The sequence below is a fragment of the Terrapene carolina genome, unplaced genomic scaffold (genome assembly GCF_002925995.2).
Source record: "Terrapene carolina triunguis isolate 2854851 unplaced genomic scaffold, T_m_triunguis-2.0 Scaffold96, whole genome shotgun sequence".
NCBI classification, from domain to species: Eukaryota; Metazoa; Chordata; order Testudines; family Emydidae; genus Terrapene; species Terrapene triunguis.
The window spans coordinates 18,839,028-18,911,116 of NW_020664447.1; the positions used below are offsets into that span (position 1 = coordinate 18,839,028).

Here is a 72,089-nt window from a genome sequence, read left to right on the forward strand (position 1 = left end):
CCAGAGCCGCCAGGGTCCCTTTTCGACCAGGTGTTCTGACTGAAAACCGGACACTTGGCAACCTTACTCATAACTTTCCAGAGTGCTGAGGACATACAGTTCCCATTTATATAATGGTAAGTGGGTCAATCAAGGCAGAGCAAGATTTAGGGCAAAATTTTCAGACATGAAGAAGACTAAATCTCATTTTAAAAAGTGACTTAGGCACTCAAGTCTGCAATTATCAAAGGAATTAGGCACCCAAATCCCACTGAACTTCAATGAGATTTAGACACCTAACTCATTTAGGCTGCTTTGAAAATTCCAGGCTAGACGCTTAAGTCCCAGAGACTTTCAATAAGCTATTGGCTTCTAAGTGCCCAACTCCCTTTTGAAAATGGGACTTAGCTTTTAAATTACTTCCCCGTGTTCAAAAGTTTTATCCTTAATCTCTTTGTGCTTCAGTTTACTCATTTGTAAAAAGGCTACAATAATACATGTCACAGGGTTGTTGTAAGGCTTAGCAAATGTTTGTAAAAGCATTTGGGGATTCTTAGACTAAAAGGTGTGTACTAGAAAATAAAAATGAGTGAAAAGAACGGACCCCTGATCTTTTAAAAACTTTTATCAGGGACTAAAGGTTGTCTAGCTACTAGATTACTGAAATTCCATTTGGCTTAATGCTGTAACAGTAGAGTTTCAACCCACAGCTGTTCATTGTCCTCATGTTTAGATTCTTTTCACCAGTATGAATAGGTGTCTGACCATTCCTCCACCATTTCAGTGGCCTTTGCTTTATGACCTATATTTAAGGAGTTTGCTGATTTCAGTCTGATTTCAAATTTATTTTTAAAGACTGAATCATACTTCACTTTACTCCAGTTTCAGCTCAAGTGTCCCCTCAATGAATTTATTTGTGATCTATAAAACTGTATTTAGAAATGTTTTCTGGGTGTAATCTGAAGAGATGCATTGTTCTCCACCTTACTCACAACTGGTGTTAGGGGGAAAATATCCAAGGCTTTTGTCAGAAGTTATTTTCAGCTTACTGATAGCAGTAGCATTGCTCCCGTCCCTTCCCCCTCTGTCTGTTTCCCTCCCCTCCCTTCTTATAGAGCCAACGCTGGTGACCACTTAAGCATATTTAAAGAGTGCAGGAGCTCTCCAGTTCAGATTCTTCATCAAGCCAAAGAAGACAAGATAACCTAGTCCGGTAGGTATTGTCACAAAGGGTTCTGGTGGGTCTATTTGCTGATAGGGACCTACGGAATACATTTTTCTCTGCTGGGGATTATTTGTGGCCTACTGCTTTACTGAAAGGAATTTAAAGGTATAGTGCGGAAGTGTGAGCTCTGTGGGGCTGACAGCTGTACTGGAGTCCATAGGAGTTTATTGACATAGTGGCGTTTAACAGTTTAATAGAACTGAAGATACAGGGTGTCATATTAAAAAGCAATTGAATCATATTTTCCACCAGGCACACTCAACATTTTAATATACAGGCTTAATAAGATAGCAGGACAAAAATGAATGGACTTTACTGGAAATTTCAAAAGACTCCAAACTCAGTTCAGCTGGTAATATTTACTGATTTTACACAATTTTTTAGATAAAAGGATTTTAAATAAAAAAAATCAGTCAGAACAAATATTTTTAATCTCTGGCAACAGCTGTTTATGTGTTGATTTGGAATCAAATTCAACACGTGCCCCCTTGATAAAACACTAAATAACACAGCATAGGTAGAAGATGAAGCAATTCACAGGATGCAGATGTGTCATTCTCTCCTGGAGTTGCTTTAAACATGCACCTACAGGCTGTTTGATTAAACCAGCCTGTGGGGAACTCCAAACACTAGGGGGAAAATAATTCTAGAAATGTGTGTGCGTGTTTAAAAATTCAAGTGTAGAATGAAAATAATTTTAGTGAAGCCTGGCTCGTCCTGGAAAACAATAATTCTGTGTCCATATGTTAGTAAAACTCTACAATGAGAATTTTGCATAAGGCGTGAAGGACCAGGAACGGCTCCATTATTATGACAAAGATTTATAAGTAGACACTTGTGAACGCAACAGCTGATATTGTGGCATTAGTGCTAGAGGAACATACTGCGTAAACCTGATTCATACGGATCACTTGTAACGTAGGGCACTGCTGCCAAGACGCAAGTGAATCAGATGGCTCTGATTTTCTAAAATCAGTTCAAAGTATTTGGTTCTAGTGTCAGTGGTAGGGGAGTTTGTTGGTGTTTTTAAAATATATGTAATGCAATAAAGGGGGTTTTGACAAAACTGTAATATTAGCACACTAGAAAATGTCAGATCAATAGGGAGGGTGTCTAATCAAGACTCCTGAGTAATTTTGCCAGCTTTAACTCTGGCTAACTCTTCAACAAGTCATTTAGGTGATTTTGAAAGAAAAGGCCTAAATGACTGAAAGCCAATGTGACTTGTGGTCCTGCATCCCTTAGGCCATTTTGAAAATCCCACCCTTAGGCGATATGCTTCCGTTTACCACTCTGGAAAATAAGAGATAATAATATTTGCCTATTGCAAAGATGTTGGGAGGCTAAATTAGTTACATTAATTAATCAATCCTATGTAAGTGCAAAATATTATTCATATTCCATTTGAATGTGTGTGAATATAACAGTCATTATGAAAGTGACACAATGCTGCCACATTCAGCTATGTGATTTCACTCTGCAAATATGAGTGTTTATTGTGTTGCAGTCTCATTTTGCTGACTAAATTTGGTTTTTGTGAAGGACTTGTTTTAGATTTTGATCAAAATACTGGCACACTTTTTGACATAAAACAGTGTCAGTGTGGGACACTGCAGATCCTTAAATGTTCAACACAATTTACTCTGACAGCTGTGGCAGGAGAGAAATAAAATAAAGTGTTTTTTTTAACTTTCAGGTTTTAGTACAGTATTAATATGTTTAAAAATATTTTTATTAAATAAACAAATGTTGAGAGGTGCTAGGTGTTTGTAACAAGAAATACCATATTATAACTGATAGTTTAAAATATTAAATAAATTAGAAATTGCTACAGAACTAATATTTTGAAGAACAGTAGAGTTCCTAGTAATAATACCTAGCTCTTCTATAGCACACTTCATCTGAAGCTCTCGAAGTTAGTCATAAAGGAACAAAAGTATCATTATCCCAATTTTACTGAGGAGAAACTGAGGCACAGGAAGGTTAAGGCCTGGATCTACAAAGGGATTTACGTACTGTGATGCTGAGCATCACAACATCTAACTTAGGCACCTGGGAGATCACAGGAACAACACTGTGATCTACAAAGCCTGAGTTAGGCAGCTAAACTCCCTATACAAAGAATGGTGAGAGATGGGAGTCTGAGGCCTGATCTACATTGAAAATTTACCTTGGTATAGCTACACTTCTCAGGTGTGTGGGGAAAAAACCCACACCCTTGCGAGACATAGCTATGCTGACCCAACCCACGGAGTAGACAGTGCTAGGTCAATGGAAGAACCCCTTCTGTCAGTGTAGGTAGTGTCTACACTGAAGCACTACAGCAGCACAGCTGTGCCGCTGTAGCATTTTAAGTGTAGACATACCGTTAGACTGTGATCCACAAAAGCCAGCACTCTAGGTGGCTCGATTTCACTAGATATGCCGATGAGAGGGGTGTGTCCTAAGTCCCACCCCACTCTTAAGGTACGTCTTCACTACTCGCCGATACGGCGGGTAGCAATCCATTTATCTGGGATCGATATATCGCGTCTCGTTAAGACGCGATATATCGATCCCCGAACGCGCTCACCATCGACTCCGGAACTCCACCAAAGCGAGTGGCGGTAGCGCAGTCAACGGGGGAGCCGCGGCCGTCGATCCCGCGCCCAGGTAATTCGATCCAAGATACTTCGACTTCAGCTACGCTATTCGCGTAGCTGAAGTTGCGTATCTTGGATCGATTCCCCCCCCCAGTGTAGACCAGCCCTCAGAGATAAGTGCCTAAGTGCAGCCTGCAGGGAGGTACCTATCTCCATGAACTGGAAGGGTGGGGAGGAGGAAGATAGGCAGCCTCTGAGCAAACCTACCAGATTGGACCCCTCAGGTAAGATATGTGGCCTAACTCCACACAGAACAGCTGGGTGCAGGGGGCGGCCTGGTTTACTTATAACTTTTAGCCCACTGGCTTTGGTACTTACCTGTGATGTAGAAGACCCCAGGGTTCAAATTCCCCCTCCGCCTGAGGAGGAGAAGGGGTTTGAACAGGGAACTGCCACCTCTCAGGTCAGTGTATACAACGCTATAGAGTGATCCTCTCTAGCCCAAATAATATTTAATCAATGTGGAACAATTTCAATCAGAGTGATTGAGGGAGCCCCACATCAGAATTTCCCATAGCCTAGCACAGAGGTTTCTAAAGTTTTATTGCTGAGCCCCCATTTGGAGATTCATGTCCCATGTGCACCCCCCTTTGTAAGGGGGCAGGAGATAGATACTCATCACGTGTCAGCAGAGGAAGACTTTGCTCCCCACAGCAGTTGGGCAATCTCAGCTGCTGAGAACTGGCTTATTCCCGCCCTCCTCTTCCTCCCCGCATAGGGGAAGCAAACAGGGCCCATGCTGAAGGGCTGGGGTCAGGAGGGGAGTGGAAGGCTGCACCCTATGAGTAGTGCCCCCCTGGGCTGACAGAGCCCCCTCCTGACCCTTCAGTGTGGCCCTATCTGCTTCCCCTGCACAGGCTCTGTCTGGCAGGGGAAACCGATGGGCCTCTGCACCCTGGGGCTGCGCTGAAGGGCTGGAGTCAGGAAGGGGTACCTGCATGGTAAAGGGGTCAGTTACTACTTCTGGGTTGCTGCCTTCCACTCCCTGCTCACAGCCTCCCCAGCAGAGGAGGGTAACTGCTGCTTGATGGTGACTGCAGCTGTAGCAGTTGGGAAGCAAGAGAGGCAGAGAGCCTGGTCCTGGCCCAAACAGAGCCACATCCGCTTCCCCTGCCTGACAAAGTCCACTCCTGAACCCCGCCGCTCAGTGCGGTCCTGTCAGGACTTCGCAAGCCCCTAATAATCTTGTCATGCATTCCTCACAGTTTGGAACCTCCAGCCTAGTGGTTCATGGCTCACACTGGGGAGTAAGCAGGAGATAGGCGTCTGGACTCCTAGAGGGAGGCAGCAGTGTGCATGTCCACAGGCAGAACCTAGGGAACTTTTACTGCAAAAACAGGCACCTATAGAGTTAGGCAGCAGCTGAGCGGGAGTTTTGTGGATTGTAGTGGCACCCACAAATGGGACTTAAATGCCTAAATCTGGGGAACGGTGAACTGCGGCCACTGGGAGCTGCGGGGGGCCGTGCCTGCCAACGGTCAATATGAACAGAATGTCTTGCGGCCTGCCTTTGGATTACCCCGATGGACTGCGTATCGAAGGTTGCCGACCCCGATCTAGACATTTCTACTGTGCCTATCACTGTACTATCCAGTCACCATAATACCTTACATTTTCTGCTCTGCTTATTCACTTCAAAGCTAATGTGCAACAACCCTGGTATTCTGATAGTAGACTTCCATAGTTGGACATCTTATGAGTAGACCTGATAGTAAAGTGGTTTTTGCACTTCAGACAGATATGATCAGGTCTAGACCATCAAATTCACATAGTGGTTACCCTAACCCATTGTGAATCCTGGTCTTAGAGGTGAAATGCTAAAGCCTTAAGTTTCTGGTAGCCCTGTCCAGTGCAGAGATGATATTCTTAGGGCCATACCATGTCATCAATTTTTAATACTGCTCCTTTATGAAATTGCATTGAGCAAGAAGGGAATCCTGACTATGGGTCTGATCCCATGCCCATGGAATTCAACAGAATGACTCCTGATTTCAATAGGTTTTGGATCCTGCCCTAACTCCTCGGGTCTCGCTGCCCTGACATTCTGAGAAGCCCTAAATAAAATGAATCATGTGTTTATGGCTGCATGCCTGACACGTGAAAGTTGTACTTCATATGATAGCAGAGCTCTGATATGGAACAAGGTGGGACACTGAGTGCTAGTTGGCATGCCCAGAACAAGAATGCTACTCCAGCTCAATGCTACTGTACAGAAATGCTCGGGTCTAATGCTGTTGCTGTCCAATGGCAGTTCAGTGACTCATGTGAAACAAGTATGGTGGTCACATTCCGTTCCCTATGGTCACAGAAATCTCTACAAATCACAGAAATCACCACCATGATTGGCAGTCACAGTTGGCTGACCACAGATTTAGTGGGCCATAGAGACTAAGTCTGGGCTTTTCAATGGAGTTTAAAAGACTTAGTCATCCAAATATTACTGGAATTTGGGTGCTGGGCTCTAAATCCCTTGGGATCCTTGGAAAATCCCAGCCTAAGAGTTCAATTTTCAAAAGCAATTTAGGAGACAAAGTCCTATTTTCAAATGTGCCTAAAACACTTGGGAACTCCTAATGCTTTTGAAAATGGGATGTAGGCTCCTAAGGCACTGAGTCATTTTTGAAAATTGTATCCCAAATTACTAATGCACATTACATGTTTTGATTTCAACTCAGGTTTGAGGCCCATTGGTTGTACAGTAGCACTGAGCTGGAATAGCATTGCCCTGTCATGGCCCATGTCATGGACCTGTTCTGTGAATACACAGACCATATAAGGGGGAAACATAGCCAGGGTTTAACCTCCTTGAATAAGCAGAAACTGAAGGTTTGGAGGCATGCAGGAGTGCACTATTTGCCAACAAGAGTTGTCTAAGGCTTATGTGGTTTCAGCTTCCATATCTGTACTGGATACCATGTTTAGGAATGGACTCAAACCTGAGGGTGTACAAATCAAGATACAAAATTCACCCAGATAACTGTGGTGAACATTCTTAAAGAGCATTCTGGGAGCCTTAGCAAGGGAGATTCCGCCTTTTGAAGATATCATGGTTTGAAATGTGTGGACTCCCTGCAACTCCTGGTTTGAATCCTAGAAAAGTCAACTCTGTCTTCATGGGAATAATACTACTTTGCATCTGTATAGTGTCTTTAATACAATGACCTCAGTGTGCTTTACAGACACTGACATAGAGGGTTCACTTCCCCCACTGGTGAAACACGTCTTCTTCTGGGGTGTAATGCAGCAGCTGTTTATTGCCTTAGACACAATAGTGTAGGACAAGAATATTGCAGTAAAATTTACTGTGTGATATCCATTTGGATTAAACCTGTAAACTGAGTCCTTCTCTGCTCTGCATGGACATGAAAGAGCTTGAGCTAACTTCTGCTACATGGTGCAACTCAACTTCCATGACTTGACTTCAGCAGGGAGAAAGAGCATTGCATTCATGTAACTGAGAGCAGAATTTGCTGCTCACACCTATGGCACTCTTGCCAGGATTCAAGATTGAGATAAGATATTTGTCCTAAGATTAAGTTAAAATATTTAAGATTCAGATAATAGCCATCCTACAAAACTAAAGGGTCAGATTTCCCATGGCCCTTCCATTGCACAGAGGTACATGTAGGAAGGGGATGCCACAAGGTGTAGTTAATGTACTTGGAGACAGGAAGGGGCTGCAATTCACCTCAAAATGAGAATGGAAGAGCTAGGGACCTGCCTCCTTACCCCACTTCTGCACCTGCCTGCAGAGCTGGCCAGGCCAGAGATCAGAGCATGTGGCACCATCACAAGATTCAGTGTTCTTTCGGGGATATTTTCTACCTTGACTCTTTTCCCCTCCATCAGGTGATGATGAAAAGCATGGAAAATGTGTAAGCTCATGCAGTAATGTACTAATGTTGCTATAATTAACATCAGTGTCAAGGGTTCCTTTCAGAGCTGTAACCACTGCCTGTAACAGCGAGAGGTTCATTACTGAATTTTATCAGACCTTCTCTGGGATGTTTGCTCCTTCACTCAACTAATGACGTAATTTCAATCTGTTCCAACCAACTGCCCTCTTGACAGTTTGTCAGGGCCTGGGACCTGATCCTGCAAGGTGCTTTGTGCTTTCAATTACCATTGGGCTTCCACTGAATTCCTTAACTTCAACTGGTGCAGGCTTGTGCCCCTTGATTCCAAAGGGAATTGAAGAATATCAGGAGTCACTCAGCACATTGCAGGATCAAGCACTGATAGCATTGTCATTGGATATTGCTCTGAATTCCAGCTTTTTGATTTCCACACTTGAAAAGAGTGGAGATAATTGGACTGGTGTAAGAGGGTGTGAGATTCCATTCAGTTCAATGGAGTTGCAACCCCATTATGTGTTAAACGCCCCATTCTATTTCCATTGATACTAATTAGAAATGTATCACTAATGGTAATGGGAGCATGATAGAAGCATAGATCATTTATTAATTTCTCAATTGTGTCATAATACTGTTCATTTCTCTTTGTTTTCCATTATCTTAAAACCCAGGTTTGAAATATTATTTATTTTTTATTCCTGTTATAAGAACAATCTATCATATTTTCATTGTGCAGGGCTGAGTCATCTGATATATAAGTGACAGGGGAACAGAATATTACAAATTAAATTAGAATCATAGAATATCAGGGTTGGAAGGGACCTCAGGAGGTCATCTAGTCCAACCCCCTGCTCAAAGCAGGACCAATCCCTAGACAGATTTTTGCCCCAGATCCTTAAATGGCCCCCTCAAGGATTGAATTCACAACCCTGGGTTTAGCAGGCCAATGCTCAAACCACTGAGCTATCCCTCCCCCCCTTGATTTCCGTTCACGCAAAGACAAAACAACAAATCTAAATGAATGGGTTTGATATAAAGTACTTTTAAAAAAAAAATCAAAGAAAGTGTTGCGGACAGGAAAAAGATTTCAAGTAGCGAACATGATGATTTTTGTTAAGTAAAAGAGTTACCAAACAAGGAAAATAATGGATTTTCAAGTCCAGTTCTACTCTGTAAAATACGGCCCTTCTTCCTCAATAGATCTGTTCTTACAATGTACTCATTAAAACAACAAGGAGTACGGTGGCACCTTAAAGACTAACAGATTTATTTGGGCATAAACTTTTGTGGGTAAAAAACTTCACTTCTTCAGATGCATGGAGTGAAAGATACAGATGCAGGCATTATATAATGACACATGAAGAGAAGGGAATTACCTCACAGGTGGAGAACCAGTGTTGACAGGGCCAATTCAATCAGGGTGGATGTAGTCCACTCCCAATAATAGATGAGGAAGTGTCAATTCCAGGAGAGGCAAAGCTGCTTCTGTAATGAGCCAGCCACTCTGAGTCCCTATTCAAGCCCAAATTAATGCTGTTAAATTTGCAAATGAATTTTAGTTCTGCTGTTTCTCTTTGAAGTCTGTTTCTGAATTTTTTTTGTTCAAGAATAGTGACTTTTAAATCTGGTATAGAATGTCCAGGGAGATTGAAGTGTTCACCTACTGGCTTTTGTACGTTACCGTTCCTGATGTCCGATTTGTGTCCATTTATTCTTTTAAGTAGGGACTGTCCGGTTTGGCCAATGTACATGGCAGAGGGGCATTGCTGGCACATGATGGTATATATAACATTAGTAGACGTGCAGGTGAATGAGCCCTTGATGGTGTGGCTGATGTGATTGGGTCCTCTGATGGTGTCGCTAGAGTAGATATGGGGGTCAGAGTAGGCAACGAGGTTTGCTACAGGGATTGGTTCCTGGGTTGGTGTTTCTGTGGTGTGGTGTGTAGCTGCTGGTGAGTATTTGCTTCAGGGTGGGGGGTTGTCTGTAAGCGAGGACTGGCCTGCCTCCGAAGGTCTGTGAGAGTGAGGGATCGTTTTCCAGGATAGGTGGTAGATCGTTGATAATGCGCTGGAGAGGTTTTAGCTGGGGGCTGTACATGATGGCCAGTGGTGTTCTGTTATTTTCCTTGTTGGGCCTGTCCTGTAGTAGGTGATTTCTAGGTATCCATCTCGCTCTGTCAATCTGTTTCCTCACTTCCTCAGGTGGGTATTGTAATTTTAATTTTGTGGATACAGACTAACATGGCTACCCCCTGATACAATGTACTCATTATCACTTCTGCTTACTTCACCAACTAAATCATGTTTTTACTACTTTTTAATCCTGTTAACACCACAAAGCTAAAATAGGTATGGGAAATTGAGCAAGATTTTATTCCATCTCTTACATACATTCTTAACTATGTTTCAGTTGCAGAATCTTTAATATTAGTGATATTCAAACCAGAAAGAGCCAGCTTGACTTTCAGGTTGAGTTTGCAGAGCTGGAAGTTATAGACAGCTTATTTTCACTCAGATACTTGAACTAGATATCACTGAGATTATAAACACAAAACTTCACAATGTCGTTTTTATAGTTGCTTTTCAAGGTGAAACTACACTTCAAAATGTGAACCAAACGACTATCAGCGGTTTGTGCTCCACTGTTCTGAGAAATTCTCCTCTATCTCTTGTTCGACAGCTGAAGAGGAATTTTGGCATAGTAGATTTGATGAATCATTCAATGTTCAACATCTTTTCCTTAGCTAAGTACCCGGTATATATCTCAGCTGAGAAATTATCAGAGCCAAATTGGAACAAGCTGACCCAAAGCTGGCTTTGAAAGAACAGTTAACTATAATAAGAAAGTGACTGGCTTTCCAAGAAGGATAAGAAAGGCCTGAGCCAGGAGCTCCAAACAGTCTGATAATGTGACGTGCAAATGACAAGATGACATTCCAGTCTTCCTAAAAACTATGACTCAGAAACATCAAGAAAGCCCCAGGGCAAACCAGATTTGCTCTAGTTGTTTTAGAATCTGATGTACAACATGGTCAGCAGAGAGGACACTGGGGTTGGAGTCAGGTGACCTGGGTTCTATTTCTGGCTCCGACACTGACCTCATGTGACCTGGGCAAGTCATTTCACTTCTCTGTATCCTCATCCGTACAAAGGGAATAAGAAGTTCACATTCCTTTGCAAACCCTGAGATCCCTGAGTGAAGTACCTCAGAAAAACTAAATATTATTATTCATTGTTGACTGGTTAGTAGTGCTGTTGCATCTGTTGTGTTTGCATAATTCAGAAGGATGAACAACCTGTATCCATGAAAAAGCCACCAAAAATAACGTTAAATGTAAGACTAAATTCTGTAGGTATTAATTCCTTAATCTAACTTCACAATCGATCATATCGTAAGTTTAAAGAAATATGGGTACAGGAGATTTCCTTTATACGTCTGTCAGTGAGCAAGAACACATGGTAGCCTTGAATAAAACAACAGTTGCTTTGGAGAGAGGTAATAAAACAGTAAAATATGGTATCCCTTGACAGATAAGCTTGGAATATTGATCCCTAGAAAATTTACAAGGCCAAATTCTGTCCTCGGATTCACTTGTAAAACTCCACTAAAGCTTTAAATTCTGTATAGGATCCAGATCCTCCATACTCTTTGCCACACAAAAGTTATATGAAAGTTAGTGACCAAGGAAAAGGCCAACGCTGCAGAAAAGCAGCAATGAAAGGAAAAGGTAATCTTTGGAAAATGCAGCCCTCAGATATCCTAGATATTTATATATGGCTCCCTACTACCATAGAATCTGAGCATACACAATCTTCAGAGTATCCCTGTGAGATAGGCATAGTACTGTAGTATTTTCCTGTTTTACAAATGGAGTGACTTGCCCAGGATCACACAGGAAGTCTGTAGCAGAAAAGGGAATTGAATGCAGGTGTCTAAGGCCCCAGCTAGAGCCTAACCACTGGAATATCCTTCCTCTTGATCATGGTCTATTGGACCATCACTCCTCAGCTATTGACTAAAGGCTGACCACCAAGGGTCCCCAAGGGCTATGATAGCAGCCAAAGTTCTCAGGGGCATATGGAAGTCCTGGCAATGCCTCTTCCCCCACCTCCATCAGTGATGCCCATATGCCAGCCTTAGGGAGACAGAGTGGTATAGGAGTTAGTACGCTGGCTCTTTGCCACCAGAGAATCTGCAAATACTGGGGTGATACTCATGTGGGCAGCTATGCTGGCTTTGGGGCCAAGAGAACAAAAAGGGGGAATCCAAGTTGCTCTAATTAAGTCTGGGCAATTTCTGCTGACAGTTCTTTTATTTGTTTGCTTTTTTTAGGTAACGCTTCAAACCTAAGGATGCCGAACTGGGGAGGTGGCGCCAAATGTGGTGCTTGTGACAAGTCAGTGTATCATGCTGAGGAAATCCAGTGCAATGGCAGGAGTTTTCACAAGACATGCTTCCACTGCAGTAAGCTGAGCTACATTGTTGTAACTTTGCAATATCTCCATGTTCAGTATAACTCCCATTTTAACATGATTCATTCCAATAACTTAGTGCTGCAGCAACAAGCTCCTTGAGTGTCAGATCTGCTCAGAACCAGAGAAGAGACTTGCTCTAATTTACTTTATTCATTTAGAATTTTTGTTCAGTGGGTGTGAAACATAGCCCTAGACAGAGGCCCTTATCACCACTGAGGACTTAAATGGTATGGAGTAGACTAGAGGGCTGTAGCGATCCCCTGGCAGCAGGATAAATTTCACCCTGAGCCAGCTTAATCAGAAATACACATCTCATTTTGGGGAGAACCTCAAGGGGGCAGCAGGCACAAGTTACCTGGTCACTCTACTTCCCTATACACTGCTCCAGCACTGTACAGAGGGCCTACCTGAGCCACAAGAAACCAGGGGAGAACCTAGGGTGACCAGATGTCGCAATTTTATAGGGACAGTCCCGATTTTTGGGTCTTTTTCTTATATAGGCTCCTATTACCCACCACCCCGTCCCGATTTTTCACACTTCCTGTCTGGTGACCCTAGGAGAACCCCCACCGTCACTGCAGGAGCAGCATAAGGTATGGTGACCAGATGTCCCATTTTTAAAGGGACAGTCCCATTTGTTGGGACTTTTTCTTATATAGGCACCTATTACCCCCCACCCCCTGCCCTGTTTTTTCACAGTTGCTATCTGGTCACCCTACATAAGGCCATCATGAGCAGCTCTAGACTGCCCCACATACTACTTCCAGTATAGGGAGCATCCCACGTATGGGACTGAAGGGGGAATCCCCATTGCACTGAACGCTACAGAGGTTCTGGCTTTCTCCAGACTGCAGAACAAGACACAGGTAGCTCAGGTAAAGCTGCTGTAAATCAGAGCTGTTTGGTCAGTCTGAGGGTGAGTGGGAAGGGACCTCCTTTGGAGAAGCAGTCAGTCTATTCTCAGAGCCAACACCCAGTAAAGGTCTCTTCAGCAGGGTGCTCATGTGGGTGCTTACTCTAAAGGCAAGGCTCCTAACAGAAAACAAATCACAACCAAACTGCTTACAGTTAGAAAGCCTTTGCATCAGGGAATGAAGGGCTGTGTCAGTTTACCTCTTAATAGCAGCTCCTAGTAATTGGGTCCAGCTGCTCCAGCTTCCTACCTCTTCAGCCAGTGCTTAATTAGTAATGAGAGAGCTGCTCAGGCTCAAGCAATTGTTTTACTTTCATAACTGACATGGCAACCCAGAGGTGTCAGGGCTATGAACTGTCAAGCCTAGAGGTGCTGGGGCTCGGCCCTGGCAAGCCCCCGCACAAATTAAGTACTGCCTTCAGCACAGGAGGGCAATACGCCGTAGGCTGTAGAGTCCACCTTTCCACACAGGCATTGCATGTTTTTATAGGAAAACTGGGATGTGGGAGAACCGTGACCCTGGGTGTCCCCAAGGGTCTTTACCACTCATCACAGACTACAATATAACTACAATATACAAAGGAGTAGGTTTCAAATTGAAAAATCAGGTCTATAACAACTGCAAACACCAATTCTTTTAAACTCACCCAGTCACACAAGAAGGCATTGCTTAATGGGAGAGTGCAGGGGATGGCTGCCGTGAGAGTCCAGCGATGCCAACAGGAATTGGACCCCTTCTGTATAGACATCTTTAAAGTGCCTCCTCTATTGCCATGTCCTCCTTCCTCCTGCTCCTTTCCCTATGCAATGCTCATCCCTATGCAATGCCTTTTCACTCCCTACAGCCAACTCTGTGAAATGGACTCTTCCTCTCCATGGACCTACCAATCTAAGAGCTGCAGGAGGAAAGTGGAGGAGCTGAGAATGCAGGGAGAGAAAACTTCAGCTCAGCAGTAGCTGCCCCTACAGGAGGAAGGCAGTAGTGCCATAGCATTTACCTTGCAGTCAGGCTTTTTTCTTGACATGGGAGTGAAGAATAGGTTGGCCAGAAAATATCTGGCCTGATCTCCACTCACCACCTGTGTCAGCAGACAATTTTAGATTGGTAGTGGTTTGCACAAGTGTAAATGACAACACAAAGTGCACAGTAGTGGAGGATCAGGCACAAAGTGTATATTTGTGAGTCACATTTTTTTAATGCATAGACTTGGAATTTGGCCCACACTGAGGTAGTTAATTTAAATATTAATAAGTTAGATACTGCAGTAAACATCTGAGACAGAAGCAAAAAATCTGAATAAAAAAAAAAGTATCAAAATCAGAGATAGTCCTTATAACAATTGGCAGCTGAGAGGTATGCTAACTGGTGATTCTTTTTCCATGACAGTTAGTTCCAGGTAATACTGATCAGTCCTGGAGTAGGTGAGTCAGTATCATGTTTGTGCGCTATCATGCAATATTCTATGGCTGTACTGGGTGCTAGGACACACCTCATCGCTCAGGACAGGCATGGCAGGCTTTCCAAATAAAATAAGAGATTGCACAGCCATGAAGAAAAGCAGTCTAGGTGTCTGAGCATGGGATTTGGAGTCATGCACACGTAAATTCTAATCCTGCCTCCAACAATGATGCCTTCTGAAGCTTTGGCCAAATCACTTAGGCCTAAATTTTCAAAAATGGCTGTTTGCGTGTGCCTCAGTTTTTGGGTGTCCAGCTTGAAACATCTCAAGGTTGATATTCAGAGGTCCTGAGCACTTGTAATTCTGATTGACTGCATCTGGAATTGTGGCTGCTGAGCACACTCAAATTGGACAACCAAAAATTGAGATAATCAAAATTATAAGGTACTTTTGAAAAAACTGACCTTAACTTCCCTGCTTGTATTTCTCCACATCTAATTACAATGCTTACTTCCAGGCTAGGGTGAATAGTTTGTTTATAAAATCCTTTGAAGATGATAAGCACCAAGTATAGAAAATGTAACCCAATCATGTAAATGCTGGTACATTGTATTCTTCATACATGGTTAGTTGAAAAGAATAGAAGATATCCCTTATAGCAAATCTTTTCCCCTTTAAAACTTAAATCTCATTACTAAACCAATTTAAATGCTAGAAATGGAAGCAGACGTTGTGTACATATCATTATTATAAACAAGTCATTATAGCAGGCAGTAGTAGCAACCAGTATAATTAAGGCTGCAAAGTAGTTTCCATTATAGCCCTGTTTTTAGATGCCCATGACAATCTCCTTTGGAGTTGAAATTCTCCTGGCTTCGTCTCTGCACAACAGTAAATTTTTGGTTTTGCATTAGTCATAATAGTTTACCTCATCACACCAATAGCGGTCTTTCTTAGGTTTGATGTAGCACCCATATTGTAGTACATAAACATTGACAGGAACATTGAGAACATAGCATTTTTTTTCTTGACTGGAGATGTACAAGTATAGGGAAATAGTTCAACCAACATATTACATAGTACATCCAAACAAAACCAACTATGTTAAACGAACACTACGGTTGCAAAATCATGCATTCAAGAATTAGGCAATGCCAGAATTAAGGTGTCCTGTGGAACCTTCATTTAGCTTCCTTTTGCATATGTGTTATGATACAGTCTTTAATTACATGATCACATCCTATTTTTTCCACAGAACCAGACCCAGTGGAAGCACTGAGAGCACAGGAAAAACTGCCTCTCTGCTCTCAGTTCTGATGCCCAGTGCCATAGTAGTCCTTCAGTAGCTGGAAGGAGCAACTTCAGGGAAAATCCTGCTCCATCCCTGCAGCCCTGGGCTGAAGCACACTCAGTTGTTCTATAGGGATGGTGCATGTTCAGTCTACAGGGAATCGTCAGAGAATTTAGCTGTCAAACTAACAAATCTCTACTGAGCATGCGCAAATGGAGTTTTCTCAGAGGCTTATAACTTGGCCAGGTTTGGGCACATTTTCACCAGGATGGCAAAAGGCACTCCCTTCCCCCACACCCAAGTCAAATTTCAAGTCCCTGCTCCAAAACAAGATCGTCTCAATAAAACAACTGTAAAAAAAAAAAATTGAATATGGGAAAGACACTATTTCTCCCTAATTCATTATTGGAAACAGATGAACCGTTTTTAGCTAAAACTGTAAACAATAAATAAAGAAATCTGACACAGAAACCCAGCATGGAAAATTTTAGCCCAAACTGTTAAAGTTTGGCAGCAACTGAAAATAAGGTCTTATAATGGGAAGTGTCCTGCAATCTTAATTATAGGTGGCACTTACCTGCACTGAGTACAATTTGTCCTATGAAGAATGTGAAATAACACTCCCTTGTGCAGACTGCTGTTTACCTACTTTGTTTCCCTCTTGGATTTTACTTAAAACACAGCTGTGGTGGATATTTGGCAGGATCTCGCTTTATAAACCTGAAACCACTTAGTGATGGTTTATGAACGGTCTCTGAGCAGATGACAGGTCTCAGAGCTATTTCAACAATAGCACTTCAAGGGCTTTTTCTCCATCTGTTGTGGTACATAGATACTCTATCTGTATGGTGCCAAAAATAGAACCATTTTATCTGCTGCTGGAGTTTCCATCATCCCTCAACTCCCACAGTAAACATAATTATCATTGCAGAACAGATGAGAATGCAGCAAAGAGTGATCAGGTTCACAAATTAACAGAAGCTTCTAGTTTTACTGGCATTAATTAAAAAAAAATAATTGCAAATATGTTTCTTTTTCCTGGATAGCTTTGTCTATTTTTATCACTGTACTGCCTATTAGCAACTAGTGCCTGATCCAAAAGCCACTGAAGTTACAGGAAAGACTCCCACTGACTTCAATGAGTTTTAGCTCAGGTCCCTAGTGACACAGTTTGATCCATAACTTTTTCTTTTCATGAAAAAAAGTGTTTGAAAATAACCAACTAACCGTTCTGGAGTTTGAACTCCCAGCCCTTCTTTACTCACTACGCACTTTATTTTTGTGTGCTAGTCATGTGAGCTAATCTGCCTTTTTCTTCAAGTCACATAGTCAGTGTGTAAATTAGATGCTAGCCTTGAAAAACCTGCAGGCATATTAAGGTGGGGGGGAGGAGGTGAAGTCCAAAGGGTATCCGAGAAAGGGCTTTGCATATAATGGCAGAGATTTTTCAAAAGTGGATGCCTCAATTTGCACATGCCACATTTGAGACATGAGGCGGGTACTCGGTACTTTCTGAAAATCATGCCTTTCCAAGTATCAACTTGGGTTCCACTTCCCGCTCACCCCCCAAGAAAAAAGTCTGACGCACCTAAAATTACTAGTCCCGTCTGAAAAAACATGACCACTATTTGCTAAACTGTATTGCTTCTTGGTTTTTATAGTATTAATGCTATTGAAAGATTCTGGATTGATAGTGGAATTCAGTTTCCAGAACTATTTATCCATAGAACAGGGACAGCATAAGCAATTGCAGTGTAGCATTGCTCAAACTGTCTCACCAAAGTGCCTTACCTGGGGAGGTAACTTCTAGGATGAGAGAATAGTCTACTTTCAATGCCCATTCACTTTTCGGCTACTCTGCTGACACTGAGTGGTGCTAATTAGTGGTAGTTGTGCTGTGGGCTTTTTATAATATGGACACCTATTCACTGGGAACTGAACTGAGACCACTAACAGCTGTCAGCTCTTATTAACTTTTAGTCTCTTTCAGTCCGGGCTAGATTTAAACTGGTGACCTAGAGGATAAAACTTTGTATCCTATTACTAATGTCTGACATTTCTATGGCACTTTCCATTCAAAGATCTCCAAGAGATTTAGCAGTGAGTTAAACCTTATAATATCCTTGCATAGAGAACAGAGCCGGTACCTAGCTCTCTTTGGTGCTTGGTTGTAGAACCTTATCTAAACCACCCCGAAGAAACTCTAGAATAGTTGAGATCACCAGATATTTGAGATTCTTGTTGTTTCTCTCACACCAGAAGTGAAATATGGCAAGATAAAAGAACAGAATTTCTGGTTGAGTTCTATCTGGGTGCTTTAAGCATATCAATGACTCTAGTGTTGCTCAAGTTATTGAGATGGGGAGACTGCATAATTTCCATCCCAGAATACTGAAAGAATTGGCATATGAAATTGCAAGTCCAGTAACAAGGATTTTTAATAAATCTATTAAAATTGGCAGTTGTACCATACGACTGGAGAATAGCAAACATGGTACCTATATTTAAGAAAGGGAGAAAAAGTGATCTGGACAACTATAGACCCATTATTTCAGGGGTGGGCAAACTTTCTGGCCCGAGAGCCACATCTGGATGGGGAAATTGCATGCAGGGCCATGAATGTATGGCTGGGGTAGGAGGGGGTGCGGTGTGCAGGAAGGGGCTCAGAGCAAGGGGTTGGGGCAGAGGAGGGGTGCAGGGTGTACAAGGGGGCTCAGGGCAGTGGTGCAGGGAGGGGTGTGGGGTGTGTCAAGGGGCTCAGGGAAGGGGGTTGGGGTGCAGAAGGGGTGCGGCAGTGGGCTCAGGGCAGGGTGTTGGGGTGCAGGAGGGGTGTGAGGTGCAGCAGGGGGCTCAGGGCAGGGGGTTGGGGTGAGGGATGCAGGAGGGGTTTGGGGTGCAGCTTACCTGGAGCAGCTCCGGGGCCACAGGGACGTGGTGCCGGCCACTTCCTGGAGTGGCACAGGGCCCGCGGCACCATGGGGGTGGCAATCCTGGGGGCTGTAGTTTGTCCACCCCTGCATTAGTTAGACCTCAATAAAATACAAGACTGCAGAACAAATAATTAAAGATGTGGAGGTAAATGGAAAATGGGATAAAATGCAACATGGGTTTATCAAATGTAGATCATACCTAACTAACCTCATATCTTTCTTTGACAAGATAACTGATGTTTTAGACAAGGGACATGCAGTAGATCTGGTTTTCAGTAATACATTTGACATGGTATCACCTGAAAAATTATTAGTTAACCTGAAGAAGATGGGGATTTGTACAAGAACTGTAAGCTAGATAAGGAACTGGCTAGAGGGGAGATGACAACAAATTGTGTTGAAAGGAGAACTGTTGGGCTAGGCGGCTTGGTCTGGGGACCAATCTTTAGTTAATATTTTCATTAAGAACCAGGCACAAAAGTAGGAGTGTGCTAATGAAATTTACTGATGACACAAAGTTGGAAGGCACTGTGAATACAGAGGGGGATAGGGATATTATACAGGAAAAACTGGATAACCTTGAGGACTGGAGAAACAGAAATGGGAATAAATTTAATACAAGAAAGTACACGGTCATATATGTAGGGATCAATGAGAATCTCTGCTGCATGCTGGGGCTCATAAGTTGGAAATTATTGAGGAAGAGAAAGACCAAAGTGTAGTAGTTGATCACAGTGTATTAATCAAGGTGATGCAGCTGTGAAATAGGCAAATGTGATCCTTGGCTATATCAGGCAATGTATTTCCTGTAAAAGTAGGCAAGTATTAAGGTAAGTACCTGAGGTAAAGCCTCATCTGGAATACTGTGTACAGTTCTGGTTGGCCATGTTCAAAAAAGATACATTCCAACTGGAACAGGTGCACAAAAGGGCTTCTAGGATGAACAGGGGAATGGAGAGCCTATCTTACGAGAGGAGACTAAAATAGCTTGTCTTGCTTAGCCTAGCAAAAAGAAGGCTGAGAGGAGATATGATTGCTCTCTATAAATACATCAGGGGAGTAAACTCCAGAAGGGATCAGAGCTATTTAAGATAAAGGACAATGGTGTCACAAGAACAAATTGACCATGAACAAATTTAGGCTGGAAATTAGAAGGTTTCTAATCATCAGAGGAGTGAGGTTCTGGAACAGCCTTCCAAATAGGCATAGAGGGGTCAAACTACCTGACTAGTTTTAAAATGGAACTTGATAAATTTATGAATGGGATTATACAATGGGTTGCCTGCATGCAGGGGGCTGGACTTGATGACCCAGAAGCAGTGCTTAATTTGTAATGAAAGAGGTGCCTGGGCTCAAGCAATTAGCCAGTGCAATTTTTTAAATTTTCATAACTGACGTGGCAAGCCTAGAGGTGCTGTGGCTATGAACTGCCAAGCCCTGGCACAAATGAAGTACTGCTCAGGAGCTCCCCTCCAGTCCTTATATCCCTGCTGAACTACACTTCATGAGAAAGGGACCCCTTATTCATGAGGTCTGGTGTTCTCTAATGGTGCATTAGAGGTTCAATGGCTAGCTCTATTAAGCCCCAGAACCAAGCCTCCTGGCTGGTGGGAATCAGGAGGATGACCTCAGGTCTTATTTTCTGTTTCAGTGTACCCCTTATGTGACTTGCCTTGAAAGGCACCAGATTCTTCTCTGCCTAGAATATTACTTACACTGCTTCTGAGAGGAGCTTTCAATTTCTGGTTACTCTTTTCTTTCTATTCAGAAATGCCACTAGTGATGCAGTCAAAGTAAATCAGAAGGTGACAGCTGAGGAAATTTTAGAAAACTAAACAGCACAAGCTGTACACTCAAGAAGTTTGATGCTTTTTTTTTTCTCAGCGTGGCCCATGGCCATCTTGTCTTCCAGATACAATGAAAATAAGCCTACTGGGTGGGAAGTGAGAGTATGTAAGGGTCATTCAGAGATGATTCATGTCTGATACTTTGCACTGAATCTGGTGAGTGGTTCCCGATCATCAGAAGGATTTTCTGGAGATACCTTGTGTGGAATCCCACCCAACACATGATGCCAATGCATAGCACCAGCAATTCTGACTATCGCCAGGAAACCACAAATGTAATGAAGTTTTTGATCTTTGCAAATATTTTCTGTGGCGATACAATTTTGGCCAAAGCCATGCCTATTTCAACCACCAGGCAAGCAGTCTTCTGGGTGGGGCCCAGAAGCTCTTCTTGAAAGTTAATACCAACAAATGGGTTTGAAACATTTGGCAAAATCAGAGTGGGACTATTTCTCTGGACAGCACTTTGATTGGAATATGATTCATAAGTGGTTATAAATATGTAGCTTGCCAGCTGAGCCTCACTGTGATCAGCTCCCTTTTTGCATTACACAAGGGACCACCCAAATGTTTAGAGCCAGGGAGCAGATAGTTTAGAGGAGGTAATTTCTCTATCTTACTGCTCTATTTATCTATAGGACAGGTACACCAAATGCAGTGCTGCTCCAGCGATAATGACATAAGAATGGCCATACTGGGTCAGACCAGAGCTCCATCTAGCTCAGTATCCTGTCTTCTGACAATGGGTGGTGCCAGATGCTTCAGAGGGTGTGAACAGAACAGGGCAATTTATCAGCCAGTTCCAGCTTCTTGCAATCAGAGATTTAGGAACACTCAGAGCACAGGGTTGCATCCCTGACCATCTTGGCTAATAGCCATTGATGGACCTATCATCCATGAACTTATCTAATTCTTTTTAAAACCCAATTACTTTTGCCCTTCACAACATTTCTCTCACCATGAGTTCCACAGGTTGACTACGTATTGTATGAAGAAGCACTTCCTTATGTTTGTTTTAAACCTGCTGCCTATTAATTTAATTGGGTGATCCCACGTTTGTGCATTTTGCGAGGAGTAAATAATACTTCCTTCTTCACTTTCTCCTCACCATTCATTTTATAGACCTTTATCATATCAGTCATCTCTTTTCCAAGCTGAACAGTCCCAGTCTTTTTAATCTCTCCTCATATGGAAGCTGCGCTATACCCCTAATCATTTTTGTTGCCCTTCTCTGTACTTTTTCCAATTCTAAGGGCTTGTCTACACTTACCAGAGGATCGACACTGCGACGATGCATCGGCAATCGATTTAGCGGGTCTAATGAAGACCCTGCCGACTCCTGTACTCCACCTGATCGCGAAGAGTAAGGGGAGTCAATGGGAGAGTGTCTTGTCAACGTCGCATAGTGTGGACCCCGTGGTAAGTAGATCTAAGCTATGTCTATTTGAGTTACACTATTTACATAACTCAAATTGCATAGCTTAGATCGACTTTTCCCTTTAGTGTAGACACAGCCTAGGATATATTTTTTGAGATGGGGCAACCAGAACTTCACATAGTATTCAAGCTGTGGGCATAGTATGGATTTATTTAATGGCATAATATTTTCTGTCTTATTATCTACTTCTTTCCTAATGGGTCCTAAAATTCTGTTGGGTTTTTTGACTGCTGCTGCACCTTGATCTTGGCATTGGATAACTATCCATAATGATGCCAAGATCACTTTCTTGAACGGTAATAGCTAAATTAGACCCCAACATTGAGCATTTATCAACTTTGACTGGTCAAGAAAATAGCAGATGAAATTCACCCAGTTTTGTGAGATCTCTTTGTAACTCTTTGCAGTCAGCTTTGCACTTACCTATCTTGAGTAATTTTGTATCATCTGCAAACTTTGCCACCTCACTACCCCTTTTTCCAGATAATTTATGAATATGATGGATGGTACTAGTCTCAGACAGATCCTGGGGGGACCCTGCTATTCACCTCTCTTCACTGTGAAAACTGACCATTTTTTTCTAACCTATTTAACCAGTTATTGATACATGAGAGAACCTTCCCTCTTATCCCATGACCCTTACTTTGCTTAAGAGCCTTTGGTGAGGGACTTGCCAAAGGCTTTCTGAAAGTCCAAGAACACTATAGCTATTGGATTACCCTTGTCCACACATTTGTTGACATCTTCAAAGAATTCCAATGGATTGATGATGCATGATTTCCCTTTACAAAAGCTGTGTTGACTCTTCTCCAACATATGTTCATCTATGTGTCTGATAATTCTGTTCTTTACTATGGTTTCCACCAACTTGCCTGGTACTGAAGTGAAGCTTACTGGCCTGTAATTGCCAGGATCACTTCTGGAGCCTTTTATAAAAACCGGCATCACATTAGCTATCCATCAATCATCTGGTACAGGGGTTATTTAAGCAATAGGTTACATGCCACAGTTAGTAGTTCTGCAATTTCATATCTGAGTTCCTTCAGAACTCTTGGGTGAATACCACTTAGTCATGGTGACCTATTACTGTTTAATGTATCAACTTGTTCAAAACCTCCTCTATCGACACCTTAATCTGGGACAGTTCCTCAGGATCTATCATCTAAAAAGAATGGCTCTGCGAGAATCTCCCTCCCACCCTCTGCAGTGAAGGCCAATGCAAAGAATTCATTTAACCTTCTCTGTGCTGGCCTTGACTTCCTGGAGGGACCTCTTCCAGTGTTAAGAGGGAGATCCATTCAATCTTTGGCCTCCATGCTCAGGCCTGGCAGGATGGCTACTACTACAGTCGCTACTATACCAGTAACAAGGCTTAGGTCAACTCCTTTTTATAGAGCAATCAACAGACACTTTTGGTTAGTACCAAACTGGATTAGATTTACAGTGGTGACTAAGCTGGCTCTTTACTCCCTTTCATGACACATTCTGTTCATCTTGGATATTTCAACAATAAATTAGATATACTTGGGAAATGATTTTACTTATCAGGGACTCAAACATGACTTGAGTGGCATTTTTGCATCACAAACAAGAGCAGAGTCTCAGAATATTAGTAAATGCTGAATTTAAAATATATTAATATTTGTGCTTATAACAATGACAGCTGATTAACTTTTCTACAGTTTTAAAGGATGAGAAACTGGGGTGGGGGGGAAGGAGGGGCCGTGTACATTAGTAACCCATATCTTCATCCCATCTAACAAAGGGAAATCAGGTTTCTCCAAAACTGAGATTTCACTTGAGCGGAATTCCCATATTTCAGTTCAATCATGAGCAATTAAGGGCTTCAAAGCAGATGTATGTGTTATAGGCTATCTGCCTTTTATGCGGGGAACTCCCATTAATGCTAAAGAGGTTTATGCACAAAGATCAAGGGTTAAATATAGCCCTTAATCTTCTGCTTCATGTCTTTCCAGGATGCAATGGCAAGCATATTAAAAGGGTTATAACCTTCCTTATTTATTTTTTTGCAGATACATGCTAATTACTTCAGTGAGAGACCATAGGGTAACTTTATCCTAGATCCAAATTTGTAAACATTTATTTACCCTACAATAGCTATACATCAGAACTCCTTTCTTCCTATTTCTGCTATATTCTTTTTTCAACAGGGTTATCAGAAATAAACTCAATGTTCCAGATGAGGGCATAATATTGATTTATAGCAACCATTTTCAAGAACAAAATAACTGGTATTTCAATAATTCTGAGGTATGTTAATACTCAGATTTGTAAATACAAATTTTTATATGCACTTTTGTTCTCTATTTTTAGTGGCTTGCAGAAAAGCTCTGGACAGTACTACAGTAGCAGCTCATGAATCTGAAATCTATTGCAAAACCTGTTATGGAAGAAAATATGGTCCCAAAGGTATTGGGTTTGGACAAGGGGCAGGGTGTCTCAGCACTGATACTGGCGAACATCTAGGCTTGGATCTGCAACAGTGAGTTAAATCCCATTGATTATACCTTTTTTTAAAATGTATATTCTCCATTTATTGGACACTTCATTAGGTTTCCATAACAACATCTAGCATAAGAGGCACAATAAATGCAATCATAGGTTTTTCTTCCATGAGTCTCGTCATTTCTGCCAATTTTTAATAATGTTCAGTCTCTTGAAAGCCTTCTTTTTAAATGTTTTCCCTATTCCAATAGGCAATTACGGTACAGGAAACCTTGCTTTACATATCACCACAGACCTAGATAGTCACTGCAGCTGTAATTTGCTAGTAGTTGCACAATCCCACAATCATGTTCACCATAGAACAATAGAATCAAATATCTTTCCCTCTGAGTGGCTGCATTGTACTTATATTTTACTAATATAGTAATAGTTACAGTACCCCGTGCTGTTAACCTTTTTCTCTCTACAGGAAAATATCCATTATAAATCCTCTCTCATGGGTCACATACCATTTTGAGGATATATGACTCAACAGAGGGATAGAATCCTGGCTGCAGATAACTGCCTATGTCACTATGCTTTTATAATAGTTTGTGATTTTCAAAGCTGCACATTTCTAAATGACTCCAACATTTTCCTCTGTAATGAAGCTAATATATCCATACTGAAGGTACAAGCTTAGAGAGCGTATTTATCAGTAATCCTTTGTCACAGGCACATTCATTATTGTGAGTGTCACACCAGGAATTTTTAACTTTCTGTAGGCTTAATGACATGTTGCAGTCTGACAATCCAGGAATTCAAAGGTCACGCCCTGAATGACTAAGAGCTGACACTGGGTTGGGCTGATAGTTCAGAAATATAGGTTGAAACCATTTTTCTGCTTCTGACCTTGACATAGTATAGGCCTTTTGAAGGCAACAAACAAAAACTAGCTGCTGATGCTTTACAATGAACAAAGAGGACAGCATTTCAGATTCCTGTCTCTTTTTATTAACCTCTCACTAACAAGTCCCAGCAGCTAGTTGATTAGAGAGAGAACACTTAAGTATTGCTGCTTTGTATTTATCAGGGTATCTTTAATACAGATATTTTTTCTTAGACTCCTCACTTGCCTCTCCCTTTCTGTTAAATACAGTCTTTTTTTTGTGCACATGGCCACTGCCATGTGCAAGACAATGTTATAGCTGGCTGTAACGTTAAGACCAGCAGCTATTCACTAAAACCAAGGCAATGTCATCTGCTACCTTAGTCATAGCAATAGCTCCTTAGCACTGTAAAATGCACTTACTTCTGTAGAATTTTTTTATTTTCCTGTATTATAAATCAAGCTTCACGTCCTGTGAACCAATACTGTAATGTTGACTAACCCTTCCGAAAAAATACATTGAATTGGAAAGAAGATTTCGAGAATGGAAACATGATTTTTCAAGCGATGTTTAAATGTACTGAAAATCTCTATGTTTCCATCAGCTCACCAAAGCCTGCTCGCCCTTCTACGCCTACCAACCCTTCAAAGTTCACCAAAAAGTTTGGAGATGTGGATAAGTGTCCCCGCTGTGGCAAATCAGTGTATGCTGCAGAGAAAATAATGGGAGGAGGAAAAGTAAGGGATTGTTACATGATTTTTATTCTATTATTTTAAAAGCTCTTTTAAAACTGGTTTTAAATTTTGCTGAATTATACCAAATTGAGAGAGCTTCTCCCCCCCGACATTCGCGGAGGTGGTTTTATTATGCTGACGGGAGAGCTCTCTCTCATTGGCATAGAGCGTCTTCACCAGACACGCTGCAGCAGTGCAGCTGCATCGGTACAGCTGTGCCGACTGCAGCGCTGTTCATGTAGACATGCCCTAAAACACCATTCCCGCCACCCCCGCAGCTGCTCCCCTTGAAGAAAGGGACTCTGAAGAAATCTGTTCACAATCCTCAGGTTGCAAACTCATTCTTCGGGATAAGTGTTCTCAAACTTTTTCACTGTATGAACCACATCTTAATTGGGTTTGGTGGCCCCTTGTTACTGTTCACTATTGCAGGGGCCACCTCCTGTCCCTAACATCCCTGTGCCAGCCAGAGTAAATGCTTGTTTATTTTGTAAGCTTTTAATGATTGTGTAGCTGGAAAAAAAGAAGCCAGTGTCATGTAACCTGCTACCACTTTGTGGATCCCAGTTTGGGAACTGCTGTTCTAGGATCATTCACTGAAAATTCTCTGCAATCTAAAAGTTTGAAGCAATGGCTAACATGCAATTGCTGCATAGCCCACGGGGTCTGATTCAAGTTCTGCCCACCATTTGAGACATCTTAGCTAGTAAGAAGGTCATTAGGAGTCACATATTAGGATAGGGTGCAATGACAAAAAATCAGCATAGTGACCTATTGTGACTAAAATGGAACATGTTACTGAGATGAAATGAAAATTAATGAAACGTAATTTCAATCTTTTCATCCAAAGAAAATATAAAACTATAACCCTTTATATGTTGCTTGTCAAAGTTTCATACTAGCTACTTGATATAATCTTTTTGTAATGTATAATGTAATGTCTCTGCCTTCTCTCTCAGCCTTGGCATAAGACTTGCTTCCGTTGTGCTATTTGTGGAAAGAGCCTAGAATCTACAAATGTTACAGACAAGGATGGAGAAATCTACTGTAAAGGTAAGTACAATCTATTTATGAGATATTTCTGCTATATGGCTGAAGATATTCTTCTAAGTCTGCTCTACTCGGACAAAGTGTAGGCATCGCCACCTATCTTTGTTAGATACCTGAACTTGGGAAAGTATATTTAGTTCACCCCGTTTCTTTGCTTTAAAGAAAGATCTATAATTTGTACAATCCCATAGCAACACCACAGTCTCATCACTTATTGGGAGTGAATTTAAAAAGCAAATTAATCTATATCTTCTATCATAAATATTAAGTCTTCTCAAGTTTGGGATCTCTCTCCACTAAGAATCACATTGATCCTGCAAAATGATTTGTGTGGGGAAACCCCTGCATCTGAACTGGTCTTCACTCACTTCAGTAGGTTTCCACAAGGACACAGGTGTCTGCCCACAAGCTTCTCATTATAAGACCATGGTCTTAGTTGAGATTCTTTCCAAGGAATGTTACACTGGGAATCAAAGATCTTCACAAATATGCTAACAGCATTGAAGATAAAGGATTTACTTTGGATTTCTCTCTCTCAGAGACAGAGTCAATCCACCTTTAAATAGTCTGAAAAGGGTATAAAGAATTGTATGTCAATGTTCTAGGCTGGGATTGTCAAAGACGCCTAAGGGAGAATTCAATAGGAATTCCCTTTGGCCCTTTTTAAAAATCCCAGCCAATATATTTATTCCACGTGCTCTGCAAACAAAAAGCATTCACAGGAGTTAGAATTGCCTCTAATACCTATAACCTAGATTTTTTTGAGTATTTTACAGTACTGAAAGTTGTTCTTAGAGGAGCTTGACTTGACTTCAGACAAAGCTAACCAGTTTGTCTATCTCAAAAGCAACAAGAGTGAACGAGGTTGCATTGTCGGAATAGTAGATGTGCCTGAGAAAGAGAATCCATGTTTATTTTATTCTTACAGCCTTCCTAGCCATTGTACTTTATTTACTGTGATTTCCAATTATAAATGAGTTTTTTTAGTATTACTTACTACATAAAAATACTAAAAATATTAATTACTAACTTCTTTCTCCCTTTCTTTTGCAGTTTGCTATGCAAAGAATTTTGGTCCTAAAGGAATTGGGTTTGGTGGCCTCACTCAAGTGGAAAAGAAAGAGTGAAACTTTCTATATCAGACACATTGCACACTTCTGTTGATGCCACAGATTGATTGTTTGCTAAGTAAAACAGTGATGCATTGAAAAGAACCTAGGGCATTTAAAAAAAAACTTCTGCTTCTCCAACCTCACTGGAGAGATTTGTAAGCTTATTTCTTAAGAAATTATTGCAGTAGCTAGAAAATACATTTTGACAAATGGATTTAAGTTTATTCTACACTGAAAAAGAGCCTAATATTTAGATAAATTCTAACCTGTTTGTGAACAATAGTATTTCTTACACTACTACTTACCTTGTTAAAAAATGAGGTTATAATAGCTCTGCGGACTTTGCCCCTAAGAGGTTATTATCCTAGGTAAGGGGGCATAGGAAGGTGTTTTGGATTTATACCACTCCAACAGAGCAGAATCTTGCCCATTCCTTGGTGAAATACGTTCTGATGTTATGGTGGTGCTATGGTATGGGAGGAAAGTTTTTTTTAAAAGGCACATTCTAATCTGTCATAATAGCTAACAATTTCAGCTCCATCCTCTTGAGTAAAAGAGAAAGGGAGTAAAAAGACTTCTTGAACTGGAAGTCAAATTTTCATAAAACATGGTAAAATCAAAGTGGATGTTAAATCTAGTTTTGTCATTGTAGATTTCTCTAGATACAATAAACTGTAGATACTGCTTTTATGCTATGACTGGTTACGTTATTTTGCTCCCATTTTGTACTCTAACACTCAATGCGCTCACCAGGCTAAACAAACTATACCTATATTGAAACTAAGAATTCTCTGGTTTTATTTCATTCTATTTTACTACTAATCTGCTAGTAATAGATCATATTTTGAATTTCCTCAGTTTATTGCTCTCAATCTGGGCTTTTTTCCCCGTCTCCATAAATGTCACTTTTGTTCTTCTCTACTGCAACATAAACCTCCCAGTAGGACACAGTGGGCTCATGCTGTGTGAAGAACATTTGACATCTCTGAAAAGTGACTCACATTAGACTATATATTCTCCAAATATAGTATTAATCCCTTTACATTTATCAAGGGCACAAGTATATTACTTGGGACTATGGCAGCCCTATGCTTGTAGCCTGAAATAATGTGAAACAATCTTATGCCTGTACCATTAGGTTTTGGTCACATACCTACTAGTGGTTGAGCTATCCATTTCCAAGTGACACTGGTATAAACGAGTGCAAGATTTAGTCTTCCGATCAATTCTTGTTAGATGTTTAAAGTAGCAAGATAGGTCTTTGCTGCTGTTACTTTTAATGGATTTGTAAATATGTAAGTTTCATACTTTCCCTTGAATATTTAAAAAAAAAAAATCAGTAAATATAAGCATGAAAGCTAATTTATTTAATGTGAAGGCAAACAGTAAGTCTAAACAGTGATTCTGTACAGATTTACACAGTATAAAGACAAATAAGTTATCAAAAATACAAACTAGTGTTAAAAACTTTTTGAAATAGCCAATTCAAAGATGTTAAAAATATTTTATTTCCATTAACAAATGTGTTCTTTGTAGACACATGAATCTGAAAAATTAATCAAAAGGTATTAAATAAAAATTCTGGAGTGCTGTATAAAAATCTCTCATAAAAATATATGTTGAGTGACATCTCATAGTTATATGAAATTTCAAGTTGTTTCAGTTGAAAGTACATACAAACCACCACAGCAATTCTTTCACATCTGTTTTGCTGTAATTTATGATCACTTAACTTTACTATTTAAACAATAGTAGTAATATAAAAAATTAAGGCAAGAGAGTTTCAAAATAAATTGCAAACAATATAAAGAATATCCAGTTTTATTTAGCTTTCAGCTCAGCTCTAAGAATTCGATGTTGCTTTTCTTCATACACAGTGAACGTTTTTACCTTTTGCTGGATGAAATGTTAGAGTATATTGTTTAGTCCAGTCGACTATGTTGGGCTTGAACATACCAAAGCAACTGCACTGAAAAAAGTCTGCAAGGTTCTGGAAACATCCGTGACTGGAAGTCAGAGAAATATCTATTAATAAACTTAACAAAAGAAGAGGGCCGACACAGCAAATATGGTACACTAAAGAGCATTTCAAGCACAAAACTGACAAGGAGAGCTCTTGCAGAAGAAATAGAAAAACAAACACATTTTCCTCCTAAATAGCCTTATCTATTATATTTTCATAGAGCCTTTCCAGCCCATATTACACTTAAATGTAAAAAAAAAAAAAAAAAAAAAAAAAAGAATTCAATAAGTGCTCTCTCAGCCACCAGCACAAAGACAGTGAGAAAGTAAAGGATTTCTGTTGAAGTAGAAATCTTGAGGGCCAGATTCTCTGTTATGCCAAGTTTTACAGTAGATGGTTATGTCACCCTGATTCTCTGCTTGGCCATGGGGTAAGTTAGAGCCCCCGTGGGATTTCTCTAACCTATAAACAGTGGGCAACAATCCCCAAAGAGTGTCTGTCAACTGAGGAGAATCAGATACTTTGGCTATATCTCCTCCCTGGAGCCCTGTACAGAAGGGTTCCACAGTAGCTGATTATCCTGGCTCTTCACCCACTGGAATCACTCATCTCCCTTGCTAGAGAGTCCCCTGGTGTGGATCAGATTCCATCCCCCTTGCATAACTCAGAAGAGGAGGCATATTCAGCAAACACCTAGTAAACTAACTTTTCTTTGGCACATACGAAGTAGTTAAACATATTATTATTAAAAATGATTAATTCCATTTCCTTACGAATAATTCTCTTACCAAAAATACTTACTTATATGGAGTTTTCCTGAGAGAAGCAGCATGCTTAGAACACTTGCTCTGTATCATGAGGTTTAGTCTCTCATGTGAGGTCAAGCCCAGAAATGCAATCTTCAAGGTGGGTGTGGTGGAGAGAAGGGAGATAGTTGAAATGTGGATATGTTAAAGCAGTTAAAATAATGGAGACACCAAAGAATTTAAATTATTTTTTTCTGCATATTTAACACAAAGAAACTACAGTATAAGTTATTTACAAACATGCCACTAAGGCAGTGATAGAAACCAAGAAGTTGGGAGTGTCAATGCCAAAACCGAGAACTCATCCTTAATTGGTTCATTGTGCCTAGATATTTGCAGAGGTGAAAATGCATGACGTTACCACTCAGAATACAGAGATGGGAAAAGACCTATTACATCACTGAAGCCATCTCCTTGCAAGAACAATGTGCAGTAATATTTTGGCACAAGAGAGCAAGAAGAGGACAGAGTTTGAGCCTTAGTTTTCAAATTTCCTCAACTGCATTTTTACATTTAAGTATTTTTGCCTATAATTTCCCATTGCCTTTTCTGTTGTGTAACATTATATGTTAGGTCACAGAGATATTTACGAATTATTGTCTGGCTGCTGGGCAACCTCAACAAATAGCTTGTTAGAAGTCATTAAGTAATATAGGTTGACAAGCTACTGTGTACACAGCTAAGAAGTTGACTGTAAATATTCTGGCTGTTTCCAAATATTTTTCCACAGTGTCAAAAATGTTTAATATCCTTTAATATAGTCTAATCTATTTTTAAACACACACAGATCAGTGGTTTCTGAAGAAACCTAGGAAGCTAATTAAAAAATAATTTTAGCTCAATAAATTTCTTTAACATATGCAGATGTATATACAGCAGACCCTAGTTTTCTGAACACTGGTAAAGAAATCAGTTTTTTGGATAAAACTACCAGCCTGGAACAATTCTGTATAGGAAGCCAAGTTATGAATCTTTGAAAAGCAAAGTTTTTTTTTTTTAAATTGCTTGATACTGCTAATCAGGGTAGAGCCAGGGTCATATATTTTTATCTTAATTGGACTTTAAATGGATTTATGAAGCACTGCTGAGCTAAAAACACACATTTCTCAGTTCAGCACTAATTACACTACTAGGCAAAATGATCAACCATACAATATTTTTAGAAATTGACACAATATTTTTAGAAATTGACACCAGTTCTATAGGTCACCTAGATTCTTTTCCTCTAAAAACTAATTTCTTAACAAAAATATTTAGGGAAATTAATAAAAAAAAAAAAAAAAAGAGAGAGAGAGAGAGAGAGAGAGAAACTATGAACAGCAGACTTCTGTTACAAGGTTTGATTTTGAGAATCTCTTCAGACTGAATATCTGAAATGATCTCTGCACAAATAGCCATGGAACCAAAGGCTCAGCGCTGGGGGTTTAAGATGTGGGTCATCCTTGCATATCACTGAAACTTGATACTGATGGGCCAAGGAAGGCTGACTATGCGCTCTCTCCTGCCATCTGGCAGCACTTTGTGTAAGAACATAAGGACATAAGAATGGCCATACTGGGTCAGACCAAAGGTCCATCCAGCCCAGTATCCTGTCTGCTGACAGTGGCCAATGCCAGGTGCCCCAGAGGGAGTGAACCTAACAGGTAATGATCAAGCGATCTCTCTCCTGGTGCAACATAAGACCTTTGATAAGACAAGTCTGCCAAGGAAATTTTTAAAATTTCAAAGTCCTCAAGAAAAGCATATAAATGAAGCAAAAAAGTACCTGATAAAGCTGAATAATTAGCATCAATGAAGACCATGAAGTATGAAAAGACACTAGTGTAAAGATGTACAAAACCCATGGAGAACAAGACACTATCTGTGTAAAGTAAGTCCACGCTCCATCTTGCCGGTAAGTTGTTGCACAATGTTCTGACCAATCTGAGAATGAGTAAAAAGTTAGCCTTTACTAAAAAAATTAATAAACTATCTAAGAACAGATTAAGACATTCTAGCATGGAACCTGACATTACAAACTCTAGAAACAAGATTTCTAGTGTTACCACTTACAAAAACAATACAGATACAGTTACTGAATGCATATTGCATGCAGCATACACATTTAACAAATTACAGTTGGTATCAGAAATCACAGCAAGTTAATTTATTACACACTATGCAATATACTACAGTAGTATGGTTCACTTATTCAGGATACCTCGAAGTGAGCCAATTTAAACTAAAGATAAATGTGAATTGAAGCTCCTGTCCTACAAAGTCATCATAACGACCTGTGAAGATTAGTCTGCCAAGATGGGATAAACAGACCTTTATTGTATTATTATTAATGTGCATTTTTATTTCATGGAATGGGTACCCTGTGCACTGGATGAACCTAAAAGAGTTTTTATAAAATTAAATGATGATACTGCAAGGCAATGACTACTCCTTGACTGGGTTTAAATAATAATTAAAAGCATCTACAGTTTGTGACAGTCACCTTTTTGTTTGCATTTATAAATCCAAGGAAATAAAAATGAAGTTAATGGAGAACATATTCAATCAATGCCAAGGGGCTAAGCAGTGCTTCACCCAAAGTTACAGAGATATGAAGTGGATTTTTTTTTTTTAAAGTCTCTGAGACATCTACAGCCTGGGTTACATGCTATTACGTATAAAAATCTAACAAACTAGGCAACTTCGTTTTTTAGGCTCCAATTCAGCAAAACAATTATGTACTTAACTTTAAGAACATGCTTAAATCTCACTGAAATCTTAGATTTAAGTTAGTTTTAGGATTTAGACAGCTAAGAGCCTTCCTTGGTTTTGGATCAAATGCAATGTTTACTTTAGGAGAACCCTACATTCTTGCACACTAAAGGCTCTCATTGAGGTGCACGATAAGAGTTCAAGATCAGGCCTCATTTCTTACACTGTCATATACCCACTTTACTTCCCTATATGTTAGTACTCCTCTCATTTTCATATAACATTACACAGAACACAAAGGCCAACTCCTTGTTTGGATTTTTCTTTGATGTTAAATATCGCAATTCACACTCAGGAGGTCACACCATAAGGGCTTTTAGTTCATTAAAAAATTTCTGAATCCTCCAATCAGAGAAGAACTTGTGAGCTCCAAGGAGATGAAACATGTTTCATAATTTTCCAGCTTTATTTTTCTAACCAAAGATGCAAATACACCTCTACCCCAATATAACACTATCCTCGGGAGCCAAAAACTCTTACCGCGTTATAGGTGAAACCATGTTATATCGAACTTGCTTTGATCCGCCAGAGTGTGCAGCCTCGCCCCCCCGGAGCAATGCTTTACCGTGTTATATCCGAATTCATGTTATATCGGGCCGCATTATATCGGGGTAGAGGTGTACTATAAATTGAACCCACAAATCACATCTCTCAGGAAAGTGGCTGCTTATGAAATGGATGCAGGATGCTTCCTAGGAGCAACAGCTGCGGGAAAATAATTTGCTCTTTCTTTGAAACTATCACTACATTTTTAAAGATACTCTTGGCACTAGTCTTTACTACAGACTTGTCCCCAATAACCACAAGATCAATAAGTGTCTGTGATAATATATTCAGGACCACATTTTCTACTGCAGGCAGAAGAGTACAAGACCACTAGCGTGTACACACACTTTTATTCCTTACACCTCTTGAATTTTGTTTCTAGTATAACCTCCATTTCTCTTCTGATGTCACATTTCCTAAAATTGTGGCTCTCTATAGCAATACCTTTTAAAAATATATAATTTTTGAACTGTTATTAATACTAGACAAAAATTTAACTAAAAGCTTGATCATGAGTTCAAATATGCTGATTGTTCCTGCACAACCAAGATCAGGATTGAGCCACAAAATGACAATATATGAAATGCTAGAAAATGAAGAAAGTATGCAATAGCTCCTTGAAAATGAAATGAAATGAAATGTATGAATACGTACAGAGAAGAGTTCCATATACCATCCAGACTCCAACCATAGTTAGGAAGAGCAGAAACAAGATGAAATAATAATGGTTGCCAACACCTGTATTTGGGACGATGAAGAAAGTACTTTTTATTGTGTATTTTAACACCATTAGTATTTTCCCAAAGTTCACAAAAGTAGAAAGATATTCAACATCATTCAAAGAAAGTTCTGACTATCCCTTCCACCATGCTCAGTAAATTTTACCACAGCTTGACCTAATTCCTTCCCAACTTTCTCATGCTAGTAATCCCAGTTACATCAATGGAACTAATGAGAAAGGTGACAAGTATTTAGTCTGTATTTGGAGCTAGCCTTAACTAGCAACCCCAACTCTGTTCTAGCTCAAGATAATCACCTCATTATAAAACAGTAAAACTGTACTACTGCTATTTAATTTAGCTATCTGAGCTCTGTGTTCTTCAGCATTATGAACTCACATGTAAAAAGACAAAAATAGACTGTCTTGGGTATCGTATTACACAAACTATAATCTCTCTTTAAATCTTGATTATAAATATGTTCAAAGTTTTACATCAGAATTACTTCAGTCTAACAAATATCTTTGTATACCTCACACAGTGCAGTGGAAATTCTAAATATTTACCTTTCCAATTTACAAGTAAAGTTACAATAACCTAAACATATGCTTTAAAAAGACAGTCCTGCAGCTTTAAGTCCATAACAATCCAAGCCTATCTATCTTTTTCTCCATTTCCTCTATAATGATAGTGCTCAGAGCCCCAAGGAACCATTTTAGCTCCCTCACCTTAATGGCTTCATTTCAGAGACCACACAACAAAGGAGAAGGGCTGGATACAGATCTCACTGGCTGTCAATGTCAATACCCATTCATTTATCAATCACAGAAGTTAACTAGATAGTGATATTAGGTGCTGTCCTTCAGGAGATTAGCACAAGGTGTCTCCAAGTATGCTAAAATAAACAAACTCACCTATGCATTGTCCAGTCCACAAACAATGTTGGTCATATCTAGCAGTACATGAGTTGCAAGCAATGCAATGCATGGATCTCAAAGGCTTTTTTACCTAGTTGAAAGCGGAAGGGGAAAATGCAGTAATTCATTACATGCATAAATCACGTAAGCCACTTATTTTTGCTCTACATTAAAAAAAAAAGCAGTTCCCATTATAGACCAAACTTTTCAACATAATTTAAATGACACAGTTATGCATTTTTCCTTTTATAGGCCAACTAAAACTATCTATAGTTGTTTAAAGGATTATTTGAAATTAAGGTTAAAGGCACAGAGCCTGCAGTCCTCACTCATGTGACAAGTAATACTGAAGTCAGACCCAAAGGATAACAAAAATATAGTCCTCTTATTCAGAGAACTATGTACATAACACCCAGTGCATCAAAAAGGAGTAATATACATGAAACATGCAATAAAAACCTCACTTACAAGACATGATGTGCAAAATGTTCTGAAATCCAAGTGGCCAGCTTCTGCAAGAGTAACAATACTCTGAAAGACACAAGTTATTTTACAATTCTATTTATCTAATTTTTCCAGGGGTGTCAGGAAGATCAGGGGCTTCTTAAATACTATCAAGATGACGAGTCCTCTTCAAGTGTCAAGTATTATTATTAAAGATATGCAATCAAAATATTTACACTGAGATGAAGCTAAATGATTTCCTGGAGTAGACAAAGAAAGGTGCACAGATTCAAGGAAATGCAAGATGGAAGAGACCTATCTGGTTTGGTCCTCTAGTACCCCAACCATGCAGGACGTTGTTTTTTATTTTCTTTTTTTTTTGTGAAGTAGTGCTTGTCCAGAATAGTTAAAACAATTCATATAATATATATATTAAAACCATTCTCAATTTTTAAAAAGTACCTCTCATGCAGTTGGTAGTACTTCTGACAGATAACAAGGGCAGAGGCTGCCACATGTGGTGTTCCCCCCACAATCCCAAGTGACCATGAAGCGGACCATAGTAAGCTACCTGTTAATTGCATGGCAACTTCTTGCCCCTGAATCCTAAATGCAATTGGGTAACAGTTGCCCATTACTTTTCCCAGGTTTCCATAATGTTTAACAAGAAGATCATGAAAATGCTCTTAACAAAACTTATAGCACCCCTAGCGCTGAGCATCAATATAACTTAGAAACACAAACATGCATAACGCATTATAAACATATGGAAACCACATGAGACAGTCACAGTTTGTGGGCCAAGTTTTCTATTAATTTATACTACAGACAACACCAATGGCATTTTATTGGGTAAAACCAGTGTAGAATTCAGCTGCATCTCAAACTTCAACAGACAAAGACATCTATGTGAGATGATGTAGAGAGGAAGTTATTTTTTTAAGAAACCAGTGATAAGAGAAATAATTTACAATATATAAAAATAGGTAAGTATTAGCTGCCACTTACGGTACTAAGTGTTAAAATAAATCTCTTCGAAGACTAAAGGAAACACTACTGTTTAAATATAAAAATCACAGAAAAAACAAATGAACAAACATATTATACTGTGGTATATTAAGTTGTTTTGTTGAGATAAAATACCTTTCTTCTTTCTTCTTCAGAGACCTTAATGTATCCAGGATCGGTTCTCCATGTTTTGTAGAAATAGTAGAGAAGACCCATCACGCTGAGGATGAAGGGGATCTGGAAAATTGTGTCTGCTAAATGTAGCATTCAGGTTAAGGAATATTGTTTTACATAAATTTATCAATATTTTGTCCTTACAATGATTATACTTTAAAATTAACTTGCACTGCATCATTGTAATTTTACAAGTATTTCACTAATAACGAAAAAGGATGGACTTCACTTTTGTACAATCTTTGTACTTCATAGAGTCTCACACAGCAAGGGCTTTACTGTTTTGTTCAATGTAGTTCTAGAGATTTACTATCACAGTTTATAACTTACAAGCCAAATTCAAGACCAAAGATCTCTTTTTCCCTCTCCTACAGAGTTCAGATTCCTGCCTTTGACTACACCCTGGAACACACATCCCTTCTCCACCAGTAAGGAATATTGCATATAAGGAATGACAGTAAGAAGGAACATATGCTAAGACGACATCCACTAGTGGAGGATCTCACAGGCCAACTGACAATAATTCTACTACCAATCACCCTCAAAAGGAAAGACATTTATAGGATGGAAAAAGAAAATCCTATCAGCATTCTGTTACAACTCAAGATCCTGGACTAGATGAACTCCTGATTTGATCTGGTATTTGATCTTTTTCTATTTCTACCCCATGACTGACCAATTTAATAATATTTATAAGTAAATATATACTGTACAAAATATACAGATAGGTACACAGGTTTTAGGCATAGTATTATGTATATAGATATTTGCTGCACTACTGTTACACTAAGTGTAAAGCTTTTATATAAATGAAGATACATGTGTATTATATACAGAATTTTTACACCCCTCTATTACAAGCATTTATACACAGGTTCGGGGTGGGGGTGCTGAGAAGGGCACTTAAACAAATCACACCAAGTTAAGACTGGTATCTTCCTAGGTACAGCACTGTGCACTTTTAACTCAAAGTTGTTCTCTCTTGCATATTACAAATACAATGAGGTAACTCAGTGGCTAAAACCAAAAATGTTACTCTAACAAATATTGATATTTTGTGTTTTGAGATGTAATCTCTTCCATAGCTCTTATCATGTTTAGTCATGTGCAATTGCAGGACATTCTCTTGTGAGCCCATATGGTGCTGTATTTCCTTGTGGATATTGTTAATACTCTGCATCCGTTTCTGTTTTGTAGATCTGGGGGAGCAAATCCAGAACATACTAGCTGGGAGTTTAGCAAAGTATATGGGAAAGGTTCAACAAACATGTATAAGTATGTCCAAAGAGTTTGGCTCTACCAATCAAAACATTTACACCACACTCATGGATCTGTGGGTACTCCCAGAAAAGAAATATGTACACACGTAGGAGGATGGGGGAAAACGAAAGGAATGGGACCTACTTGCCCACCACTTCTCAAGTACTGGTCAGGGCTTTCTGTGTTCATTTTGTTCACTATTTCTAATGCACGACCAGTTAAAGGTTTTAATTTTTAAGTCCAGAAACAAAGGATTGAACTGACAAATCATTTAAACTTACAGCTAGAAACTCAAATTCCACATTTACACACTGCAGTAACAACAAATAACTTACTTACAAGTGAGACAAATATATACATGGTTCCCAGCTGGAATATACCCACCACAGAAATTAATCCTGATAATCATATTAAGGAGATCTCATTAGAAATAGTGCAAAAGAAAATGCCACTTAAGGGATGAAGTAATTAAAAATGTAATGCTACTTAATGTAGGAATATATTACTGCTGGTTTAATACAGAAATTATTTTCAGTTACAAATATCTCCCTAAAGGCCTTCTGTTTTAATGGAAATGTTTTACAAAACTAAAAGATAAAGCCCTCCGTGCAACAACAAAGCAGAATACAGGATAGTGAGTGCAACAACACTTGTACATCGCTTTACACATACTATCAATCCATAGCCTGTTATAAGAACTGAAGTATGTTAAAGAAAAGCCATACACAGAGAATGCAGCTCAACCCCTGAAAGTATCTGAAGGCAGGAAACTTTTGAAGTGCTATTTAAAAAAAAAACAATAAAGCAGCAGCAAAAGGAGTTCTGAATCACTGTCCTTTTAGAATGTGGAGATGTCATTTACTTTTTATTTATCTGGGCCCCAATCCAGAAGGCATTTAAGCATGTGTCTGAACACTGTGCTTGATCAGAGCCTTGATGAGCGAGGTAGGTGGCCACATGAGGAACTAACCTGGAGGGAAAATTGGGTTTAAAAATGGCACACACTAATTTGTATTCAACAAAACATTAAAAAAAAAAAAAATCTACTGTTGTGCCTTCACATTTAAACCAACTTGTTATCTGATGGCACTGCTTAAGTTTAATCACAGGAAAGCAGAATTCCATCTCCTGGTGCCCCATGTAACATCCAAAAGGTAAGAAGGCAAATCTTATAAACAAATACACCTCTACTCCGATATAACGCTGTCCTCGGGAGCCAAAAAATCTTACCGTGTTATAGGTGAAACCGCGTTATATTGAACTTGCTTTGATCAGCCGAAGCGCGCAGCCCCGCCCCCCCCCGGAGCGCTGCTTTACTGCGTTATATCTGAATTCGTGTTATATCAGGTCGCGTTATATCGGGGTAGAGGTGTATATGTTCTTTGTTACTGGATCCCCTCTAACAACCTCAAAAATAAATGCATAAGTGAAATTGAAGCTTACTAAAGGTAAATGTTCTTCAAAAGACATTTTACCATGCAGGCAAAATGTAATTTTAAAGTAATAATGAACAAAAGCTTTTTATACATTTTTACTCAACTAATAACTCTATTTAAAGGAATATTTGAATATAATGGATAAAGCTTGAAAAGCCCAATCTCAATACTATCAACTATTGCCCCAAAAATAAAAATGTATTATACTTAGCAATTATTCTCTAATCACGTAAACCTCAATTTCTGTCCACTGATAGCCTTCAGATAAAGTAGTTCAAAATTAAATCATCCCTTCCTAATGGAAGCAAAACACCAACCCTATGTACACTTGCAAGTTAGTAGCAAAAGCATACATATTTGCAGGACTGGGGCCCAAATGTATTTGGCATTTCACTCCTTGAGTATAAAGGATATCAGGCAGGAACCAGACAAACCAGGTCATAGACAGCCAAAAAATGGAACTTAGCATGAAAATTGCTGGTAAATATTTTAGGTTCTTGAGCTCCACAAATTGCCTGAAAGACATTATTAAAAAACATCTATTTCCAAGCCATATCAATTCACAGTCAAATATTTAAAAATGTATTATAAAGATGTATCATGTTCATTTTAAGTCGTCATTTAAACTGAATTATAAACTACTGCTCAAAAAGCTTTTGTGGCCGCCTATGGCATGCCACCTACAGTGCTGCTCTGTAAAGGAAATGTCCTGAAGAACACTGTGTTCCAATCTAATACAATGGCAACAGAATCAGCTTCTTCATTGATGAATACTCTAACATGCGAAGTGTACAGTCTATGCTAACTCCTACACAAGGGCAGTACCAGTATCATTTCAACAGACACTAGTTGTAAGGTGTTGCAGTGGATTAGAGGTTGGGGGTGATGCTAGGGGGGAGGAAGATTTCTCAAACACAATCCAGGATCTTATCCCCAAGGGGAAAAAAGGTTACGCTAACATACATTTTTGTAATTACTGTTAGAGGGTAAGCTCAGTGTGTAGCAAGATCAGACCCTCAACAATATTTATGTTTAATTTATTTTTGTGTGCGTCATTCATTTAAAATGGAACAGTATGTCTGAACAATTCTTATCTACCACTTAGGTTTACTGTTACTGGGAGATTAAACAGTTTTTTGCATTTGTAACTTTGTTACCTTCTGTAATTGTTTTGATAAACATTTAACCATAGGAGTCTTTAAAAACAAAACAAAAACAAAAACTTAGCGGGAAATAATTATTTTAACCAGTTAATTTACTTACTTACAGCTGAATTGAACTTATAAGACCCTCTGAAGGGAATACTGTATGAGAGACATACAAAAATAATTCTTATATAAATACATGCACAGAAAATCTAAGTGCACAAACCTTGTAAGCAGACTTATCCCGAAAAATATGAAGAGAAGCAGACTTCCTTTCAAAAGCCAAGAATCGGAACTTAAGTCCATTATGTATCCTATAGCCCACATCAGTGTCAAGGAAGACAGCAACAGCAGGAAAAACTATCAAAATGATTAATGTTACAATACTATATCTAAAATATTACACAAAGTACAAAACAGCACATGACACGGCAAATGCAAGATCCAAAAATTAATGGGAGTTCAAAGGCAAAGAAAGAATTCCCTGAGGACAAACAAAACAAGCGGGAAAGCAATATCACTATATTTTGCATTAAAGTTTTTCTCTACAACCCATCTCTTCTTCAATCTGTTTTCTAACTCTGTTCCAAAAGACTATTTTAACTTCTTAAACCAAATGCTTTAACTGCTGTAGAATATTACTAGTTTCAGAAGTTTCTCTTAAAAAAATTGTGCCATAGGAACTGTAAGTGTACTATTTTTCTAATAAATAGCAAACTACAAATTAAATTGAAACCATTCTTCAATTATACAAACCTCCAGCTCTTTATTAACCACATTAGTTGAGAAAAGGTCTAACATCAGACCCAATGAAAGGTATTAGAATTTAAACAAATATTAATTTCCTATTGTACATCTCAAAAAATTCTCATGCTACATTTTGAAACCAGTTTTTTTCTTATAGAAATTAAATCATTGCTGAACCTGAAAAAAACTGACAGATGGTTTTGCATCGTCTTGAAAGTGTACTGAAGCAATTCCATTAGTTTTACCTCAATCAGCTTACTAGAATATGAGCCTAAGATTCCATCAAGTCTACCATGGATCTTGCTACGCATGTCTAATTTACTTTAAAAGCATTTACATACTATGACTAAACAAAACCCCAAAATAGATACAGAAGAGTGCTGGACCATTATACAATATTCATACAAGAATAAGGACATAGGCCTAGGGTTACGATATTTTAATTTAAAAAAAGGAGGACACTCCGCCCCAACTCCACCCCCAGCCCCGCCCCTTCCCCAAAGTCCCCGCCCCAACTCTGCCCCTTCCCCTTAAAGCTCCGCCCCCTGCTCCTCCCCCTCCCCTGCTTCCCGCGAATCAAATGTTCGCGGGAAGCCTGAAACAGGGAGGCAGCAGGTAAGCTGGGGCTGGGGCGGGGCGCGACCCAGTCCGGTCCCCCCGGCCGACCGGCTCCCTCTGGTGGCCGGCCGGCTCAGGCGTCTCCCGCCTGGCTTGGCTTGGGCCCCCGGGGCGCCGGCCCTGGTTCCAGCCCGCCCTGGCTCTGCCGGCCCCCGCGGCTGAGCAGCGCCGGCCCGGACCCAAGCCCCACGACTCCTCCCTCCCTATTTTCCCGGACATGTCCGGCTTTTTGGGATTTCCTCCCAGACGGGGATTTGAGGCCCAAAAAGCCGGACATGTCTGGGAAAACCCGGACGTATGGTAACCCTACATAGGCCTAAATTTTCAAAAGCTGATAGTGATTTGGAGTGTTTCAGTTTCTAGATGACCAACTTTAGACCACTTAAAATCCTGACTTCTAGATGTCTTAAATTGGGCTCCTTGAAATTGAGGGGCCACCCCCCTCAAAAGTCACTTGAAAATTTAGGCCTAATTGACTAACATAAACAGTACTCTTTTCAATGGCTTAAACCAGGGGTGAGCAAACTTTTTGGGCCGAGGGCTACATCTGGGTGAGGAAATTGTATGCAGGGCAGGGGGTTGGGGTGCGGGAGGGAGGGAGTACAGGGTGTGGGAGGGGGTATGGTGTGCAGGAAGAGGCTCAGGGCAAGGGATTGGGGCAGAGGAGGGGTGCGGGGTGAATGAGGGGGCTCAGGGAAGGGGGTTGGGGTGGAGGAGGGGTGGGGGGTGGGCTCAGGGCAGGGGTTGGAGTGCAGGAGGGGTGTGGCAGGGGGCTCAGGGCAGGGGGTGCAGGGTGCAGCAGGGAGCTCAGGGCGGGGGTTGGGGTGCAGGCAGTGGGCTTAGGGCAGGGAGTTGGGGAGCGGGGTGCAGGAGGGTTTCAAACTCTGGCCCGGCGCCGCTTACCTAAACTCTGGCCCAGCGCACACCAGGCCAGGGCAGGCTCCCTGTCTGATTGCCCTATCCCCGTGCCGCTCCAGGAAGCGCTGCGGCCCCTGGGGGAGGAGGGACAGTAGGGCTCTGTGCGCTGCCCTTGCCGCGCCTCCAGGTACCTCCCCTGAAGTTCCCATTGGCCGCGGGTCACCATTCCCGGCCAATGGGAGCTGCAGGGGGCAATGCCTGGAGGCAAGGGCAACGCACACGGAGCCCTCTGCCCCCCTACCCAGGGGCCGCTTCTGAGAGCAGCGCCGGGTCCACGGGGGACAATCCCGCGGGCCGGATCCATAGCCCTGAGGGGTCCGGATCCGGCCTGCGGACCGTAGTTTGCCCACTCCTGGCTTAAACGGAGGCTAGATTAGACTACATAAGTCATATACATTAATATATATGTAAAAATGTCTACTGCTGTAGTCCATGAATTGTTCCTATATGAAAGAAAATACCTCATATTTCGCTAACATCCTGAGTAACCTGGAGTTTTTTCTGATTCTCATTTTTTCTTCTTGAGTTAGCATATGAATAAGCAAGCGATTTTGAATTTGGTGAGCAAGGTCAAGCGGTGTGTCTCCCTTTAAAAATAGAAATTAAAGTTTACTTTTCTAAATGTGTTGTACATTTAAATAACTACCAAGAAGTAACAGAAAAATGGAATTATTTGGTGGATGTTTATTTTTCAAACTAATTTAAGTTACCAATGGCAGGTTTACTGCAGACACACAATAAAATTAAGTTAACCAAGTAGACTTGGTTAAAAAAAGGAGGACACTCCACCCCAACTCCACCCCCAGCCCCGCCCCTTCCCCAAAGTCCCCGCCCCAACTCTACCCCAACATTTGTTCTGGTTGCAAATGTTTTCAGTGCTAACAAATCTGAATTATCAGCTGTACGGTCTATATTAGGAGATGCAATAATCTGAAGTTCTAGCAAAGTCAAGGTAAAGAAATTTTGCATTCCCAACCACAAGGGGAAGGCAAGAAAAGTATAAATAAGGATGGTATTCTAGGATTCTCACATGAAAATGAAAGACGATATCATATGCTTCCCAGTGTGGATAGGCAGACATGCATTAGTTCTGCTCAAGCTAGCATGTGAAAAAGAGCAGTGAAGCCATCTTAAAAGATTTGTGTTTTCAGAGGGAAGATGTCCAGCACTTATGAAAGTCAGGTCCCTTTAAGGGTCTCAGAGCGGACACCCAAAAATCACTAGCCACCTTTGAAAAAATCTCTGCCTTAGTACCTATTCCTCACAATTTCCCTCTGAGGTAGGTATTATTATCCACATTTTATAGCTCGGGAAAATGAGGCAGAAATGTCAAGTGGCTTGCCTAAGATAAAAGGACATGGGTGTTTGTTGAAGTAACATAGCCATGAATGTGTGTATTCAACCTATGCACCACACAAAAACAAATCCCCATCTACATTTTAGAAAAAATGAATAAGAATGCCAACCGGTATGGTCGTATTCAGATTCCCATTATAATGGACATCAAGGTCCCAATTACCTGAAACAGGATTAGACAGAGCCCTCAGATTGTTTTCTGAAGTAATTTCACATTGTTGTACTACACAGAATGAAATGGAATTTAAAAAATTGTACCTTGACATTTTTTATGTCCAAATTAGATCCAGCATCCAGCAGTAGCTCTACAGCATTAACATTTCCTGCTGTAACTGCCCAATGCAATGCAGTATTCTTCTGAATTTTGTCTACAGCACTGAGAGAAGGATTAAACTTTAAAAGAAATCCAGTGGGTTCTGGTCTAGATGAAAACAAACAGGATATACAGACCAGTTAGCAGACAGAAGACAACTTAGATTAGAGATAAACACATTTTTAAAACACTTTATAAACTAAATTAATCTTCACACCATCATGTGTCTATCCTCATTTTAGGGTGGGAACAAAGACGGACACAGTTGTCAGTGATTTGCCCAGGATTACGCATCTAGTCAGTAACAGAGTCAGGATTAGAATTCATGACTTCCTAGTAGTTATTTCTCTAAAATACACTTCCCCATACTTCTCTCGTATGCAAACGTCAAAGCTTCATGTCCCGATTCCACAACCAGAGGATAGCCTCTGTATCGGGGAGGCTAGAAATTGTAAACCACCCTCGAGATGTCAGGTTGAGTATTCTTCCACCACAAGTTGTTGTCTGCAATGCTGCCCCACAATCACAGCATGGGGATGAAACCAAGTTAAGCCAGTGTACAGGTACGGCAAGTCTGGACAAGCCAGAGCGTAGCCTTATTGAGTCTGGTCCCGAATCTGCGGTCAAGTGGACAAGGAGGCAGATGCAGCAATGGACTCCCAAATTTATTTAGTGTTTAAGTAAATTTTCCACCAATGCTTCCACTCTGTGAGAACATAGTTTTCAGCTCCTTGGTGGCATAGTCTGTGTATGGAAAAAGGCCAGTCATGCTCTTGTCCGGAAGCAGGTGAGATGCTGTAGCAAAGGGGTGTTGAGTGTGACACCATGGATGATCTTTCCAGTCCACAGGAGTGGGATTTCTGCCCTGAATATGAGCAGGCCTTTGAGTTGGCATTGTGTGTCGTTTCCTAACTGAGAATAGGGCAATCAATCAGCTGGAGACATATTAAGTTGGTTTCATCTGTCACAGCTCTCCAGGCAGAGCTAACAGTAATGGCATCTTGTCAAAGGTCTGGTGGAGCTATGTGCACTAGCACATACAGTCTGGAGGTCAGTGTATAGTTCAAACAGCTAACAGCAGGAGTATCAACAAGTTGAGTGTGGTGACTGCATGTTTAGTCAGGTATTCAGCTGGAGCAAACACCAGATAAAGATGTACAAAGGACTGAAGGATCTGCTCCCTAGGAATTTTTCCGATAGTTTTCGTATCAAGGAGGTAAGGGAAGAGTTCTTCATTTTTAGGTGTTGCAGGTGAGGCCGATATATCAGACCACTGTCAAGTTTTACTCCCAAGTATGTGACAAATGTCTCGAATGCCTCACTGTTTGAATGCTAGTAAGTATGAGCTATATGTGTAGCTTTTCCAGAGTATCAAATTGACTTTGTACTAGCCTAGGGCTCTGCCTTTTTCCTACTGTGATCCTACTTTCACCTATTTTTCTGGATTGTGGGAGATGGTTTATAGGTGCTGGCATTTGAAGACCACCAGTACTAGTGCAGAAAGTAGGAGTCTTCATAAATAAAAAATGAATAGATTCATAGAGGTGCTCACAAGTTGTATTTACAGACACACTACTTCCATGATACCTCCCTCCCCCCCCCCCCCCCTTTTTTTTTTTTTTTTTTTTAAGGATTTACCAATCAGCTGAAATAATTTGTTCTGGGGTGAAATTTTTGGCATTTGTAACCTCTGATTAAAAGTGATGTATTTCATTATTCTAAAAAGCCTATGAGTTATCTGGGTGCAAGAGGATTGGTAACTTTTTAGTTGTCCATTACTTACCCAATTACTTTCTGTGCTGACAGCATAAGAGGCGTTTGTCCGCTGAAATCTGTTGTGTCTACACTCTGAGTATGAAAAGATATTGAGATTATTAGATATAAAATTATTCATAGATTTCAGAAAATAAAAGATACTCTGCCAGATACTCAGCTGGTGCAAGCTGACATAATTCTACTAAAATTAGTGAAGCTAGGTCAATTTACATCAGCCGAGAACCTGGAACTCACTTTAGAAGGAATTCCTTTCCTCTTCCTTTCTCTCAATTCTTGTATGTAGTTTCTTTTAGTACAGGTAGGTAGATTCCAACAAGAATAATTCAAGAGAAAATTCTTCACTAGTTTTCTGCCTATGTCCATCTAATTCTATAAGTTAAAATAGCTTTACCACATCAGTATATTTTGGAAGGGAAAAAGAGAGATTATTTTTTCTCCTTGTGTAAGGAGAGGTTGAGGGTGGGGGGGAAGGTGAAGTAGTAATCAGTATGCAGTATAGAAAAGGAAGTCAGCTATAGCAAATAAGGAAATAACCAATTTTCTACCACTTGTTCACTGATCTCTTTCCCTCTTATTTTCTCCCTTCTCGAATTACACATTCACATTTTGAAAGCAAGAATTAAGGTTCATGTACAAAAATGAAGTATAATACAGATTGAATTAAAGGGATTTTAAAAAAATTTCTAGAAGATTCTCACAGCAATTGAGGTAGAAGAAGAGTCTTCTTAAGCATGTTTGTGGCATATACCATCTATACCTAGACTCCACAGGTTAAAATTATTTTACTACAATGGGCTCTAGGATAGAGAGAAAATGTGTTTATCAGATTGTATAATCTTATTGCAAAATATGATCTGAGCAAAGGGTCCAATACTGCAAGCACTTACACACATGCCTAATTTTACTCACAAGATTAAATCTATTAACTTCAGTGTGACTACTCACACGAGCTAAGTTACACACATTTAAGGGCTTGCAGGATTGGGACCAAAGTTTTCTAGGCAGTCCTGCGTGACACTGCTGGTCTGATCACAATGTTATCCAGCAAAAAAAAATTCTCTCTGATACATACATCACACGGTCTCATTTCTACCTTTAAATTTAGCTTGCCACAGGTGCATAGTGGTGAAGTTTTAAAAAGAGTTGAGAGATGACGAGAAAATATTGAAAAATACAGTGTCAGGTTGATCATGTGTTTTGTGAGCTTCAAATAACAGGCTGTTACAGAGTTCCAGTTATTAACTGAATAATGAAATACTATCTTCTAGGATGTGTTTCAAGGATATATTGTCAGTTATTGGACTTAAATGCCAGTTATATTGCACTATAGGTTTGCATAATGCTGAACAGGATTGCTTATGTATTTTGACTTCTAAAAAGACAGGAAGAGGTAAAAAAAGCAGGAAAGGCATTACTATGTATCTCTTTGAACTTGTGGCATAGTGAATATTTGCTTAAAAACTGCTTATCTATAAGGTTCTTTTTTAATTTAAAAAACAAAACCCAATATAGATAAAATGTATTAGCAAGAGAGACAACTAGGTAGGAAACAACATTTGGGATATCTGCTGCATAACTAAAACATACCTGGCCTTTTGATATGAGATAAGCTATTATAGGCATATGCTGAAAGACCACTGCTAAGTGAATGCTGCTGTATCCTTCACCGTCAATAAGAGTAGGATCTGCTCCACATTTTAACAACAATATTACCATAGATAAATGCCCTTGCCTGAAAATAAATATGAAATTTTCAGAAATCTTTAACATGTAGATACAAGTTATGAAAGAGCACTATTCAAATTCATACTAAAAGAATCTTTCAGACTGACTGACTGACCATCCAATAACGTGGAAAACCACAGGGAAAGCTTTAAAGAAACTTGTTAAGTTTAACTTAGACTATGTCCTAAAAGTATATTTAACCAATGATTAAAATTAACCTTTGGAACAGTACTGAATATTTACTAAGAATTTACTTTGCTGTCTGTGTGGAAAATCCTAGCATTTAAATTAATATTGTTAATAAACGTGAATTAAAACATCCCTTGTATATGAATACAATGTATCAGTCACTCCAAGAAGTCTATATCTTTTGCTTACAGGATCATTAATACTTTATTCTCATTTGTACTTAATGCATCTAGGAACATTTCAATTTGGTTATTTAAACCAGAATCATATCTCTGGATATGGGAAATCTAACTTTTGACCACAAGTTTGAGCTACTAAAAATTGTACTAAGGGCTAGTCTAACACTTGAAAGTTACTTCAGAGTAAGGTAGGATATGAATTTAAAGTGAAACAGCTATTCAGGAATAGTTCCCGGTGTGGACACATTTATTTCAAAATGGATTAAGCTAAACCCAGCAAAAGATACTCATTCTGGAATAAGAGTATCCACACAGAGAGCTATTTCAGTTAATTTTCCTGTGTAGACAAGCACTCCATTTCCTTTCCTGACCAGCTTACTGAAGTCCTATCTTGATGGGCAAAAAGGGTATGTTCTTAAATTATGTTAAACCCAACTGATTTAGCTAACATGCTAACTCACACATTTTTAGAAGTCTAGTATAGACACAGCACAGTGCCTTTAATACATGCTAAATTGGTCAAGCTGAAGCCTGGGCTCCTCCCTTAAATCCAGCTAACACATTTGAAACAGTGTTAGTTGGCCATGTTGCACCCTGGGTGGGTCTTGGCTATAACGTGGCCAGCTTACTTGTCTTCAGAAGCATTGGCCTGTGTCTTAACAGGCATTAAGAGGAATTTTCAATCATATTACTATGGTAATACAAATTAAAAAATCCTTTTTGCCCGTTAGACCTCAGACACAAGTTCTGAATATTAAGTATTGCTCCATCCACAGCATACAGGGCCAGCTCCAGGCACCAGCTCAGCAAGCAGGTGCTTGGGGCGTCCAAGGGGAAGGGGCGGCATGTCGGACTCTTTGACAGCAATTCAGCGGCGGGTCCCTTGGTCCCTCTGGGAGGGAAGGACCTGCTGCTGAATTGCCGCCGAAGAAGAAAGCGGCGCGGTGGAGCTGCCGCCGATCGTGATCGCGGCTTTTTTTTTTCCCTCCCCGCCGCTTGGGGCGGCAAAAACCCTGGAGCCAGCCCTGATAGCATAGGCCCAAAACATGGATGTACATGATTATAATACATAACTAAATAGTAACATTTTTCAAGCTCCACAATGGTATGCATCTGGGTATCTGAGGACAGGTTTGGGTGCTAATATACACATACAAGCTACTGTTCATAAATAAAAGAAATGCAGAACCAACTAGGATGAAGATACTAACTAATAAACAAACAGCAGATGTATTGTATTATTTAATATCAACAGAAGTATAACTGGCATCTATAAGTACCATACCTAATGGCCCAGTGAAGTGGAGTTGAATTTAAATCTCCACCTAGTTGATCCACTACTGCACCTTTGGAAATATAAAACCTGTGTAACAGCAATAAAATAAAATGGTTGAGTAAATAAGAGATAGATGAAAAACTAATACTTAGAGAACAGATTGCCCTACTAATGATTATTGTTGTAATAATGACACTTTCACTGGACAGGCAAACACACAGATACTTTTACTGTAACAACTGCTGTTTGAAAAAGATGCTGCATTTAAAGAAATACAGTAATTAGCAATGCACTTATATCATCAAGCACTACACTACTGACATTTGTATGCTATGCAATTTATTAGTTCCACACTAACTAGACCTCCTTCCCCCAATTAAAATCTGCCCTGCGCATTCTTGATAGTGAAATCAAGCAAATGCTTAAGTATTTGCTGGTTGGATCCTTAGGTTTCAGTCCTTCAAGCTGCTTCATGTGAGTGGACTCCCACATTTGTGCTGAGCCCAACTGAAGTCAACAGCTGTTCGTCTACACGGATCTCATCTTTTAGGGCTTTTTGTCTACATGGTGTGTTAGCGTACACCAGAGATGTGTAAATTCTAACGTACACCAGTGTCTCATGTATTAATTGGCTCAGGTTGACACTGCTAGTGTGCACTAAAAGTTCCCTAGTGTGCACTGATGTAGTCCTGATTCAAACAGTACTATGTTAACATGCAGAAGGGAACTTTTAGTGCACAGCAGCAGGGTTTACATTGGTGAGTTCGTGCGCAATATGCTGGTGTGCACTAGAATTTACACCCTAGCTGGTGCGTCCTAATGCACCACGTAGCCAAGCCCTTAGAGATAGCAAAAGGGCTGATATATACTATTTAATGTATTTAAAATTGCATATCACAGGTTAAATCCTGCAAGACACTGAACACCCTCCATTTCTATGTACTTCAGCAGGATTGGACCCCAAGATGTGAAATCTGTGTTGAAAGTTGAGCGTTAATTCTCTATTTTACTATTTAGAAAGAATTGGTTTCCACTGCCCTCTCTTTCTCGGCTACTCCAGGGAAGCACCTTGAAGTTCCAGAAAGTAAGAACTCCCATCTGAAATATCTATTAAGGTATTGACAGATAAAAATTTGGAGATGTTCATTTCAAATGAAGATTTTAAAATTTTATTTTGTACCTGAAACCTGGGTGTTCAGTAACATACTGGATTTCATGTATTGCACAAATTCACATTAAAAGAAAGTGAATAGTAATACTATACCATTTCAGCGGCATAACCTATGCAGACTGGATATAGGTAAGTATATTAACACAGTATATGCTATTGGTTTCACTTGGTTATGAAATAACAGAAGTGAACATGAAAGACAAGAAAAATATTCTGCCTAAATTATTTATTTACAACTATATGGTCATACGGACACAGATACTACAGCTTACTTTACAAGATCCAGTCTGTTGTTTATTGCTGCCCAATGAAGAAGTGTCACATTTTCTTTGTCTGGTTGTCTGACATCATATCCTGCTTCCACCAATTCCTTGCACCGCTCCAATATGCCATATCTCAGGTAAGAAAAATATTCAGTTTTAGTTGTGATTCTTTAGTATTTTCTAATTTAGAGGTTTTCACATATTCAAAAAATAATAATAATAATAATAATAATAATCTCCCATTAAAGGCCTGATCCAGCAGTTCCTACTCAGGCAAAATTTCTTGTTGTGTTCAGTGGAAATCTTTCCTGAGCAAGGATAGGTGCTGGACTGAGCCCTAAATTAGTTAACACATACAACCTTATACCAACTGACACTAATCTGGTTTAGCCACAGCTATTTTTATATTGCTTATGATTAAAAAACATTGTAGAGCATGGTTTTACAGTTCTTTTTCTGATATTATTTAACGGAGGGTGAGGGGAATCGCATATTCTGCTCTGTTAAGAAATAAATATTACAAATGGCTTTAAATTTAAACAACCTTCACAAATTCCCTTATTTAATACAAAATAGAATACACAACTGACTTACTGTGTAGCTTTGACAATATCGCAGCTACTGTAGTCCTCCACAAGTGGAAATGCTGCTTGTATTTTTGATTGATCTTTATGGATGCTATGCCAATTCCGTGCTTGAGGCTGATGGGGGCCATGGCTGTGATGTTTACACTGTGGGTTAACAATGAAAATATTTACCAACAAATATTATTTAAATTAGACACTCTTTGGGGAAGGGTTTGTGTCTTCCCTATGTAGAAAGCACCCAACATACCTGGGGATGAGGGGAACACTACAGCAATATAAACAAATAAATAAATTTAAAGACATCATTAACATTAATCAATTAAGACATTGATTCTGCATTTCTTAGGTGTCCAAAGCTCTCAATGAAGCCAATAACATTTTGGGGGCGAGTAGCACAACACAAAGAATACAGTTTCAGATACGGGCTCAAACCTGTAGGGCACTCAGCACCTTGCAGGATTATGTCTAAGCAAAAAAAGGGATGTGTTTACAATAAAGCTACTCTAGAACAATGGTTTCAAAGTTTATACAAACAGGGTATAACTTTGTGTTGTCATGCACAAGAACCAACCAACAAACCAGCAAAAACACAGTTATAAAAATATTATAATATATTGTACTCATTTGTATTCATTTATTCACTTCCCTTCCTAAAACCTTCTGTGAAAATCAGTTGCTGTTTTTTCTTCCAGAAAAGATTGCATTTCAATAATTGGAGAATATTCCTGTACAAACAGGCTAAGATTTTGAAACTTAGGTGCCTACACTTAGGCAGTTAAATACATATTTAGGCACCTAAATAACAGTGATCTGATTTCCAGAGCTGCTGAGCACCTGCAGGACCCTCAAAATTGGATCACTTTAATTTAGGTGTGTAAACATTTAGTTGTTTGAAAATACGGTTAAATCTGCTTCAAGAAGGAAAAATTTATTATTCACAGCATGATCTGTTTGTCAGTCCTAAGTGAGTAAGGGGATGCTAACCCACAATACTTTTCATTACAAGTATCCATCTTTGGGATTAGCTGGGATGATATTTTTCATTAGGTGTACAATATTTTGTTTCCAGGTGCATCCCTACTCTAATCCATCTTCACTCTGGTCCAAGATAACACACACATTCCAAACTTCTGCGAACTTCCCTGCAAGGACTGAGGCCATGTGTTGGTTCTCTCATCCATTTACCTGAACTACTGATTGAAATTGGGAGGGGCGGGGGGCGAGAGAGGAGAAGAGGCTGGGACGGAATACAAAAAAGCTACAGAAAGGTAAGGGGTGGGGAGCAACGTGGAACACACCATTGCTACCTCCTCTCCAACGGGCCACCAGCGCCGGAGGCGGACATCAATAGCGCCAGGGCAGGTACCCCGTGGTGGGCACAAAGCTGTACCGGTGCATTTGCTTTCCCACGTGGAACAGGCAGACAGGTGCCTGTCTCTAATGACACCTCACTGCGGCTGCGAAAGGGACAGCAGAGCAGCCTGACCCCTCACCCACTGCTGATATGAGCCCCCAGCACTGTCCATACCGAGGGGAACCAAAGCCTCGGGGGGGGGGGGGGACCAGGCCAGCATCTCCCCCCCGTGGGGCGGGGCGGGGCCTCCCCTCCCCAGCTGCACCGCGCGCCCATCTCGCTGACCCCAGGCCCCTCCAAGGCCTCTCCTCCATCCCCGGCCACCCCTTCGCTCCACAGCCGAGCCAGTGAGGAAACCCCGCCCCCTCTTCCCTGCGTCCCCCCCTCACCGCAGGGCCGGCCCCGCCGCCCCCCTCCATGCCGGCTGCTCGGGACACGGCCCAGGACTCTCACTTCCTCCGGCCGACTCCAGCTTCCTGCCCCGCTTCCTGGTTACCGCCTCGTCCCGGGCGCTGCCAATCACGGGAGGAGTTTCCCAGGGGTGGGCGGGGCTGGGAGCTGCCGCTGTGTGGGCGGGGCCTGAAGCGGGGTAACCCTCCCCACTCGCACACGGCGGAGTCGCTCAAGGCCTAGGGCAGCCGCTGGGGCAGGGCCGGGGCCTCGGTCCCCGGCTCCCCCCAATATTCGTGGAAGCCAGATGTCACACCCCTCACATGCATGGCACCCACAAGTCAAAACCCACGGCAAGCTCAGGGCCCACCCAAACATAACCCTAGCCCCACATCTGGCTTCCACATCGTGGGGTGCCCACATGTCACCTTCCCAGGACAACCATGGCACCCAGATGTATCTTCTCCAAGGTGTGGCTCCCACACATCGTCCCTGTCATGTGGTTCTCCCATGTCACCCACATAGCAGAATGTCTATTGTGCCAAATATGACTTGCTTCATGATGTCAGCACAACCTAGGGTGACCAGATGTCCTGATTTTATAGGGACAGTCCTGATTTTGGGGTCTTTTTCTTATATAGGCTCCTATTACCCCCCACCCCGATCCTGATTTTTCACATTTGCTGTCTGGTCACCCTAGCACAACCCCATTAAAGTGTCATGTCTTGTCTACAACATCACCTCATCACCTAAATATTTCCCACACATTGTATTGGTACACCATCATGATGCTGCAGAGCATAATGAAAAGTTTTATCCAGGCATCACATTGCACTGGAATATTGCACAGTTTCATCAAAAGATTGTTAAGGCCCTGATCCATATAAAAAAATTAACAAACTGTCACAGAGTTATGTTACGTTGAAACATCATCATGCCACAACATGCCACAGTGTTCTCAAGTTGCATGACAATGGCATCATGCTGCAGAGGAAGACATCATGATGAAGCCACATCAACATATTGTCTGAGGTCAGTATACCCTTAAAATATGTAATTACATTGCATTGTCATAGTGTATCACCCATACAAGGGCTGTTGCATGATGAAGGTGCATCAAAATATGATCATGTCACATCTATAAATCACAGCTCAGCAGCTCAAAGTTGAAAGGTGGTGTCATTTGATGACTCCAGAATTATTCTGGGATTATGTTTGCAGCTCATAGGATTCCCCATATAAAATCAGGACAATCCCTCTAAAGAAGTGGTTCCCAAACTTTAACAACCTGTGAACCCCTTTCACTAAAATGTCAAGTCTCGTGAACCCCCTTCTAAAAATGAATATTTCCAGGGATTTTCTCCTTTACCTGAGTATAAATTATAAAAGCAGTGATCTTGGAAATATAACATTTGTTTTTATGACATCCTTATTACACACTATTATTAATTATTATTTATCATTACAGTATTTTTATTACATTATGAAAATGGCAACACTCTTCCAAGATCTCACTTTCATAGCTTGTATCACTTTGAATAAGCCTGTTATAAGACAAGGCTCCTGTGTTTCATCAAGGAGTATCAGATGTAAACAGCATGAAGGTATTTAAGAAGCCAACTCAAAGAGTTCCTCCTACACAAGCATTCAGGTCTTGATCAGTCCAGGCAAACAACGCATGTTACAACAAAGCTTAAACTTGTTCTTCATAATAATTTTAAAAACAGTACTAGCTACCTATTTAATTTTAAAATCAGCAAAAAATATCCACCTCCCTTTCCATTTCTAATAAGGACTCTTGAAGTTTAAATCTCCTCTGTGTGATAGATAGGCTTGCTTTGATCTGCTTAGCTCTTGGAAGTTCAGGGGCTCCAGGCTGCTGGCCCCATGCTGCTCAGGGTCCCTAGGGACAGCTCTGTCCGCCATTAGGGAATTTTTTCCCAAGAACCCCCTGTAACATTTCGCGAACCCCCAGGGGTTCACAAACCCCAGTTTGGGAACCACTGCTCTAAAGCGAGGCTCAGTGAATGTGCATTATGTTTTAAATTAATTGCATTTACTGAATTTTATCATTATTATTAACATATTGTACTTTGATATCATCTTTTATCCAAAGATCTGAAATTGCATTATAAATAATTAATTGTGCTTCACAATTCTCCTGTTTATTATACTCATTTTTCAAATGAGGAAACAGGCACAGGGCATTAAATAGCTTTCCCAAAGTCACGTAGTGAGTTAGTGACGGCGCTAGGATCAGAACCCAGGAGTCCTGTCTTTCCTTCTACTGAAGAAAACACCAGACCAAGTAGCATAAGAAATATAAGTGACAGGGTTCAACAAAACATATAGTATATTGGCAAATGTAGGGTCAAAATGACAACACAAGCTATTGATAATATTTCAACAGAGAAATGAAAAAAGATGTCAGAGTCTAAGTTAAACACTTATCAGAATATCACCACTATGAAATGTCTTAGATGTACACGTGTCTGGTTCTACAACAGTTTATGTTATGCAGTGTGACATTTCTGTCTATGAATGACTAACAGAGTCTCTTTTTCTTAAAGTATGTCTTTTTGTGATCTTGAAGTACATTCGTATTTTGGATAGCTAATATTTTACTGGTCAGTGTCATGACAATCAGCCTGTTTGGTCAGTCATTCATAAGACACAAATGTAAAAGCCACTACGGTGGAACCACCACTCACCAGTCACTGCTGCCAGAATGTTCTTCTATATGCTAATTATGTTAGTAAAGGAAATTAATTTGATTTATTTGTGAAATTCATAGAGGTGAAAAGCCACATAAAATTTTTGAATCTGACTTGCAGATGGAGCTAAATGGCACATTGTAATGCATCTAGCAAACAACATTGCAAACCACAGAAAAAGTAGTAAAAGTGAGAATAAATCCATTCCTGGGTTGGGATATTATTGTAATGTTTAGAACCAGGGAACGTGTTTAGAAGCAGGGTAGGAAATTTCCCTGGTTTTCCCACTTTAAATAAACCCCTGCCTCTAGATCACCAATTTTAATCTGCCCCCAGTTGTGATTGGAAGTCCATTTTTCTTTTCTTAGGCAGTAGTCTTATCTACCTAACGTAACATCTGCTGTGTATATTAATATTACATAGGGCCCTATCCTGCACTCATTGAAGTCAATGTCAGGGAGCAAATTCAGACTGACTTCACTGCTACATTCATTGATCTCAGAGAACTTTAAATGGCACGGGGTGGCTGACTGTGAACAAGTTCAGTTAATAATAATCCTACGTACCAAAATAGTACCACACCTTGGTTAAAACATTAAATCAGCATTAAACAAATCTGGTCCTTCCACCTTTCTCTTTGCAGATGATAGGGCCAAAGGAAGTGATGCTGTGTGGAAGCAATGCTGTTTTCAAAAGCTGACAAGGCCTTTAATGTTCTCCAGCTGCACTCCACGGTTACAACCAAGCAGTAGTTTGTTTACTGCTGGACACTAATAGAAATTATTTCCTTCACAAGTCATTTGGAGTTAGTCCAGAACAAAGTGTTTTTGAACCTGGTTCAAACAACATTGACGGCAGATCACTGTACATGACTCAAGGTACCTACTATATTCCTAGGATACTGCTACTTGTTTTGCCACGTTTCTATGGAGAGAAGCCAGTGTAGCTAGTGTTAGCCTACAAGAGGTAAATAACTGTTTGGCCAGTGATCAAGATGCTACAGAATGAAAGCAAATACAAACTCTAGTTGACAAGTTAATACACATAGCGTATCTTTTCTTCTGCATAACTTCTATATGTAACCCTTCTGCCCATCTAAGTTGGCAGCAACAAGGGCCGGGTTCTGTATCTAGGGGTTCCGTTCAATAACACAATGCAAAACCGGCTCGAGCCCCCACCCAGTGACCTGGGACAATTACATACCACCCCCCTGGGTACCTCTAAGAGGCAATACTTCCCCTCTCGCAAGCACGGAGTCTGAGTGTAGCAGAAAATGTTTAATAACATGAGGTAAACGACATCAGCATAAAATTGGAAAAACACCACAAACAGGATTCATAACACAAACCATGAGCAAAACCCACCCCAGCAAATTGGGCTGTGTCCTTTCCCTTTGGTTCTTGAATCCAGCAACCCAAAAATCACCCAGAGTCCCCAAAGTCCAACACCCCCAAAGTCTCTGTCCCTGGTCAGTGCAGCCCCAGAGTAAAAGGGGGGGGCACGCAGGGTGTTAAGGGGCACCTTACGTGATCCGAGGCTGGCCAGCCGTCTGTTTCTCCGTGGGGGTTCCGCCGCAGCCTTTACCACGAGCCAGTCCACTTTCCTGCCATCCCACGAACTGCTCCGCTCTACAAGCTGCTCCGCTCCGCTCACCGACCTGTGAGCCGTTCCAGCCGTCCCCGCAAACAGCTCTGCTCGCCGTTCCTTGGGCCGCTCCAACCAGCCCCGCAAGGCTCCGCACCGCTCGCTGCTCCTCCAGTCATCCCCACAAATTGCTCCGCCAGCTGCTGAGCAATATAGCTTCAGGCTCCCCCACTAGTTAACACAGCACTCAGTGATCTCAGCTCTTTTGTGATTTCAGCTCTTTTGTGATTTCAGCTCATAGTATAGTAGGGGGAGCCCCAGTGCTGGTGCACCATTGGCCCAAAGTGAATTCAGCTCAGCAGCCTGTAACTAGACTCCTAAGGGAATCAAAGTTAGCTCTGACATTCAACAGTGGAGAGATGAGGCGGTGCAATCGGTGTTTGAAACCCTCAGTGGGGGCCCATACCATCAGGTACAAATACCTGTCCCCATCCTCTCTCAATTCACTGGGTTTTGTAACCCATGCCCCTTGTCAAGCAAGTGCTACTTAGGTAATGGTGAAGGACTCACTCAGTCCTTCTGTCATACAACAGTTCCACTGGCCTTGATTCACAGAATCAGGGTAACAAAACTTTATTCTTCCTGCCCCAATAATAGAGAAACTGGGGATCCCACACCAGCCAAAGTAACCACTTTCAGTTGCTGTGTTTCATGCCAGGCGAGTGGGTGTGCCTATGCAAACAAGATCAGCCCCTGGAGTTCTTTTCCACACTCGCCATAATTCACCACCAGATGTCAGGGTAGAGCTCATCCTGACTCTGCTTACATATATAATATCTTTGTGAGATATGAGGAGCAACTCTGGTCAATAAAAGGTTCAGAAGTTTGGTTTGGATGAACACCTCTGGAGTATCTGACTCTTGGGTACAAAAAATCATATTGGAAGCTCTTGAGAACAAGCTTTTGTGTGATAATTCCTGCTTCTGGTCATGTCAGAAATACCACAGAAACAACCTTTTTTCCACAGTATTCTGGTATTTCAGTGTTAGATTTTTATAATCTCAAAATAAGGTTTGGTTTGGGTTGTAGTGTATGTTGGGGTGAAAGTTAAATGGAAGTGGGGGTTTCTGTGTGTTATTTTATCTAAATCTATGCACGAATCCTCGATCTCGTGATGACCTTGCAAAACAGATAGAATCAGCAATGGATTATTATAGCAGTGTTGGCTATTTTTACATTTAAAATCAACAAAATGTTTACATCCTACTTACCAATCAGTATCTCATAGTTTTTAGCATCTATGAGAAACCTCAAAGATATTATCAGGACAAAAATGGCTTTTCCCAATTTCTACAGGCTAGCTTTTCATTTAAGGCCAAATTCTGATCCTGTTTAAGTCAATGCAGAGTTCTCAGAGGAAGAAATTAGCAAATTTTGTCTTCAGGCAGCTGCTGCATTTGAACATTTCCTCTTAAACCTAAGTTTTACATTGGTGATTTTTAGCCAGCACAGTGCATACTGATTTCCCTAGGATTGTTTGATCAACAAGCATTACCTAACAGCATCACAGTGAGCCAAGTAACCTCAGACAGGACTTTAATAAAGTCCTTAGGACAATAGCCAAGGCTGAATTGGGCGGTATTGTCATCTTTTTATTGCACAGTTAGAACTGAAAACAAGAAAGTAAAACATTTCTTGTCCCTGAATTTATCTATGTTATTTTTGTTTTCCTTTACATTGAAGATGACTGATTTGGCAAGACTTTTTGCAGCCTTGTCTTTAATTTGGGTAACAATGTCTTGGTTAATGAAGGCAATAAACTTTCATTTTTATAGATTCATAGATTCCAAGTCCAGAGGGGAACATTGTGATCATCTAGTCCCGAGGTTCTCAAACTGTGGTCCATGGACCACCAGTGGTCCGCGAGCTCCATTCAGGTGGTCCGTGGACAGTTCCCTCTAAGGTGCATGCCTGGGTGGCGGACACAAGAGAATGAAGGGCCACCCACCTAATTAGTGGAGCCACGCAGGCGTGGATCAACTCATTAGGTGCCTGGACCCTGGAGAAGACGCACATGTAAGGTGAAGTGGTGACCTTGGGGGGAATAGGGGGTAGATGAGAGGCGGCAGTGGGGTAAGAAGAGGGGGTGGGATGTGCAGGGCTGCGGCAGCCAGAAAAAGGGGTGACTTTCCCCAGCTCCAGGGCTGCAGTTGCCAGGGAGAGATGGCCCTCCTTCCCAGCCTCAGCTCTGTGGCTGCTGCGGTGGAGGAGAGAGGGCACATTCATCGCATTAGAAAGGTAAGATTACCGATATTAAAATATGAGTTGTGTGTTTTTATTTCGAGAACAAAAAAAGTTAATTATTCATAATTTTTTTTATATAGCACTTTTATCCAAAGCGCTTTACAATAATTAGCTAATGGTACAAACAACATTTGGAAAGATCATTAAGTGGTCCACCGAGACCCGCAGCAATTTTCAAGTGGTCCACAAAAAAAAAAGTCTGAGAACCACTGGTCTAGTCTGACCTCCTATATAACACAGACCATAGAACAGTGGTCCCCAAACTGTAGGGTGTGCCTGGTTCGGGGTGTGTGCAGTGGGGCCCAGGCTAGCCCACACTGGGGTGCAGAGAGGGAGTGCCACCCAGCCCGACTCTGCCTCCAGCCCAGCTCCGGCCCCAGACGCAGCTCCGCTCCACCCTCAGCCCAGCTCTGCCCTCATTCCCTTTCTGCCCCCAGGTCAGCTCCACCTCTAACCTCAGCTCCTCCCACATCCCCACTTCCGCCCCCAACTCTGCCTTCAGCCCAAGCTCCTCTGCTGAGCCATCTGTGCTGTAATGAAGCGGGGGAGGGAGAGATTCCATTACTGGTAAGGGGGAGCATGACAGGAAAAGTTTGGGCACCACTGCCATAGAACTTCTCCAAAATAATTCCTAGAGAAAAATATCCATTTTTGTCAGTGATGAGGAGTCCACTATGATCCTTTGTAAATTGTTCCAATTGTTAATTACCCTCACTGTCAAAAATTTACACCCTGTTTCCAGTCTTTTGGATCATGTTATACCTTTCTCTGCTTGATTGACGAGCCCATTATCAAATGTATGTTCCACATGTAGATACTTATAGACTGTAACCAAGTCACCCCTTAACCTTCTCTTTGTTAAGCTAATTAGTTTGAGGCTAGCACTATACAACATGTTTTCTTATTCTTTAATCATTCTTTGAACCCTTTCCAATTTGTCAACATCCTTTTTGAATTATGGGTCCCAGACAGGGGAGGCTCCAGGCACCAGCGCTCCAAGCGCGTGCCTGGGGCGTCAAGCTGCAGGGGGCGGCCTGCCGGTCGCCAGGAGGGCCGCAGTCAGGCTGCCTTCGGCGGCATGCCTGCGGGAGGTCTGCCGGTCCCGCGGTTTTGGCGGCAATTCGGTGGTAGGTACACCAAAGGCGCGGGACCGTGGGACCTCCCGCAGGCATGTCGCCGAATCTGCGTTACCATCGGACCTCCCGCAGGCACGCCGTCGAAAGCCGCCTGACTGCCATGCTTGGGGCGGCAAAATACATAGAGCCACCCCTGGTCCCAGAACTGGACACAGTATTGCAGGAGTAATTGCACCAGTGCTAAATATAGAGGCAAAATAACCTCTCTTCTCCTACTTGAAATTCCCCTGTTTATTCATCCCAGGATTGTATTAACTCTTTTGGCTATGGTGTAATATTGGGAGCTCATGTTCAGCTGATTATCCACCGACCCCCAAGTCTTTTTCAAAGTCACTGCTTCCCAGGATAGAGCCCCCAGTCCTGTTTGCTTGCACCCAGTTTACCAAGCGATCCAGTTCACCCTGAATCAGTGACCTGTCCTCTTCATTATTTACCATGCCCCTAGTTTTTGTGTCATCTGGAAATTTTATCAGTGATTACTGGGTATGTTATATTTTCTTCCACGCCATTGATAAAAATGTTAACTAGAGTAGGGCCAAGAACTGATCCCTTCCCCACCCCACTGGAAACACATCCACTTAGTGCTGAATTTACAGTTACATCTTGAGACCTATCAGTTAGCCATTTATTAATCCATTTAATGTGTCCCATGTTAATTTTGTGTCATTCTAGTTTTTTTAACCAAAATGTTGTGCGATACCATGTCAAATGCCTTAGAGAAGTCTAAGTAGGTTACATCAATATTATTACCATTATCAACCAAACTTGCAATCTCATCAAAAAAAGATATCAAGTAATTACAGATCTAATTTAATTATAGTGTTCTCCTTTAATTCTTTATTAGTTGAGTCCAGTATGAGATGCTCCATTATCTTATCTGTAATCAGTGTCAGGCTGACAGGCCTGTAATTACGCAGGTCATCCCAATTCTTTTTTTAAAAATTATCACAATTTTAGCTTTCTTCCTGTCTTCTGGAACTTTCGCAATGTTTCAGGACATTGAAAATCAGCATTAATGGTACAGCAAGCTCCTCAGACAACTCTTTTAAAACTCTCGGATGCAAGTTATCTGGATCTGCTGATTTATAAAGTTTGCATGTGCATAATTAAAAATATAATTTTCTTTTGTCATGAAGTTATTGTCAGTGTTAATCTCAGAGCAAATTTTTATCACTGAAGTTTAAATCACTGAAAATAATATTTTAGCATAGAAACACAATCTTAGCCTCTTAATGTGCACAAAGATACTCCATTTCTTGCCATTCCCTTTCTTTCATCCTCTGATAGCAAAGTACCTTAGATTTAATCATAAATGTCCAGTTATACCGTTGTACAGTTTCAGGTGTATCTTACATTTGACACTAGATACTACAAATACAAAGCCCTGCTATCTTGTAATCACATTATGTTATTCAATACAGTTTGTCCAGAGCTCATTTAGCTCACTAGCAACCTATTTCTATTTTAGGTTGTAAAGTAGTATAGTAATTCCTGCTGCATGTCACCATATCTTTTTAAAGGACACCCACCCCTAAAAAAAAAAAGCATAATCTCCCTGTCCACCATAGCCATATATATTATTGCATTTATTCTTATGCTTTTCTTAATCCTTCCTAAATCCCAATACGCAGCTGGGTGAAGGGATCATGTTTTAGTGTGAATTCAAAACACCCTTGAAGTATTTTGCAATATGCACGCCCTGCAACTATCTGTTGTGAAACAAGCTCTTGCCAAGTCATCTCACATCCAAGAGACAGTTTCACAAAAGGAACTCATTGACCTGGGTGAGGAAATGCAGTTCAGAAACTGTTTGCTACTGATCTGGTCCTGCAACTACTTAAGCATGTGATTTCAATAGGATGACATGTGTGAGTACATTTACTCAAAGTGCTTAAGTGTTTGCAAGAGTGAACTCAACTCTCAGAATGAGAAGCCCACAATCACAGTGAAATCCTCAAGAGAAATAGCCTGAAGAGAATAGCATTTAAAAATTAAAAATCGACTTCCCCCTAATTTTTTTTATAAGTGTCAATGCCTGTGACTCTATTCATTTTGATTAGAAAAAGGTAAGGCACATATTCAGGTCTTAGGCAGCTTTGAAGTAGCATTTTGCATACACTTCACTGAGTAAATGAGAAGTAGAAAGTGTAGGAAAAAACCATTAAATCACATATGAAAATTATAATGTAAAAAGTAATAAAAAGTATTTTACTATAGTGACACACTATATAATGTGCTTTCCACTTTCCTTTAATGGCTTTAATGTCCGCTTTATGGGGCATGATATGTAATAATACTTTACACTTATAATGTGTCTTTCCCTGAAGAGCTCAAAATGTACTGCTAGAGCTCATTTTATTTGGATAAGCTTCTGTCTTTCCAGCTCCTTTGCCCAAAACGTCTTTGCAACTCTGAGTTTCTCAAGGAGCTTTCGTTAGTTGATGGAACATTGCCAGTGTCAAAACATATTAGTTTAAGGATTGATGATTTTTTCCCCGTGAAAATAAAATGTGGATTGCATGAATGTTCATGAAAGCAAATAAAAAGGGTTGTACATGCACTCTCAAAGTGACTCGTGACCAAAGAATGTTTAAATACTTTCCTTACATTCTTTGCCCATCTCTGCTTACATCTTTGTGATAGGTAATGTGCAGCTGGAGGAAACTGAGGTATGGATACATTAGATGACTGTCTCCAGATCATAAGTGGGAGTCAGTGGGAAAAATTCAAATAATATAAACCAAGAATTCGAACTCTGTCTCCCATTATAACCACTGTACTACCAGCCACTTAAGAGAACTACCCAGTACAGATTGCCTGTACCTATGACCTACAGCCAGATTTTCCAACTGTCTTAAAGAAGACTACAACAAACAAACAAACCCTGAGAAAAATGTGTAATTTAAAGATGTTCATTCATCCCAGGTAAGTCTACTGATACATGAAATACTATGCAAATGCAGTCTCAGAATGTTTGCTCTCCCCAGTTTCCTTTTCCTTATATTAGGACAACATGAAAAACAAATTATTTCTCATGATCTTGTCTGGTGGTTAGTAGATAGAGCTTGCTGCTGAAACAACTCATAGTACAAAAACAGGTGTGTGTTCATGGACCCTAGACAAGCAGGGCAGCGCACAGTTATTAAATAGCTCAGCTAATGTGCTGTGGAAAGGAAGGCACATTGCCAACTGGCTTGTCCAAGGGAGTTGGCCAGAATCTCCTGAATGAAGCAGTGCACCTGTTGTCTCAGTGCAGAATGATGATGTTGTCTACCAGAGGGAAGGATGGAACTATTAAAGAATGGCAAAGAAATTAGGGAGTTACTTCACTGTAGCTGAGCTACTCAGGCTGTAAAACTTGGAAATGTGTTATTCTAACGAAAGGATAAGATACAGGAATGAGGCACTGGGGTAAAGAAACATTGAGTGAATATAGAATTAAATAATGAAGTTTTAAATAATAACACCACATATCTCAGAAGAACTGACATGTTTGTGGTGAGGAAAGTGTTCCTAAGCCTGTAGACATTTTTTTGCTGCAATGCAAGTGAACTCACTGGGGAAAAGAGCCATGTTTCCAAGGCAGTTAGCATTAATGGCAACAGCCTTACCCAGGCAGTCCTGGAGAATCTCAGAATCATCAGACCCATTTTCACACTCAAAGGTAAATTGCATAGATTTGGAACAAAGCAGCAATAAACTCCTCATTTTAAAATTAGTTTTTAGATGCTGAACATTATGGATTGCATAACAACTTTATTCTGAAGGTATTTTATTTTGCTCAATACAAAAACACTGACAGAGGGCATCACAGGGGAGGGATAGCTTGGTGGTTTGAGCATTGGCCTGCTAAACCTAGGGTTGTGAGTTCAATCCTCAAGAGGGCCACTTAGGGATCTGGGGCAAAATCAGAACTTGGTCCTGCCTAGTGAAGGCAGGGGGCTGGACTTGATGACCTTCAAGGTCCCTTCCAGTTCTAGGAAATAGGATATCTCCATTAATTTATTTTATTTATATTTACAGGAATTTCGCAATGTAAATATTCTTTTGGCAGGAACACACTCCCATGCAGCCAGGCATTTTGGTTCATACAAAGCAAAAGACATCTTTAATGAGGATGTATACAATCAGTATGTCTTTGATAGCCATTGCTTATATTAGAGACAATGGGCCCTTTATGAGGTACAACTCCATTGATGTTATTGGTTACACAGACATAACATTAGTGTCATGGAGAATCTGGCCCAATAGGTAAACTTCAGCTCTGGTATAATTCCACTGACGTTACAAAAAGGATAAATTAGAGAAGAATTTGGCCTGTTGTGTGTTTTTAATATCTGGGCAACCTTGTTAAGTTCAAAGGAACTGAACAATGTAATTGAAGGAGGAAGTTGGCTCAGTGTATTTGAGGAAATGTATCTTTTTTTGGACCAAGATATGCATACATAAAGCCTACCCTCCAATTTAGGCTCCTGGGACGTTGTTAGGAATATTGAGGAAAGAGACTGAACAATTCAGAAAGAGTGCTGAAATCAAGCAACTCAAACTCCAGTAGAACATGTCAAATATAAACTAAATCACTGCAGTAAACAACAAAAGCGACATCCTTTCCTCATATCCATACATGTAACCCTACTGAGGTGTGAAAGGCAGAATTTGGACCTGGAAGTACAGAATGTTGATGCTCTGCTACCTTTGGATTCTACAATTTGGAATGTGATCCTGCAATCCCTCAGCATATTCAACTCCCAGTGATTTCAACAGGTATTCCATCTATAAAGTGTATATTGGCCATAGCCATTAATTTGTTTGTACCTTTACTGTATGCAGTGTTGTTGTAGCTGTATCGGTCCCAGGATATTAGAGAGACAAAGTAGGTGAGGTACTATCTTTTTGTCTGTCACCAACAGAAGTTAGTCCAAGAAAAAATATTACTTCACCCATCTTGCCTCTTTGTACCTTTACTGGCATTTAATTAACCCAAGCTTGGATTTTTGCACCCTTTAAAAAGAATGCCAATTTCTACTGTTCTATTATTAAGCTCCAGACACTTGTTTTAATTAATTAATTTATTTTTGGCTTTGATTTACTATATACTGCTATTTTATATATTGAGTTAAACACATTTACTGTAACCATGTGCATGCAGGCAAAGTTGATGCTAGACCTATTCACCATGGCCATTTCAGCTGCTTTGATCATTTGATCACCATGGCCATAATATAAGGAGATATACCTATCTCATAGAACTGGAAGGGATCCTGAAAGGTCATTGAGTCCAGCCCCCTGCCTTCACTAGTAGGTCCAAGTACTGATTTTGCTTTAGATTCCAAAGTGGCTCTCTTAAGGATTGAACTTACAACCCTAGGTTTTGCAGGCCAATGTTCAAACCACTGAGCTATCCCTCCCCCATCAATGTCACCTGCCATTAGTGTTTTGATCACTAATGGCACACAAGGTAATGGGACTTGTCAATTTTTTTGACAAGCAAACAACAAAGCAACTGTGACATACTTTTAAGTTTGATTTTCCTCAGCTACCATAAGTTGTTTTTTTTCTCTTTGGCTAGATTCACCTTATTGGTTTTGATGTTATTAGTATTCTTCATTTGATAGCAGTAACTGACAAATTTGTGCTACAGCCTACTGTTTTGACAATTATTTATGACATCACTTGCCTGGAAGGAATTAACCCTTTACTCTCAGGAGCCAAGATTTCTGCCTGCTGATTGAGGTAATACAAACCTTCCAATTAGAGCTGTGCAAGAGTTATTAAATTGTACACATTTTTTGTTATTAATGTTGTTAATAACACGTTATTAAATTGTACACATTGTACATACATTAAATTGTACACATTTTTTCCATTTTAATTTGGCTGATTTCGTACTCCTGTTTTATTTTTCTGTGAATTGGCTACTTTCACACTGAAACATTTTTAAAAAATCTAATGCACACTCAGTCAAAAACATGAATGGAAAAATATTTCATGAGAATAATCAAGTGATGGTCTAGGTACACTTCAGCAAATCACTAAAGAAAGGATGAGCCATTCCAATAAAAAAAATTAAATATCTAGTAATTAATGTAGTAGGTAACTAGACCAGGGGTGGGCAAACTACACCAGCCATTTTAATCCATTCCTTGATCTCCTGCTGGGAAGCAGGGTCTGGGGCTTGCCCTGCTCTGGCACTCCAGCTGGGGAGCAGGGTCGGGGGCCTCTCCGTGCGGTTCCCGGAAACAGCAGCATGTCCCCCCTCCGGCTCCTATGCATAGGGGCAGCCAGGGGGCTCCACTCCGCAGGCTGCTTCTGCCTCAAGCACCACCCCTGCAGTTCCTATTGGCTGGGAACTGTGGCCAATGGGAGCTGCAGGGGCAGCACCTGCGGACGGGGCAGCGTGCAGCAGAGCCACCTGGCCACGCCTCCGCAGAGGAGCCGGAGGGGGGACATGCAGCTGCTTTTGGGAGCTGCTTGAGGTAAGCGCTGCCCAGAGCCTGAACCCCTGAGCCACCCCCCCACACCGCAACCCCCTGCTCCAGTCCTGATCCCCCTCCCACCCTCCGAACTCCTCAGTCCCAGCCCAGAGCACCCTCCTGCACCCGAAACCCCTCATCCTCAGCCCCACCCCAGAGCCTGCACCCCCTGCCAAAGCCCTCACCCCCACCCCCGCACCCCACCCCTCTGCCCCGGCCCGGAGCCCCCTCCCGCACCCTGAACTCCTCATTTCTGGTCCCACCCTGGAGCCCACACCCCCAGCCAGAGCCCTCACCCCCTCCCAACCCCAATTTCGTGAGCATTTCTATACCCAGATGTGGCCCTCAGGCCAAAAAGGTTTGTCCACACCTGAACTAGACAGTAGGATTCTAAACATAACAGATGTAAGTTACATTTCAATATCAGAACATCTTCCTCAGAACTAAAATAATCTATTACCTTGAAGAGGAAAAGCCTTGTTTATACAGGACTCGAAGCAGAAAAGGCTCATTTGTACATGACCTGCATGCAGCTTTTGAAAAGGAAATAAACCACCACACAGACAAATGTTATTTGGAATTAGCATACGAACATATTTTCCAGAAACCAAGACAGTTACTTCTCATTGCTTTGTTGAAAAAGGACAGTCACATTTCAAGATGCTTTGTGTCATTCTGACAACCTTCCACCTAATAAGGTTATGTTATTTGCTATGGGTGAAATGCTGACCCCACTAAGTTAATGGCAAAGCTTCCATTGACTTCAACGGGGCCAGCATTTCACCACATGTTGCATTTTCCTTATTGCACCTGCATTTTCCTTATAAATTATTCAACTTGTTGCGTAACATATATTAACCTGTTGCAGATTTTGAACAGATAAATATGTTTCCCTAACCCAATGCATTATCTTCTCTCTCAGGCCCAGATTCACAAGTCCATCCTTGGTCAGCAAATTATGTAAGTAGGTGCTTTAGCTTTAAGCATGTTCTGATGTTCCATTGGAGTCAGTGGGGACTTCAGCACATGTTTAAAGCACCTGGTTAATGGCTGGATCCAAAGCACATTGAAGTAAATGGAAGTCTTTCCATTAGCTTGAATGAGCTTTGACCTCCCAAGTGTTTTGATGAATAAGAGTCAACTTAAGCATATGTTTACCTGCTCTGCTGAACTGGGGGTCCAATACCACTAACAATCACATGCAACCTCCACCACGAAAACCTGAAATCCACCATTATTTCATTTTTACATTTGAGTTAGTTTCCATTTTGTGAGATCAATACTGCATTTCCCCCCAAGTATCTGTGTGCTGTGAAGAAGACTTGCTCATCCTGGTCTAATCTGGTTAGGTCATACCTCCCAGTATGCAAGTCTGACAGAACCTACAAAAGAAAGAAAAAGGCAAGTTTATTAACTAAAACTAGTATAAAGCTCAGACATATGAACACCACCTATAAAATGGTTGCCAGCCCTTCAGGACTTACATTCAATAGGAATTTTCCTGTCTTTGCAGTCTTCAAAACTCCACATTTCAGGATCTTGTGAGATTATACTAAAAACCATGGGCCAAATTCTGTGCTCAGTAAAACGTCTGTAAAAATGGGAGTTTTTGAGCATTCCATATTGGTGAATGACACAATAAATACTCCAAAACAGAGAACTGGTAGAGTTTCTTAACAGACAGCATTATTTGCTTTTGGGGGGGAGGGGGCTTTAAAAGGTCACTGGGCTGATAAATGAGAGAACAAATAATGCAGATTTTCCTCAGTATTTTCAAATTCCTTATTATCATTCACAAGGCTTCAATACACATAAGAAGCATTGAATAAAAAAGTAAAGAAATGTATGTGATCAAACACGTTTTTATTAAACGGAGGGAAACAAAATCAAAGACCCTGTCCACATTAGAGAAATGCTGGATAGTGGATAAAGCTCAACTGCTGTAAGCTCTACTTTACATCAATGAAGCTTATGTATATCAGGATTTTGAACTGCATCTGTGTCAATTACACCAGTGCCAATTTCTCTAATGTAGACAGGCACTTCATTGCATTTACACTCAATGAGTGATGCTGCAAAAGGGGAGAGTTGGGGTGCAGAGAGAAAAACAGAGGGTAACGGCCTTACATTTGTCCTGGAAGCACACAACTTGTTCCACTGTAACGAAGAAGAAACAACAACAAAACAAACAAAAAATTCTCCCCCTAGTGGCCTGAGCAACCATATGGCATTTAATACTGGGAGTAGGACTGCTATATCTGGTACAATCCACAAGGGCACTGAGCCCTAATAAAAAGATCCATCTTTAAAATGCTGTTCAGACATTAACATAAAAAATCTTTTATATTTCCAGTCATACATACATGTGCAATATTCAGAAAGGAGGGCCCTGGATGCCGGGAAAGAGACTAAAAGAAAAATTCCATTTTCTAACAAAAACAGGTAATATTGGCTATTACTGCTGCTTGACTCATGCCCAAAAGGTGTCTTGCAAAGAATTCTTTTTTTAAAAAAGCATAGGAACATAGGAATTGACACACTGGGTCTGACAGAAGTCCATCTAGTCCAGTGTCTTGTTTCCAACAGTGGCCAGTACAGGTGCTTCAGAACAAGGCATAAGAATCCTGCAGTAGCAGATGTGGGATAATCTGCCCCAAACCATAGGTCACATCCTGAGCTCTGATAGTTAGAGATTGTTTTTTAAACTGTAAAGCACAAGTTACAGTATCTCTTCCAACATTTTTGTTATCATTAATTATTACTTCGGGTGTTCTTGATATCCATATAAATATCTACTCCCTTTTTGAATCTTGTTAAATTCTTGGCCTCAACAACTTCTTGTGCAATGAGTTCCACAGTTTAATCACATGCTATGTGGAAACGTATTTCCTTTGATCAGTTTTCAATTCTCACCTTTTAATTTCATTGCATACTTTCCGGTTCTTGTGTTATGAAATGGAGAGTGAAAGTTCCTCATTTACCTTCTCTCAACCATGTTATCATGGCCCTTCTTATGTGTCTCCTTTCTGAGCTAAGCACTCCCAGTCTTTTCAGTCTCTCTCCATATGACTTTGATCATTCTTTTCACCCATCTCTGAACCCCCCTCTAGTTCTGCAACACCTTTTTAGAGATGGGGTGACCAGTACTGTACATTTATTTTAGACTAAGCTTGGGTTGTATTTTTTTATTTATTTGGGCTTTATGGTGTAAAAATAAGACCTGAAAGGTTTAGGAAAAATTAGATTTTTTAAAACCTTAAATCTCAGATGGTAAGTATTGTAAACTCTCATGCTTTTTAAAAACAAAAAAATTAGAAAGAAAAAACACTCAAGCTAAATATCCCTTCATAATTTAATTGGTTCTCCAGTTGCCATAGGATAGGGAAGACCTGCATTTGTCATGTGAAAAACAAGCAGCATTTTTTGTTTTGTTTTGTTTTGTTTTGTTTTGACAAACACCGTTCAGGCCTTCCCTGTAGAAAAAGAAGTAGAAAAATAAAAAGCACTGTGATACAGCATGGCCAGAGGGCAGCAGGAGAGGGTTAGAAGGGAGCCTTATTCCCTGTAGAGGGAAGAAAGTTTGCTATAGATTAATTAGAGCACCTGAAGCCAATTAGAG

At 40.6% G+C, this 72,089-nt stretch overlaps 2 protein-coding genes across 3 annotated transcripts; one reads left to right on the plus strand and one right to left on the minus strand.

The window, feature by feature from the left end:
- The first annotated feature begins 1,093 nt into the window (after positions 1–1,093).
- CSRP3 (cysteine and glycine rich protein 3) lies at positions 1,094–28,918 on the plus strand. The gene is made up of 6 exons (XM_024205052.2): positions 1,094–1,192; positions 12,036–12,167; positions 24,332–24,500; positions 25,937–26,069; positions 27,026–27,119; positions 28,170–28,918. Exons 2-6 carry the CDS (start codon positions 12,056–12,058, stop codon positions 28,241–28,243), a joined length of 582 nt encoding a protein of 193 aa, XP_024060820.1. The 5' UTR covers positions 1,094–1,192; positions 12,036–12,055; the 3' UTR covers positions 28,244–28,918.
- A 415-nt stretch (positions 28,919–29,333) lies between these two features.
- ZDHHC13 (zinc finger DHHC-type containing 13) lies at positions 29,334–54,342 on the minus strand. 2 transcript variants are annotated; one of them, XM_024205063.2, is made up of 17 exons: positions 54,259–54,342; positions 52,523–52,659; positions 51,938–52,060; positions 50,504–50,581; positions 48,713–48,857; positions 47,133–47,197; positions 45,295–45,457; positions 44,142–44,267; positions 41,624–41,757; positions 40,667–40,767; positions 37,518–37,642; positions 36,399–36,461; positions 35,928–36,021; positions 34,949–35,032; positions 32,763–32,920; positions 30,993–31,090; positions 29,334–30,234 (listed from the first exon to the last, which is right to left on the minus strand). In XM_024205063.2, exons 1-17 carry the CDS (start codon positions 54,286–54,288, stop codon positions 30,096–30,098), a joined length of 1,863 nt encoding a protein of 620 aa, XP_024060831.2. In that variant the 5' UTR covers positions 54,289–54,342; the 3' UTR covers positions 29,334–30,095. The 2 variants fall into 2 exon arrangements, with proteins under 2 accessions (XP_024060831.2, XP_024060832.2); XM_024205064.3 differs by lacking the exon at positions 54,259–54,342 and adding an exon at positions 53,814–53,859.
- Positions 54,343–72,089: the final 17,747 nt, after the last annotated feature.

Coding starts and splice junctions, on each gene's coding strand:
- CSRP3 (XM_024205052.2), top strand. CDS start 12,056: ATGCCGAACTGGGGAGGTGGCGCCAAATGTGGTGCTTGTGACAAGTCA. Junction 26,070..27,025: donor AAATAATGGGAGGAGGAAAA/GTAAGGGATTGT, acceptor CTTCTCTCTCAG/CCTTGGCATAAGACTTGCTT. Junction 27,120..28,169: donor TGGAGAAATCTACTGTAAAG/GTAAGTACAATC, acceptor TTTCTTTTGCAG/TTTGCTATGCAAAGAATTTT.
- ZDHHC13 (XM_024205063.2), bottom strand. CDS start 54,288: ATGGAGGGGGGCGGCGGGGCCGGCCCTGCG. Junction 52,061..52,522: donor GATATTGTCAAAGCTACACA/GTAAGTCAGTTG, acceptor TTCTTACCTGAG/ATATGGCATATTGGAGCGGT. Junction 35,033..35,927: donor GTGGACTGGACAATGCATAG/GTGAGTTTGTTT, acceptor TCCCAAATACAG/GTGTTGGCAACCATTATTAT.